At 40.2% G+C, this 63219-nt stretch overlaps 2 protein-coding genes across 6 annotated transcripts in view; one reads left to right on the plus strand and one right to left on the minus strand.

The window, feature by feature from the left end:
• Positions 1-9808, minus strand: part of TMEM154 (transmembrane protein 154) — a 13009-nt gene extending 3201 nt beyond the window's left edge. Inside the window, exons 1-5 of one of the 2 annotated variants that reach the window (XM_021396507.1) lie at positions 9394-9808; positions 4503-4829; positions 3212-3239; positions 2363-2448; positions 972-1032 (exon numbers count right to left, since the gene is read on the minus strand). In XM_021396507.1, the coding sequence (XP_021252182.1) occupies positions 972-1032; positions 2363-2448; positions 3212-3239; positions 4503-4829; positions 9394-9793 (902 nt within the window). In that variant the 5' untranslated portion in view covers positions 9794-9808. Of the gene's footprint in view, positions 1-971; positions 1033-2362; positions 2449-3211; positions 3240-4502; positions 4830-9393 lie in introns of those variants that run through there. The other variant, XM_021396508.1, reaches the window with a different exon arrangement.
• ARFIP1 (ADP ribosylation factor interacting protein 1) lies at positions 21176-60729 on the plus strand. 4 transcript variants are annotated; one of them, XM_021394566.1, is made up of 10 exons: positions 21201-21331; positions 25187-25266; positions 27634-27735; positions 37345-37459; positions 40168-40263; positions 41750-41859; positions 46789-47010; positions 50405-50562; positions 53662-53836; positions 59132-60729. In XM_021394566.1, exons 2-10 carry the CDS (start codon positions 25189-25191, stop codon positions 59285-59287), a joined length of 1212 nt encoding a protein of 403 aa, XP_021250241.1. In that variant the 5' UTR covers positions 21201-21331; positions 25187-25188; the 3' UTR covers positions 59288-60729. The 4 variants fall into 4 exon arrangements, with proteins under 4 accessions (XP_021250236.1, XP_021250237.1, XP_021250238.1 ...); XM_021394561.1 differs by lacking the exon at positions 25187-25266 and having other exon boundaries at positions 21176-21331; XM_021394562.1 differs by lacking the exon at positions 25187-25266 and having other exon boundaries at positions 21176-21331; positions 40168-40239.

The raw sequence follows: 63219 nt of genomic DNA on the forward strand, positions 1-63219 counted from the left end.
GTTTAGTGCTATTTCATGACCTTTCACTTTGCTTGCTCAAGAGATGCTGAAATAGGTATTTGTCTGCACACATGTCTTTTTTGGCATTATTTGGTCAGGGAATAGTAACTATTTGTGCCTAATAATCACAGAATTGTTGGAAGGGACCTCTAGAGATCATCTAGTCCAACTCCCTGCTGAAGCGAGTTACCTGAAGTAGGTTACAAATGTTCAATCACAGAAATGAATGGGAACCAAGAAATGGCACCACTTCAAGTAAGTTTCTACTTAGAAATTAAGCACATAGCAAAATTTCACATAAAATGAACTTGGCAAAAGTAGTTAAGGTAAACCCTTAGTATTTCAATACTGCTGTGTTCTTTAAAATTTTATATTCAAGAAGTCACCTACTCTGAAGTAGTTTTGGAACAGTGTTCATTCTGAAAATGTCAAAATGTTTTGTCTTGGATGTTTTCAGAATGTTGTCTTATCTAAATCGTAGTTCAAAGCACTTGTGCCTAAGCAGAAACCCCTGAGCACCTTGCATTAAGAAGGAAAATAATGCTCAGACAACTGTGCTATGTCAGGCATTGAGAAGATTCCCATACTGAATCTCAATGATAAAATCTAAAATAAAAAAAGAAATGAACACCATTTGAGAAAAAATTTGGGAAGCTGTTCTGAGTACTGATGTTAGCACCTTGGGAATCTGTGACAAAAGCCTCATCACTGAGGGAAGCTCTGTCTGTGCCATCTGCTTGTCTGTCTCACACAGGTTTGCTGCTGCAGGGTTAGTTGGGGTTACAGGCAGCCCCTGGTTTAAAATTTAAAATTAAAGGAGCATCAAACTGTTTGAGTCCTCATACATTAACACTCTTAAATTTAAATTTGCCCCCTAATTGCTAAATTTATAATTATATATTCTAGAAGTGTGGTTATTTTGGAATGACTTGCATTGACAACATTTATTTAGAAAAATATAACAGAAGTACCTGGGATTGGCCATTGATTCTTTTTCTTCTTCTCTTACAGTAGGTAAACATTCACAGTCAGCTGAAAAAGGATAAGAAATAAGTACTCTTGGTCGTTAGTCTGCTTATTTCAGAATTGTATCAGCTTTTCTGTGCAGTTACTCTAGTGTATAAATCTGCTCTGCTGCACCCTTTTATCTGCATGTCCCAAGCATGCATGTTATGTTTTAAATCCCCTTTCCCTTTGATAGTCGTTATGGTAAATTGTTTGTTAAAGTACTTCAGTTGTTTGTGTACACATACACAAAGGCTCTCCCTTGGAGGACTGTTGCCCATAAGCTACCATGGGGGGGACAATTTGTTAATCATCCACTGCTGTTGGCTGCACCCACATTTTATAGTTGAAACTTGGGGGTTTGGAGAATGCTACCAGAAAAGCCCACAAAATGGTTGCTTCCTTCTGTCTAGAGAATTTAAAGTTATTTTACAGTGCTATTTCCCCATGTGCTATGTTTAATGCCTTTATTCCACTACTGTCTCTTAGAATGCGATTTCTGCTGGAGTTTACAGGCTAAGGTCAATGCCCCATCGTGTGACAGGAGCGCTGTACTGATGCAAAGACATGCTCCAAAAGGTTCTGTGTCCTGAAAAGCAAAATGTCTTGAGGTGTCAGGCAAATGGGCCATCTGCGTGAAAGGCAAAGGACCAAGAATGAGTAAATATCCAGGTTTCAGCATTTCCTAGTCAGTGAGAAGCTGTTAATGCAGATGCTTGAAAGTGTTAGCTGTGAGGGAGCGGAAGGTGCTGCTGATGAGTGGTAGAGAAAGTACCAGTTCCTGGCGAATGTGCTGGAGAAGCTGCAATAGATGGAGAGCAGCGGTGAACAGCAGCTTACTCTTCATGTGGTGGGGATGATGAAAGAAACAACACCAAGAGGGGAGAGATGCAGTCGTGAGATCTTTACAGCAATTTTAAGTAAGTGATGGTCTGCACTACAAGTAAATACTTGTTTCTTCTACAACAGCACAGTGTGGAGCACAGACCTGTAGAAACTGATGACTGAAGGGATTGGATGGTTCAAAGAAACTACTATCTATCATTAAAATGTGAATTTAAAAATATAATTTTTTCACAGCTACATTTGTGTTTACAAGTGCCTATGGGAAACTCAAAACATTTATGATATTTCCTAATGTGTTAAAAATAATCTCCCACACAAACTAAAATACTCCTGAACAATCCTACCATGACATCTGTGCTGCTATTTCTGTAGCAGAGAGTCAAGAAAACAACTAAAAATGCTTTAGGAAAATCAGTGACACAAATACAAATGCCTTACATTGTTTTTCTATGTGTGGGATTTATGTCAGCTAGAAGGAGAGGGGTGATTGAGTAGAGAGGTTACCATGTACCATTTTTGTTCATGCTGTTCATCCACTTATCGAGCTCTTCCATTTCTATCTCCATAACAGAGGGTGTGTCTTCTTCAAAAATAGGGCTTGAGAGGAGAGGGGGAGAAAGGCATTACACAAAGGCTTAAATCAACAAACTGATAAGGACTGTCTCATATTCCAGGCATATGCAGGCAATGTGGATAGCTACCCTAGGTGAATGACCTGGGAAGAGGTCAGCCTGAAGGGTGTATGAGGCAATGGCAGCAAGCAGGTGCCTATGGCGGGGCTCACTGGGACACCACCGCAGAGAATGGTCTGGGGAGTAGGTGATGTGGTGTGGGGTGTCTGGGAGCACAGGGCTGGCACCGATATCCCAGACCCCTCCCTCCTGCAAAGAGTGAACTGTCAAACAAAGGTGTTCATCTGTTGAATACGTGGTAAGTGTCCTGTTATCACTGCTGCTGCAGTGATAGAGTTTTGTTGTAGCTTGACTAGCAGTGACAGTGACTTAAAAGGGAAAGTTTATAGCTATCCTAATTCTGTTTTTATTTATAGGTCTCCATTTAGTCTTCCCTTTATTTTCACTCCTGGAGTAACATGGTTGAAGAATTTTTAGTAAATAATTTTTTCCCCTTAATCCAATTTTGTATCTTCCAGCATTGATTTGCAAGGTAGAGCTTGATTAAAAAAAAAAATATCACTCGGTTCAGAGCCGTGCAGCTCTTAACTATTTTTTTTTTTCCAGCAGCTGAAGTATTACTTCCAGGCAGCTACCTAGCATAAGGGTGGGAAGACAAGCTTGAAAAAAAGTGGGAAGGACATAGAGTTTATACTGAGTGGTAGAAGAGTGATATGCATAAACTTTACCTTTTCACATTTTCACTCCCCAGCTCATCTGGAAAAGAAAAACAGTTGGTGCTCTTAGTTATGTTGTTTGTATGTACACTGTATTATAGGAGAGTCTTCAACAGGATCGTTTCAAGTGAGTTCTGTTTACAAAGGGTGCAACTTCCCTTTTAAAAGAAAGACAGAACAACCCACCCTGCTTGCCTGCAGTTTTCACAGCAACCCATTTTTAATCCTGGGCACACTAATGAAGATGATCATGAGCCCAGCCTGGCTGAGAGTGGGTGGATGTCATCATTGTGGTGGGCAGGAGAACACAGGTGCCCAGTTCACTAGCAAGGCATGCTTGTATGCTATTTTAAACCAACTTATATTTAATTAAGCATGGCTGCTCTGTGCCAACACTAGTGCCAGCATTACTCCCTTGCTGCAGAACCCTCCAGGAACAAGGATCCATCCACCCCTTCCTCGATGATGCTCAAAATCCCATCCCCAGGCAAGGGGAACTGTGTGGGAGGTGCTGAGATGGTTTCTGGTTGTGCTTGAAACCAGAAATGGGCAACAAGGTGCCATTTGGGAACTGAGAGTTTGCTAGGGATATGGGCTGACATAAGGCAGGCACAGCCTGAAATTACCATGAGAAAGGGGCTCTAAATGTGTATTAGATGTGTGTTGAGTTCTATGGGCTGGCAAGCTCATGGCTGCCTTCGTGGTTCCTGTACCACCACTTCAGAAGACTGTTTACTGTGCGCTTTTAATACAATGCCACAGCATGGCGTTTTGTTATTTTATGCTTCAGAACTGCTGATTTCTCTGCTCATGGTGGCTTCCTGAAACACTGCTTTCCTTCCTGTGGCCTGCGGCCAGTGAGGCTGCATGGCCCTGGCTCATGTGGTTGGCACCCTGCAGGATCCCTTGCAAACTTTTCTTAAAATGGTCATGCCTGTTCTTATTCTCCTAAAGCTCCCAATGGTCTCACCCTGCAGGCAGTATAAGGTGGGAGAAGTGCTCATTCTACCTTGTTTGTAGTTATTGAGCACAAAGATCAAGTTGCACAGCTGTGGCCCCATTCTGTTGTGGGTACTGTGAGGAGCTGCAGCATGGCTCCATGGGCACATGGCGTGAGCAGAGAAGCAGCTACAGCTCACAACATGGGGCTGTTGCACGCTACCCCTTTTCTGCACAAGAGATGGGGAGCTAAAACCAGAGACAAGCATCCTAAATGGGGCATTCTGACCCTTGAAATAATTTGTTAAATGATGTCAAGTGTGTGGTAACGATAGCCTACCAATGCCCAAGAAGACAAATTTACCTTGCTTAGACTTTTTCCTGTTATGGACTACTATAAAAATGATGACCAGCAAGACCAGCAGGGCCAGCAGCACGGTGGGCACAGCATACGCTAGGATAGGTGGCTCTTCCTCCTCTAGACTCCCGTTATCGCTCGTGTTGCTCAGTTCAGGACTGGGGGTACTTTCTATTTCCAGGCTGCCTTCGGTGGGCCCAGCGGTGACAGGCACTGGCGGGGGGCTGCTCACAGATGTAGGGAGCGTGGGAGGTGCAGATGGAGGAGGTGGCACTGTAGCAGTGGGTAATGCTGCTGTTCCGTATCCTGAGCCATCCTCATCATTTTCAGAGCCTGCCAAACACAGGGGGAGAAGTTAGCATTTTGTGGGTTTTACTGGCACTATCAATGAGTCAAAGCATGCAGCTTCGGTATTCATTCAAGGTCTTAAAAAAGATAATCAATGAATGGATGCACATGCACCTGAACTCTTGGCTTTTGGATGCTAAACTAGATGGCAAGTCTGCCACAGGTCTCTACCCTAATGTGGTTCTTCAGCTGACTTGTTCAGGGACATTGACTTTTGTGTAACCCACTGGTTTTGGCAGATTGCTGTTATGGTGCAGCATTTATGCCATAGAGCAGGACGGGATGGCATGACCTCTGCAGTGACATTATTCTCTCTCTTGATGTCAGGTGCTGGGCAGATAGAGTTTCCACTTGAGTTAGCCAGAGCTTCAGGTTTTTAGCTCCTCATTGCTGGCATTTCAAATCTCACAGGACTGGATCCAAAAGCACTTAGCATTTAAAACGCTTTGGTAAACACATTAATCTTCATAATGGTCCTGAGAGATGAGCAGTTATCATCTCCATTTTACAAATGAGAAATCAGAAGGACAGAATGCTGTCCTTCCAAGGGACACTGAGAAAGAGAGGAAAACTGGAATAAGAGCGCTACCTCTTGCTTCACCCACCCTGCAACATCCTCATCTGCCAGGTCTGGCTGCGTGTTGGGAACCCCAATTTCAAATGAATGCAGTGCTCTGAGTGGGACAGCAGCAATCTATCTGCCTCCTTATGCCAGTTATAACACAGGCATCTGTTTCATTCTCTCCTAAAAGCTAGGTAAGAATGTTAATACTTACTAAATAATGGGTAATACTTCAATAAGGTATTTAGCTACTATGAAGGCCACCAGCCTCCTTCACTGCAGTATGACAATGTGAACATTAGCTCTTCAGTGGCAAAATGCTTCACGTCAGTAGCCTCTGTGCTGTGTTCTTCACTATTCATCCAAGAGCGAAGCACAGCCTCTGCCTCCCTGGCAGGCAGTGACTCCTTACACAAGCGCTCCTGTGATCCGCTGGCTCTCATTAATCCTCATTACAGAGATGGGAGGAAGAGAGCCTCTCCATTACTGTTTTTAGCTGCCTGACTTCTCTCCAGAGGTGGTTCGTAGTCCCAGCATTTGCAGCTCCTCTGTTTATACCACGTATGTTTACCTCCATCACTGTACATGGCCAGAGTGCTGCCAGCAGGGCAGATGCACGGCTGGGTGCGTTCCTGCAACCACGCTTATCTTTCTGCTCTGGCCATCCTGCTGACACCTGTCAGCTGCCTGGGCTGGTAGATGTACAAGACCAAGCCTGTTGCTAAAAATAGTGCAGAGGGGAAAGGGTGGGGGGGAAATTGTTTGTTTTTCATTTACTAGTAGAGCTGAGATGGATTTTTCAAATGTCTGAAGCATGAGGTGACTCTAAAGCAAAAGCAAACATTCACATCTCATTAAATGCAGCACCAGGCTTTCAGCTGTGGCGTGCGCTGTGTTTGATTTCCAAGAGAGATATTTCCAGTGTCTCCACTACTTTTTATTTGCCTATATTTGAACTGTAAAGCAGATTTCAAGCTATCTATCTCTGCACGAAATAGAATTACATTTTCTAGTTTCTGGATAAAGAAAATGGCAAATCACAGGGAGTGACCTTGTCGACATGTATTTTTGTTCACTTTACGTCATTCCAGGCACAAAACACGGTCTCTTCTTTGGACGAGATTTCTTCTCACTAGGGCAAGATTTCTTCTCACTTCGAGCAATTTGGCTGCCTTTCAGCATCAGGGCAGCTGATTGCACAAGGTTTCTGCAAGCATCGTGCTCTTGTTTCCCCTGTTCCCCCTGTTGCTGTGGCACATCCCATTCTACGGTGCTGCCTGCCACTCTGATCTCCAGCATGGGGATACCATGATATCTGTGCTTCTGAGCCTGCCTTTCAAGGCATGCAAAGGGAGCTGAATGTCTTAAGCAGCTTTCGTACTACAACCTGAGCAGCTCCACAAACGAATAGCATTTATGCTGTGGCTGCATTTCTTCCCCTGAGGTTTGTGTTGAGGCACTTGGAGGTGGCGATAGGAGCTGTCAACCAAGCAGGCAGGCAGACAGGTTTCTGGTTGTGGCTGGATGAGAGGCAAAGAAAACGCTTGCAGTCAGCATGCTGGGTTCTGCTGGCAAGGCCCCATTGAGCCCGCTGGGCTCTCATCGAGCTTGTGGGCTGCTGTCTTTGAAGGGAGTTTTCCAACTTGCACTACAGCTCCTACTTGCAGCAGGAAGAGGGCTGGGAAGGACCAGATCTGAGTCAATGGAACAGTCAGGCTCAGTAATTCAGGATTTTTTGGTTTCTCCATACTTTCCTGTGAGTTACACAAATGCAGTGGCAGGAAGACTCGGGAGAGGAAGGCCCTGTAGAGTAGGAAAGCCTTCCACTCGCAGCACCACTCCCAACCTCTGCCCCCCCGGCGATGCACTCCCATGGCTCCACGCCATGCGCGTGGCAGCTTGGCTGTGCCTGACTCACCCCTCGCCCTGTGCAGATCTGAGCGCAGCTGCTCCCTGCCGTGCCCAGGGCCCACCCAGACTGCATGCTACAGCAGGTTGCTACCGGCACTGCCGCAGGCCCCGCGAGGCACTGTGAGCATCTCAGGGCGGCTGCTCTGTCATCTGCAGACAAGAGCCCTTTAGAGAGGGGTGCTTGGAAAGTGCTGTCTGGGTGTTACCTGGAGCAGGAAGCCAGTGTTTGAGCTCCTTTCTAGGCAATAGGAAGCTGTGCTCCCACTCCACCTGCGTGCTTTTTTAATGTCCAGTGTTGCATGTTTGATCCTGTGCTTGGAGCTCTTCTGTCAGCCTGCACCCTCGTCTATCGCCCTGAGAGCTACAGCTTTTCCAGGCCAAACTATGCTTTTAGTTACATCTATTTGGTCCCATGCCCTTCCAGCTCCTAACCAGTGACATGCAACCTTGCCGCATGCAGACACATGGGTGCACGCCTCTCAGTGCTCCTTGCTCTCAGCAGGGCTCTGAAATTAACAATTCAACAGCTCTAGGGGCTCAGCAGAGATCATGATGTCTCTCGAGGGACTATAGCCTCAGATCACTGACTGAAATTTAATGTACAGCCTCGCTGATATAAAAGAGACGTACCCCTGCATGGAGCCAGTGCTGTGACGAGAGCATGCTCCCCCTGCTACTACCCTGCAGGAATTGCAGCATGGCCGGGACAAAGCTGTACATCACAATTCAAATGGCAAAGCGAGGATTTTACAAAGCTCTGGTGCAGTGTGGGAACAGGGTTTACAAGGCTGCCATCTGTGCTGCGAGGCCTAATCATGCTCCCATCGCCTGCTGTGGAAGTGCTTTCCAGATAGCACAGGTGAGACTGCGGGGATCCCAGAGCTTCTGAGCCATGTCTGGGGCTGGAGGATACAGGAGGAAAGCTCTGAGAAAGCTGCTGCCCTGTCCATCTGTGAGCAGAAAATGGTGAGCACACAGGATGCCTTGGGGGGGCCAGCCACAGTAGAATGCTCCCAGCCTGGCTGTGGCATATATAAGTCCTTATAGAAACCCAGACCCCTCCAGGTCTGTTCCTCTTGCTTTGCTGAGACCTCTGCTCTGCACTGTTTCTGATGGGATTTTTCTTCCCGTGGATGCTTTGATCATGAGGCACGTGCAAAGCCTGCAGCACATTTTCCTGACATGCCTGCAGCACGGCAGGGCTGCCTTTAACAGAGGCAAGACCAAACCATTTTGTAACAACTCTTACCTCATTCTAACAGCTAAGCACGATCACTAACCGCGATAAGGTCTGCAGCATGCCTGAAACCTGCAGCCCGATTTTACAGCTTGGAATAGTACTGACTTTCAGGAAAAAAATGTACGACGAAAACACAGTTCACCTATTTCTCCCTGCCCGCAGATTTAACACGCTCTCAATCCACACCAAAGCAGCGGACAGCGAGTGGTGTGATGCCGAAAGGTACTTCTGCCCCACCAGGGAAGGGCTGTCCCCAAAGAGCAGCCCCAACCTCGAGCTGTGAGCTGCACACCCATAGCAGGAGCCCTCAGCACTCAGCCATGGGCAGCCCTTCCCTTGGACCTCCCCAGTGACGAGCGTTCAGCGAGGCAGACTGACAAATATTGATCTCAGCGCTGACTGTTCTTTTGGGTTTCAAATCATCAGCGCCACAGAAATCAGCAGCTGGCTTTTGAGTGGAAGGAGAGATGGAGCTTGGTCTTCAGCTTTACTATTGCATACATTTGGCAGTATGGGTGTAGGATTAGGAAGGTACAAGAAAAGGTTAAAAATTAGACCCAAAAGGAGTGATGAGCCAGAATGGAGACAGCAGTTCTCGCACACCTAGCCTGATATTTTGGATTAAATCTCCATCACACAGCCTTACATCTAAGGAGAAGCAACAAGGGGAAGCCACCGCCGGGAAGGAGCCAGGCGAGCAGAGGCAGCAAGCAGCTGCCGGCAGCAGCTAGCAAGCTCCCACAGGTCCCCTCTCCCTGAGGCCAGCCACCAGCTGTCACCCCCCAAGACCGGTCCCCCCACCAGCTCCCAGGCTCCCCATGCTAGGGGCTACTCACCACCTTGGGCTGAGCCCTGCCAGGCCAGGAGTAGGGCGCTGAGCAGTGGCACCCAGCTGGGCGCCTGCATGCTGCCTTGGCCCGCGCGGCTCTCTGCAGGCTTCGGCGGAGCATTTACATTTCCTGTTTCCTGCCCCCGGTGCCTCCGAGTTGTGCTTCTTTGGGAGATGGGCTCCGTTTGATTGTTTTTAGGAAGTGATGTAATGCCGTCCGGGCCTGTCAAGCAGGCAGGGATTGCAAAAGCAAAAGGAGGCTGCTCCTCCAGCTGAGACACCTGTGGGCTTCCCGCCCTCTCCGTTCCTGCCTGCTGGGATGGCTCTGACACCATCCAATGATGTCCCATCAGCACAGCGAGGCCAAGTGGCGTCTGCACCCTGCATGGTCTGGGCACAAACACCATGCGTCTGTATTGGCCTGGGCAGTTTCAGGCTGTCTTTTGAGGAAACTGAGCCAGTGCAGCTGAGTAACACCATGCTGTTTCCAAGCTCCAGTTGTCCCACTGAACACAGTGCACATTTGCTATCGCAAATGGCAGCCTCTAAAGCTGAGCTGGCTCCAGAAAATGGGTGAAAAATTGCTGACCAGCCTAGCATCCAGTATTTTGGGCTAGTTTTGGCAGAGAGAAGCACAAAAGCTTCTTGTTCAGAGCGGGTGGCTCAGCTGGAAAGCACTCAGTGAGGGCAGTAGGTGACAAGGGGACAGAAGGGCCTCAGCCATGCCTGCCCCCATGCAGAAGGGTATTTGGATCATAGGTCTGTTTGCTCCACAGCAAAAGTAGCTCTGAGAGATAAATTTCACCTCTCTGCATCCATCCAGCCCAGCTTTTGCTCTGGAGCATCCCAGATTTGAGCAAGTTTAGATGCTTGCCGAAACACTTTCCAGTACTAAACTGAGGAAGAAGAGATACATGCTGCCTGTAAAGCAGCTTCACAGCGTCTCCTCCAGACATCAGTCTCTGTCAAAATCCAGTTTCTGGTGAATTACTGGAAGTTGGCAATGGTGAATCTTTTTATTCAGGCTGGTGGAAGCTGCTGAAGTGACTAATTGCAGCTCCGGTTCTGCAGCTAATAACTTTTCTTAACACATTGATGCTTTTATAGGTCATCAGTTATGGTTTCTTAGCTCAAGTAGCAAAGAAATAGGTCAGCGATTCATTTAATGGCCAACTTGTTAATAGATTTAAAACGCTCGAATGACTGAGGTAACTCAACAATTGGAACTGGTCGCTTACTATTGGCAGTGTACCTTTATGCACTGCTTAAGACAGAGGGGGAAAAAAGTAAAGCTACAGCACTGCAGCTGCAAGAAGATAAAGAGGAGCTCTGACAGCACCAAGTGGCTGCTAACTATTTCTGGGAGACTTCCTTTAGTACCTGATAATCCTTCCCAGACAGATGCTTCAGAGGTGAGGCTTGTACATACATTTAAGATGTTCCTGTTAAAAGGTTGTGCAAGTTCCAAGTATTAGTAATAGTGAGTAATTGATACAGCTGCTTTCAATTGTTGCTCATTCACATTGCAGCAGTGCCTGGCATTCCTAGTCCTGGGCTAGATCTCTTCCACACCAAAAGCATCAGCAGGCAAAAACCTCTTCACAGAGAGCTGGCTGATTTAATGTATAAAGGATGTGTTATTCTCCTTTCATTTCTTCCCTATCTCTTTCCCCAGTTTGCCTCTCTCAGTCTTACTAACGTGAAGTGGGCTGCAAACGGTTTTCTCTCTGCTTACCAGGTGCTGTTTATCTGGCTGTGTATGTTCTGCAGACGTAGCCCTGTTCACTCATCCCTTACTAAACCATGAGATAGGTTGGAAGGGAAAAGAGGAAAGGACTTAATTATTGCTTCCCCCCCTCCCCCCTCCCCAGCATGTTTCTACTACGCAAGACCATATCCTTTCCTCTTTTCTCTTGAAGCCTTTCCACATAGGTTGTAGCATTTCCCACTTGGATCCCCACCAATTATTTTTGACACACGTTCAGTTGAAAACTCGTGGCTGCCCCTCAAGAGCAAGATAAACACCCACTGGAGTGTACTTAATTAATGATTTCTAAGGCAAATTAAAGTTCATAAAACGTGACTTCATGCCACGTAACATATTAATTAAGATTTTAGAGCAATACAAAGGCAACTTGGCGTGCAATTAACTATCTCAATGCACAATATGCAGCTGCTCCTGCAGAGGCAGCCCCAAGCAGGAGTGCTCCTAGAAGCCACTTGCATAATTTCAGCTTTTTTTTTTTTTTGGAGCCCTTTTTGTACCTTGTGAGCATGTTTTCTTGATTGCGTTAGTGAATACAAAAGGAGGGAGTCCAACTTCAACATGCTCTGAAAATGGAGGTCTTGCTACCTGCAGCTGCACAAGGGTAGTGACAACCTCACTGCAAAACAAAGCATTTGGAAAGTGGGGTGGCTGCAGCCCATTGAGGGTCTTTGTGAGAGGGGCAGGCAATGCCTGGTAATTTTATAGCCCTTTGTGTACTGAGCGGGATCTATGATCCACCTTAGCAAAAAGAAATGAGAGACAAACATAAGCTTCCTGTGTGCTTTTGGTGGATGTCACCCATCTGGAAGCATCTGTGCATGTTTTAGGTACTGTTGGTAGTCGAGCTGTTTGCTAATCCCTTTTTAATCAGAGAGATGTTTGCATCACTGAGATTCCAGGGTCACCAGTGCCACGAATTAAGAAAAACATCAATGTTTTGCAACGCTGTGGCCACCTGACTCATGCTCTTCTTGTTCCTTTTTCCTACGAGAGCCCCAACAACATCATAGCAGCTGAAACTTTGAGAGCAGTGGGGCATGTTGCTGGTTGGCGATAGAGCTTAAATTGAAAATTTGTGCTGGTGCAGTGTGTCTGCTGCAGAAGTCAGCAGCTGATGGGCCTGCTCTGAAGTGCAGACAGGGCCAGTGCCGGTCTAGTTCTGCCAGTCTGAAACGACAGATAACATTTTCCCACAGGTCACCATGAAAGAACAGGAAATTGCACTGCATCACAATTTGCTATGGCATTAAAAGCCATGCAAAAGACCCCCAGGGGACAGAATGGTGAGAAAAGCCTGTGGGCAGCTCCCAGAGCCATCCTTAGTGCTGGCTGCACCCATACTTCTGCGGGCTGCAGGGGCAGGTGGAAGCTGCCAGATCAGGGCTAAAATAAAGTTGCCAGAATCAGGTCATGCACGGATAGACACTTCACATGAGTCTGTGCAGCAAGTAAAGCTCTCTGTCCAGCAACCATCCTCAGCTCTTGGGCAAGTTGTGTTTTATTTTAGAGATTCTCAGGAAGAAAATTTACACTTTTTAAGACCAGTGCCACCAGTACAAGCTAGAACAGTGCTTAAAAAGATGAGATATTGGCCCTAACTAAAACAGCACAACTGAAATTAGAGGGTAATTAAAGTGTAAAACCCAGTATGTGTCATTTTTACAACCTCTCTAAATAACTGCTCGCATACATTTCTGCTCAGTTTTATTGCCATTTTCCTTTATTTTCCATCTCCACAAATCACAGACCATAAAACTGTGGCTAAAATACTTAGAGACTTCAATAGGATCAGAAAGAAAATACACAATTATACTTGAAAATATGCAGATGTTTGCTTCTAAGTTCCTTTTCAACAGAAGGAAAGCTTCCAAGGAGGACAGAGAGCATCTCCAAATTCACCTGAAGTTAGTGAAGAAAGATCACTGCTAGCAGATGCTCTGTGAGCGTCACAGAGAAGAAATCCTGGCCTGCACACTGCAATGCCAGGGATCGATTTTCAGGCACTTGTGTTAATTCCGACATTGCAGCCCTGTGACAGAAATGTGGAAGTTATTCACCTCCTGTAGTCTGATCCTTTGAGGCCAGAAGCAGGGTGAGTGTGAAATAAAGCATGCGTGTTTTAAAAGGATTTGGGTTGTCTTCCTGATCCTTTCTGTATTAATAATGGTTTTGATTATTTGCAGAGCAGCACAGGGGAGTGCCAGTCAAAGGCTTGCCCCATTCTTTGGAAACAGTTGTGTGAATGTTGTTCTTCAATGCTGAGCTGGAGTTTGAGACCGAAGACTTAGATACAATTTTTCTGTTGGGTTGCCACGTATCCCAAACTCACACTCTGAGCATATGTAGTGTAAGCAATCCAAGATTAGTTTAAGCAGCAGGAGGTCCATGGGAGCACGACAACTGTGCTGAAGGAGAGGACCCCTTTGCTCCCCTTCAGGGTTTGGGAATGAGACTGGTTTGGAGGCCTCGCTGTGGGATGGGGACACTGCTCAAGTGTTGCTGCAGCAGAAGATCTGGCTGTAACTTGGCATGTTGGGAATAACGACTTTCTGTAACAAACTGTATAGGCACAGTGGAGACCAAGGTCAAGGTACAGGGAGAGATGCTGGAGGGAGGACGTGCCTTCAGCAACTCAAACAGGGAAAGAGGCAGGAGGGCACTGCATTATGTCTGCATGGCACGTCGACGTTACAGAGGTGCCTAGTAATTAGCTGCCACTTTCAAGTCAATGCTTGATTAAGATTTGTCTTGAAAAAATATGCAATGCTTTATAGAAATAGAAACATTTCTTTTAGACAGGTAATAAAAAGTGAAGCTGATGAAAGGGAGGATTGAAGAACAACCATAAATCTGCCCTGCGTATAGTCACTGGTGCATTCAGCAAAATGAAGAGAGGAGAAATGAAATACTGGAGGAAAAGCAATGTATGTTTTTAAAACCCTTCTTGTTTTTATTTCTAGAGTGCTTCAGACTGACAGAACATATCTTCTCAGCTGTGAATGAAGCATAAGAAAAGAAGAAAATCACATTTGTGCAGTCGTATTCTACCATAATAAATGCAACAGCACACCCAAACTGTAACACGAACTGTAAGAATATTGCAGCCACACCTTAAATCTGAAGATGAACTTTGATGTCTTGAAGTAATGCTGCTTAAATGTTGCTTAAGACTTTTTTATGCTGGGGCAGATGTCATTTGATCTTCCCATCTGAGTCCCTCTCTGTATCTTTGAAACAAAATATTCACTACTTTTTCTTTTGTGTATTTTCACTGTAATGACTAAACTTCATTTCACAAATAGCTAATATAGAGTCCAGACTGTAAAGGAACATTAAAGAATGGCTTTTTTAAAGGTGTTCACATACCAAAGGATGCAAATAAGTGCTAACCACATTCGAGACTATGGGTATCTGGTCTGGGACAAGTTTGGTTCTCAGAGACTTTGCAAAAGTGCATGTTCCTAGCTGGTCATTTAACTGCCTTTACAGGATCCAGTTCTGCCAGTCCAGCTCTGTGCCAGAGCGATCTTCTAAAATCATGGAGGCAGTCTCTGGCCCTGCTTTAGTGCAGCTCTGCAGGATGTGGACACATATTTGGGAATGCAAACGGTCCTGCTGGAGTCAAAGAGACAGTGTGCAGCAGAGAAGCAGACATATAACGTTTAAGAAGAGTGTGATATTCCACACAGGGATTGAATTTGTATACACAAAGTGGAGGCAAAACGCAGGCAGTCAGGCTGTCAGCCTACCTTCCAAGCATGTTGTTTTTTGATGTTAGGCCCCCACACACAAAAGTGTTGGGATTCTTGAGTTTACCAAAATACAAGTAGCTGCCTATGTCCTCTTCTTCTTGCTTGAGTTTGGGATGGGAGAAATCCTTCCCAAAGCACTGGGTTGGCTGTGATGTGCGTGTGCAACCTTCTGTCCTAATGCAGTGCTCTGAAGGCTGATGTACTACAGAACTGCAATTTTTGTACTTATGGGTGCTCATGTCCAAGAGAAGCAATGTTAAAATTCTGCAAGAAGGAACCTCCCTGCTTTAGTAGGGAGTTGGACTCGATGATCTCTAGAGCTCCCCTCCAACCCCAGCAGTTCTGTGATTCTATGTATGTTGCCCTAGAAGCCGGCATCCTAGCAAGATGCTGGCTCGTGTCAGGGCTGTAACCTCCCTGCTGCTGGCTGGGGCATGAGGGCTGGCCCACAGGCTGCAGCATGGCCTTCCAGCTCTGCATGCATTATAATACATGAGGAAATGCTAGCAGAACTCCCACAGAGGAGGTGACTCAAAAGGATCATGCTGCCTCCCATGCTGAGTGCACCGGTGCAAGCCTCTGAGATGAGGTGAGAGGATGAAGAAGTCCTAAGGAAGTTTTAAACTCATAAAGCTCTCTAATCTCCATTCTGAATAATCCCTTAGGAAGATTACGTTCATTTAAATTTCATATAATCTCATTGCCCAAGATGATATCTGTCTTCTTCCTACTAGCACTCAAGAGATCATTGCTGGGAATGCAGCATTTAAATGGGAATGCAGGTTTGAAACTGCACATGCGAGTCACAGCTGGGTACAGTCTGTGGTGTAGGGATCATTAGGCAATGACTGAGTTCTGTTACTCCCCCAAAGCCCCTGGTAGCTATTAAACCATCAGTATTTAAGACGCAGCAGCAGGCTGGTTTCCAAGCCCCCCGGGCAGCCAGCTTGCCCAGCACAGCTGCAAACAGCGGTGGCCAAGCCACTGTCACTCTGAGAGGTTCTGATGGATCTTCAAAGGCACAGCATGGCTTTGGGGGCAGGACAGTTGGCCCCCTGTGGGAATCTTCCTCACCCTCACCACGTTGGCTTTACCCTCTGCAGCTCCACTGTACTGGATCTCTGCTGCCCACTTCCACTTGCCACAAGGCTGTGGTGCACTACGTGGCCAAACTCAGGAGCTGATGAAAGCCATACCAGTTTTCAACCCCATCCAACCCTTCTAGCACAGAGCTGCACTGAAATACCTCTCCTCAGCAGGAAACTTGCTTCAGTTCTGCTTTGTCTCTAGGCAAATTCTCTTTGCTTACTGAACGTAGATGAGCCCTGGGCAGTGCTGTGACATACAGTTTACAAAGATGATTAGCTCTGGGGAAAAAAAACAAACAAACTTGCGTTAATTAATTTTGAAGTGGAGCTGAGGCATAGGTGGTCATTTCTTGCCATCCTAAACCGAGATATCCCATGTTGTTACCTGTTTTATCTTTTTTGTGGCTAATTTGCGTATGGATGTGGATATGGAGGGCTCTGAATATTAATTTTGAATAAAACGTTCTGCTCAGCCTGAGTAATAAGTTCTCTTTGATCTTCTGCAAGGGAATTTCAATGGACCAAGAAGACTTTGCCTTTGGGCTCCTTCTTTTTACGGTCTGCCTGATTTCCCCTGAGATTCCCAGGTGAAATGGACAGGCTATAAAGCGAAACAGGGCACAAGAATCTAGAAAGTCATAAATAACTGGTGGAACAGAGTGAAAAAATAGAACAAAAAAGTTCAGAAAAAATTGATAGCTAATGTCTGAGCTGCTTGTGTCAGTCTGATTTTTTTCTTTTTTTAAAAATTGTAACACTGTTAGCCACATGAACAAATCGCAAACTCATTCCTCATGCAGGTTTTGTTCATGGGTTTAATTTTTTACAGATGTAAAAAATGAATCATACCCCCACACCAAAAATTGGAGGAAAAAATAATGAAAAAAAAGTAAATTAAGGGAAAGTAACACTCTTTAACTAATACATAGCCTTTGAACCAAGTATCATGATGACACACCAAGTAAAAATATAAAATAGAAAGTCAAGAACTAGAGAACTGTGGAGAACTGGTTGTCTCCAGAAGGAGTTAAATATTTGGTTTTAGAGAGGAGAAATGGATGTCAAATCACTGAACAGAAGAACAAGGGGACTGAAATGCTGTTAGGGAACTGAAATGCTGTTAAACCTTAAACAAAGCCAGTAAACAAGAAGGGAGGAAAGATCCAAAGATCTGCAGTTAGAAGAATGATACTTAGAAATGGAAATATAAAAGTGGCCAGTGGCAAGAATCCTATGTAGGTATATAAGGGTTAGAGATGAAACAGGAAGTGAAGGGTTCAGATGAAGATATTAAATGTCAAACCAAGACTCTCAGGAGTACAGATCAGAAGGGACCACTAATAGAAGGAAAAAATGGAGACAATTAATTGAAAGCAGAGGAATATGTGTTTTATTAGCAATTCTCTCAAACATCCTAGGAGTGCTGCAAAAATCACAGCTCACCTGGCCTCTATTTCCTCATCTGTAAAATGAAGCTAAAATTTGTCCGGATTAGTTTAGAATCATAGAATCATAGAATCCTTAGAATTGGAAAGGATCTCTGAAGGCCATCTAGTCCAGCTCCCCTGCAATGAACAGGGACATCCACAGCTAGAGCAGGTTGCCCATTTCTAGACCTATTTCTAAAGCATTTAGGAGAGCTGGATAAAAATATTAGCAAATCAGGAGGGAAAAAAAAAATATGGACATGCTGAACGTTCTGTGCTAAATGAAGCAAGGATGTGGGAAGGCTCCTAAATACAGCAACACAGAAATTAGGGCCTGAGATCAAGAGCATGTGTACCAAGAGGGTGACAGCAGCTGATACATGAGGTGCTTCAAAAATATCACCTGCAAGAGCCAATATCAGAAAGGTGCTTGGAGGTGACTCATTCTTTAGGAACAAGGCTGAGAAGTTGAGGAAGGATGGTGTGAAAGCGTTGGTAGACATGGCTTTCAAGGGAAATATTGAGAAATACAGCACGGCGTTTTAAAAACTGCTGGAAATTGTCTTCTCACTGAAACAGGCTGAGAAGTCAGGGTGGCATTCATTCACTTGATTGATTGCTGAAATTTGTAATTCACACTTCTGCAGCTCTCAATGAGCAGAGGTGACACTTGTAAGAAAGCTGTCCAGACACTGCTTGTTTCACTGTCCTGCCCTCGCTCCAAAGTTGTATGGCTTTAGCTAACGGTCACAGCCACAGCTGTAAGACAGAAAATGTATCACAAGAGTGTGGACTGGCCTAGAAGGAACGGCAATGGACTACACATGAACTATAATCTTGTCTGTAAGTAATGTGACTATGCCCCAGTGAAAGTGCATTAGTGAGAGGGAATCACACCACTGCACAGCACCGCTCCAGCTGTACAAAAACAGTGTGCAGAACCAGGCGGCTAGGCACTGGGCTGTTCTCTTCTCAGCTGTGGCAATGATTTTCCTATTATTAATGAAGGGATCAATGAAAACCAGGTTGTCGCTCTTCAGAAGGCAAACATTTCATGGGGAGTTGGCCTTGATGATCTTGGAGGTCCTTTCCAACCTTGGTGATTCTACGATTTCAATTAGAAGAGATTTGTTTGCTCATGTGTTGATGAACTTTGATACTGATTTTCAAGAAAGGAAACTGCAAAATAGGCATATTAAAACATCTAAATGCAAATGCTGACTTCCTCATTTAAATACAAATTATTATCTCTGGCAGTAGCACTATTCAATTCCCAATAAGAACTTTGCAAAGTCCTCCTTTAGTGATTGCCTCCTAAAAATTGTAAGCAACAGTAATACACACACAAACACACACACACAAATCAGAAATAATGGAATATTTATTAAAAATGTCAAAACCACACCTAATTTTCCTATTACTTGTCTCAAGAATGACTCAGAGGATGGTTTTGATTATATCAAACATAGTTTTTTTTCCCTTTTTTTCTCTTTATCTTTGGCCTTGTTTGGAAGTTACTTATATTCTTAAGGTTTCACATTTTCAGTTAATATTGCAAGAAGGAACTTTGGGTTCCTGCAAGTGACCATTCTGCCAATGTACATCATTATTACCTAACTGTAGTATGAAGTAGAAAAGTGTTCAGGAGAAAGACCATAGCTGACTGAAAAGAACATCTGATGTTTTAGAGAACCTGCTTTTTGTTGGAAAGGCTCTTAGTTCTAAATGTTGTGCAGTCTAAAACTATTCCTCCTCACTCTCTAATAGATACGACCACAGTCATGTGAAGCTAGTAGTATCTTGAAGGTTTATCCAGACAATGTAGAAAAATCTCTCGCTCCGACAGTGTGCTCATTCTAAAATTACCAACATTTACATAGTTTACCACTTCCCTTTTCACTGTTAGCATGCAGGATGTAAGGAGTCAGTGTTTCCCCTGCTAACAAACACCTGCAATGGCAACAAGCTTCAAAATCGATTTCACATTCTCTGTTCAAGGATAAATGTGACTACAATCTGAGTATCAAGGGATCTTTGGTCTTCTACATAATTTTGACAGCTGTGTTCTCGGATACGAAGGGCTTACCTAAAGAGATGATTGTAGTGACTGCATTTTAGCTTGCTGTCTTAAAATGAAATAGGAGGGCAGGAGAAAGTCACATACTTTCTGATGATTTGAGATCTTGATGAGTTGTACATTGCTTAAAGCAAGCTCCACAATTTACCATCAAAGCTCAGTCCAAATTTCTAAATTCTTCCTGTTGTTTTCCTCTAAGTGTTTCAGCATTCAGTGACTGCTTTCCTTCATCATCAGCTAATGATGGTATCTCTGACTTCCTGACTTGCTAATCCTCACCGAGCAAAGGCTGCAGCTCTTGTGGATGGAGCCCACTTATCGTGATCTTTGCAGCTCTTGTGGATGGAGCCCACTTATCGTGATCATGTCGGGCTTTCTCATACAGATCTGCACTTCACACTTAGTGCTCTCAGAAGGAAACAGAGAACCTCCTTATCTGCACTCCAGGCCAGTGAGGTCTGCGCAGAGTTGAATTGTAAAGAACATACAAACCCACCCAGTCCCACTCCCTGTTGTGGGCAGGGCTGCCCTCCACCAGCTCAGGCTGCCCAGGGCCCCATCCAGCCTGACCTTGAGTGTCTCCAGGGATGGAGCATCCCTAAACTTTTCCCTAAACTTGCCTTTAGCAGGAGACATATAAACTGAGATTTTTGGCTACAGTGTGATTACATTGCTTAAACACATACATGAAGAGATCTAAGCGTACTGTGATTTTCTCAGCTTCAAACTTCATTAATGCCAGCAGCACCTGTGTTAATGGTACCTTCCATAGTCAACTGCATTGGTGCATTGAATCTGCAGAAAGGCCTCCAAGCAGTGTGGGGCTGCACAAGTATGAAGACTAGATAAGGTGACTGGTTTTATTATCAAGTATAGTAAATATAGGAGCAGTTTATATGTCCTGAATGCAGATACCGCAGCAGCTGACTTTTTTTTCCATTACTGACAGTAGAAATAGACAGACTTGTATAGAAGGGCCTGTATCAAACCTAAATATCAAAAATGCTGAGAGGGAGAAGAACGGTTTTCTTTGTTGACCCCTTCAAAGAACAAGCAGAGGTGTATTTATCTTTTGATGCTTTGATAAATGCTTATGCCACTGGTGTGTATCCACACGTGAGCAGCTTTAAGAAAGAAAAGCTGCTAAATTTCTGCTGTTCATCACATAAGTATAAATCAGGCTAGAATTCTTGAACAGACACAAAAAAGATTGTTAAAAAAAACCCTTAGTTCTCAGTTAGAACTGGGGTATATATTTTTGTGATATTTAGTGTCTTTAAGTATCAGAAGCATCAAGCTCATTTACTGCTGTTCCACTGTGATACCAAAGACATCAGTGAAATCAGCGAGGTGAGGAAGTGGTAATCTCTTTCTAAGAAAGAATTCTCAGTAGGCGCCGGGTTGCTCTTAGCGCACCAAAGAACTCAAGGAATTGCTTCTGCCCCTGTAGTGCCTTCTACAGTTACTGCATTGAAGGTTCAAGTAATTTCTTCTCCCCCCACCAAAGTTTATGGCTTTTGCACCTAGTTTTGCCGAAAATTTCAGCTCACGGTCCTTTTTCATCATTTTAAATGATCCCCTCCCGCCGTTGCTATGGCGACAGCGGGGCTCGTGAGCGACCATAGACACGCCCGCCGCGGCCTAGAGAGGCGCTGCACGCGGCCTGTCCCCCGCCGGGCTGCCGTATTTCCGGCCAGGCACTTCCGGTTGCTGCTGGTCCCGGAGGAGGAGGGAGACAGCCACAGCGGGGGCTGTGCCGCCCGGCCCAGCGCGGCCTCCTCCGCCCTCCTCCGCCTCGCGACGCCCTCGGGGCGGCAGCTGCGCCGCCGGCAGGTGAGGGCCGGGCCGGGTCTGCGGCGGTCGCTGGGTCCCGGCTTGGGGCAGGGCCGGGCCGCGCCCGCCGGCCTACGCGTCGCACCGCAGTCCCTGCGGGAGGGCGGCTGGGCCCGCGGCCTCTCCCTGGCAGCTCCGAAGGGCGCGGGTGCGCGGTGCAGGCCCGGAGCTGGCGGCGGGTGGGCTGCCTGCCGGCCACAAGGCTGACGGGGCACCGTGTGGTGCCGTGCTCAGGAGAAGGGGGGGTTCAAGAGGGAGCTGGGAGCGCACTCGCTGGCGGAGGGAGGTAGCGCTGGATGCTGCGTGCGTGTCGTGCCCCTCAGACGTTTTCTGCGCCCTTGAAGTTGGGGCTGTAAGTGTGCCCGTGTATCCTTTACAGCTGGCTGGCTGTTCTCAAGTCACTGGCGAAACGTGGAAAGAGTGTGGTGGTGTCTGACAAACGGCTGTTGCATCTGATGTTGTGCATGAACTACAAGTAGTTCTGACATAACCCAAACGCGTTCTATCTCTGAGGTTCTGTTTTTACCTCAGACCACGTCACAGCCTTCCTTCTTGCCTTCTCTGACCTCGGTGCAGTGTCAGTGTCTGACATGTTCTTTCTGTGCTTGGAGCACAGCTAACAGGGATCTGTCATCGGCTTTATCTCAGTGTCAATGCACTAAGAGAGATAACAGAAGTGTTCTTCTGCCATGCTGGAGAACAGTGACTCGTGGTCAGAGCAACTCCAAACTAAGTAGTTGTCTGATTCACTTGTGTATCTCTTTATATCTGTGTTCATACACAGCTAGAATGTGAAGCATTGATTAGTACAGAGGAATATTAGATGGGAAGAATGGGATGTTGAGGCATTATGTTGATCAGAGGGTTCTCTCTGTTTTAGTAGAAGTTCAGACCGTCATAGGAACCCATGCTTTAGCTGATCTGTAGTGGAGCACGGCCTGTCCTAGAGCAGGCAGTGTGTAAGCTACTTGCAGTCCCCGGTCTGTGTCTCCACAGTGTCTGGTAGCTCTCAGGTATCACTAGCTCTTGGAAGTGGAGCAGAAGTGGAATTGTGAGAGCGTAAAAAGGAAACTATGTTGTGGTTGCAGCAGAACGTGTTTACTGCATTCTTGGTTTTTTAGAAGAAATAAAACTAACTGATCTTGACATGAATTATTGGTGATATTCTTAATTATAAATTGAAAGTAAGAAAATATGCATGACTTCAATATTTTCCATCTGTCCTTGCATTTTCTGTAGCATTTCAGAAACTTTTATTCCACTAGATGCAGAACCAGTAGTAATACAGCAAGTGCAATAAGCTTTATTTGGACAGAAGACATTTTGCTTTCATCTTATTTGCAATTCATTTATTAATAGAAAAACATAAGTGAAGGAGCTGCTGCATCCAGCTTAGGAAAGCAAGTGTAATTGTTCAGAATCCTGTAGTGCTCATTTCTGAGACCGTAGGAGTCATTAAGTAATGTAACTGCATTAAGAATAAACTCCTTTTTCAGAACTGCTTTATTGCTGATAACGTGTTTAGTTTATACTTGCATTTAATCCATAAGTGTGCTCATATAACTGCTAATTATAATTGGTTACATGTTCTGAAGGATGCTTAGGGTGTTGTTTCTAAGGTCTTGTGTTGTTAACATTTCCCAGTTGAAGAAATGATATGTGAAGATGTCTGGTCTTGTGCCGCTCCTGGATTCCTGTATGCTGGAATTCCGAAGCACGTGTTTAATGCACATGTTGCGCCTGTGTCTTGGGCTTGTTACTGCCACCCAGTCTCTTTCAAGGCAAACAATGGCCATCTTTCAATGCTCATCATAGTTAAGAGGACAACTTCCGTCAGCAGGAGGGAGGTGATATAAATTTCTGTTTGCTTTGGGCAGGCTCAATAACTTAGTTGAAACTAGGTTTTTTGCTTCTTGCAAAACAAGTTTTTCATTTCTTGTGATTTTTGAAGTAAATGTTTAAGATTTAAACCTGAGTTTCATTTGTGCAGTCTTAGAATCCAGTGGGTGGTGTGAGTACTATGGCTTTGAGTTGTCCTTTTCCCTACAGCACTGCACTCTGAGTGTTTGCAAGCCTCTGTCAGTGTTTGGCTCCTGTCATTGCTGGGTCGAGGCGAGTGGCTCAGCGATGTTTGCAGCAACACTTGGTTGTGATTGAAACCTTATGCAAAAAAGAATCGTGCAATGCTCTTGATAGAGGGAGTCAGAAGGGTTCCGTGTATACTCAAATGCTCCAGCTGTTTCAGTAACTAGTTGGTCATATATGGACAAAAGGAAGAGGAAGATTTGAGTATGTATTAACTGTACATCAGAGAAAAGGACAGATTGGATGACTATGCTTTGTATCTTCTAGCTGCTGAGGGCAGGTCTGGCACATTTCATGGCTCAGTCATCTGAACTCTTGTTTCTGCCTTAGCAGTGAGATAGCAGAGGCTTTTTAGGCTACTATGAGTATGATGGTAAAAGATGACTTGCTGTGTTGTGAGCGTTCCTCTTGCTTTCAGGAAGTAATGCTACATAAATTGGGGAGGGGAGTGTGGCAGAGCAAACAAATTTAAACAACTTTTAACAACTTTTCTTTTGTACACAGTATCTCTGCATGTATTTGTGAGAAGGTTCATGCCCCCTGGTTACACAAAGAGTTCTTGAGATTATCAAGACTCTTCTTGCTACATACTGCATTTAATAATTTTAAATAGCCAGCTCTGCTGCATGGCTTTTTGTACTAGCAATTTTTTTTTCCCCTAACTGATTTGAAAGAAAATTTGTATCAGTAGGTAGGAGGGAAATGCAGCCTCGTTCAACTGTAGCCCTGCATGAATTGCAACCTTTCTGGAGCAGTTCTCTTATTTAACCTACTTGTTTTTACAAAGCCAGCTAGGAGGTTATCCAGTGTAAAAGGAGCCAGGTGGTTCGGTTTCTCAGCCTCTGTGTCCTTATTTTAGTTCCTCAGCCACCTGGTATGCTTACCTTACTAATTATAACAAATAATTTGCATGTTTTACCTTGGAAAACTGAAATAGGATTTGAATAGTGATAATTCTCAGATTTTTTTTTTGATCTGGTGCATGACTAAATCTTTACAGAGTGGTGCAAAGCTCACTAAACTTCAGTTGTGTGATTATAGTGAGTACTGACAGTCTGTTTAATTTGTAATGACAGGTTGTCTCCTCCTTGCAAAGCACTGAGGGAATTGTGGTATCACCTGTCCTTACTAGCCACGTGAAATCAAATTTGGGTCACATACCTAAAATAAGCAAGAAAAGTAGATACCTTTCATAATCATGCTACTCATCAAGTTGGTTTCTTGTGTATGTGTTCAGTATTACTGAATTTCTTTCTCTCTGTAGATGAGGAGTTTCTTTTAAACAAGATAAAACAATTGAAAGATGTCTCTTCCCGATTAGTAACCTCTTCAGTCTGTTATGCCTACATTCCAGTGATTTAGGATCTACATAAACTCACGTAATGTAGATACGCTTCACATCTTAGTGAAATCTAACAAAACCGTGTGCTTTGTAATGGTAGGATGCAATTGGTGTGTTGTTGCAAGTGAAAGTAAATATCAGCTGAAGAACTTGGTTTGACTTGCTGGGTTTTAGGTTGCAAGCTCAGTGTTCTGTGCAGGGAAAATGTCTTTGGTCGTGGGAGCTTATGCTTTCTAGACCATAGTCATTGTCTTAGTTTAACTTTGGTGACCTAAAGACCTGGTCCTCCTCAAAGAGAGAGATTTCTTTTTGCTTTAGCAGAGCTTGCAGAAGAAATTTCTTTTGCAAGTTTGCTTCAATTTCTCGAAGGTTCAACGTGCAGCTCCTTTCACATCAATTAATGCATACCAACCCTATTTTATTTTCAGGTATGTCAGAACACAGGAATGAATCCACAGCACTTGATGAAATTCATCCAGATGGAGAAGAGGTCCAGACTGACTCTGAGGTGACTGAGCGATAGCTGTGTTAGCGTCAAATCAGCCGATCCCAGCAATGGTTTTGGGTTGCTGGAACAGTTGATTCATGTGGCACAGGGAAGTTACTGTGGGAATGTAAGTTTGTGAGTAATCTTGAATGGGAGGGTTTGATTTTTGAGACGCTGGAGAACAGTGCAGTTAGCTGACAAGAATGCAGTAGTCTGTCACTGTGCTGCGGAGTTTGCTTCACAAGCTGAATAGATTTAGGCAGTAAGGACTCTATAATGTGTAAGTACAGTAGAAAGAAAGGTTTAGTACTTCAAGGCAGCAATTCTTGTGCAATACTGCTATAACAAGGCATTGTGTTTGCTGCTGGAGCGGTGGATCTGTGCTTCTTTGGATTTCTTTTTCTTGAGCTCAGCTATAGTTGGCACCTCCATTGTGAACAAGTTGTTGGAGTTCCCAATTGTCAACAGACCATTTGGGAAGCTGTTTCACAAAAGTAGAGAGTAGGTGTTTCCTTGGCTGCTCTAGAGTGAGAGTAGAAAATAAGTGGGTTTACTTCAGACTCTTCCTGCATACTGTTAGTTTTCTGAGGATGCAGCTGTATTATATACTTCGCTTAAATGAGCTGTGGGCTATACTTGCCCAAGAGATGCTTTGTTTGATAATCTTACTCACTATTTTAACAGAAATACTGTTTTGAGTTAATGGTTTTGTTTTCTCACAGATAAGTAAGCTTACTATGACTGTCGTTGCAGGAAGCTGCGTTCAGAAGGGAAATAATCAATCATTGGTTTTGGCAATAACCTACACCTAGAGCACGTGTTTTGAGATACTGTTCTCCTGTAGCTGTTCATCTGGGGCTGTGGCAGAAAGCAATTCTTCAGATTCTCTGTACTTGCTTATTCCATTATTACCTCCTCTATTTTGTAGCTACAAGAGTTGGAAATGTATAACCAGTGCTCCAAAACTGCATCAGTTTTGGAGAACTGATTGGAGCAGAAAAATTCCTCATCCCCTTTTTGAGCATAGGTCACCTTCTTTTAACCTGTGTTGTTTCTACAGTCTTGTTTGCTGAACAAACACACGTGTTCTTGCCTGGGGAAGAAGTAGGGGAATAGGGAAAGCTGATGTCAGAGTGAAGAATTAGGGGGTAATGAGCACGAAAAAGGGAGTGCTCAGAACCTCCATGTAAATCAAGTGAGGGAAATATTAATCACATTCCACCCTGTGACTGTAGTCAATTCATCTTAGCTTTCAGGAAGCGGTGGTACGGTCACCTCTTGCCTCTGTGTTATAATTAGTACACTGAGCATAAATTACTGGTGCTGATGGTCTACTAATTTACGTGTTTTGGGTGGTCAGAGAGGGGCCGCTTGTTTTAGCATGGGCCAGACTTTTGTACGTATTCATGTTACAGTTAGTGGAATCACAGTTGGGTGAAGCGTGAAATTAATTGCTCCCCTTGCTGTTGGTGACTGTTCAAGAGGAGTTTCCCACGTATGGTCTTCTGTGTTCTTCACTCTGTCAGGACCTCGTTCATCTCTTTGGGAACAGCGATTAGAGTGTTTGGCCATTGTTTCAGAGGTGTTCGAGCAGTTGGTAGAGGTCGTTGTGTTGTAGTAGTTTTCTTACCAATGTGATATTCGTTCTGATGGGGGTGGGCAATGAACTTGGCATATAATTGTAACAATATGACCTAACTGGAGCTGATGAACTCACATCCCATAATTTTAGTAGGGTTACAATTGGGTTACATGTGTTACATGTAACTTATTTTATATAAAATTACATTCACTCAAATGTCTGTGTCTACAGCAATGTTGTCTACAACTGTAAAATCTCAGAAGCTTTTCATGCGAACAAACATCCTTTATCCCAAGTGTTGTTTTAGGGGTTGCATCAGGATGTGTTTCAAAATAGCAGGTTATTTGTTTAGTGCCAAGCCTACTGTCTTGTGCTTTGATGGAGTTATTCCTATAAATAAATGGTGTCCATTTTTTGAGGGTCTTTTCCAGGTCTTACCCCGGGTCATTATTTGAATGCAGTGGTTACACTACTGCTTCTACTCTTCATAAAACAGCAGCATCTTGTTACTAACTTGGGCTCTGGAATTGCATTGGCTCTTTTAAGTTCTTGTTTCTGCGTTTCACTGTAGATTTACTGCTGCTGAGTCAGAGTTGTATGCAACAGTTTGGTCAGAAGGTGGCGCTTTATTATGAGAAAAGAAAAAGCAAGTTAAGCAACTTTAAAGCTTGGAATCGTCACTTTTATTTTTCTAATGAACAAGTAAATTTACTGCTTTTTTTTTTCCTACCCAATACTTCTTGTTTATCATTAGCAGTACTCAGTACTCCAGAACCAATACTAACTTGTTTCTTTTGGTACAATAGGAAGGTGCAATGGCTCAAGAGTCTCCCAAAAATTCAGCAGCTGAAATTCCTGTGACAAGCAATGGACAGCTGGAAGATTCTCATGAACACAGCTTTAACAGGGTAAGACTTTTCTTAGTGTCTAACGAGGTACCATTATCAGAAATGCTGAAGTTAGATTGCAATGCATAGCGTACTTCACATGACACAATTTTCTGAAGATTTTTGCTATTAGATGTTAATCTTGTTGGCAAGAATAGTGAAGAAATTCTGCCAGGGGTGCATACAAATCTCACTATGCAAGCTTATCCTTGAGCGATCTCCAATTTTACGGTAAGAATCACTGAAGTCTCTGGTTGTCTACTGTTGGGCCTGGCTAAAATTGTTTGAGTACTTTGCTATATTTTGTTAATTTTTTTGAAAATAATGAAGCTGCAGTTTTAAATGCATTTAATGTGTATGTATGTGTGACATACATGTGATATTTGTGTACGGTATGGTATGTGGTGACAAAGCAGGAAAAATGTCAACGTGATAGTATTTATGTATTTGATTATAGCTGTTGATGTAATGATTTTATTTTCTCGTATTTTAAGAGGAAAAAAGTGTTTCTCGGTGTACTTAAATTACTTGTACTTTTAATTTCTTTTTAATGTAATTCTAAAAAAAATACACTGGAGAAAAGTAAACTATATGTTAAAATAAGCATATGCCTAACTTTGGCTGTTGTCTGGTTTCAACTTCAGTAGATAACCTCCTTTGAGGCCAATTAATAATCGTGAAATTTACTTTAGGGGGAAATAACATTTCACATTGCGGTTGGCTTCTATTGTGTGTAAATGGTATATATCTTTATGTAATAGCAATTTTTTTCCAAATGTAATATTTGGTGCTCTGTAGCGCAAAGTCAAGAGAATGCACTTGTGTGTTATTGACTCTTAAGTCCTGAGGATATCCATTTGTAATTCTGACATTTTACTGAAACAGGAAAACAAGCACTTTTAAAAATACTGATGTCCTGTGAATTCAGGCAACCAAGTCCCCACATAATTTCTATAAGCAAGTCTCATATTGTCCAAGGCAAGCTACTTCTAAGGGAGGTTAAATTAGGAGGCAACACACCTGAAAGTAAAAATAGTCACTTCCCGATGTGAAGCTGTAAATAGGGGAGAAGTAATTTTTCTGTACTTAACCTAGACAGTAGTAACAATTTGTTACTACTGTTGTTATTAGATGATAAGTATTACACTCTGTCATATTCGTAGCATGTTGAAAAAGCTTTACTTCCTAATGACCTGTATGTATGATCTGTGTTTTTCTTATCCTTGCTGTATTTTACTGGTAGTTCTCCTTTTTGTTTCACTGCCCAGCAGAGGGTGCTGTGGTACAATTTAGGGAATTTGGTGTTCCTCTTTGTGTTTGTTCTGTTTTTCAGTTGGAGATCTGCATAATTAACACATCTTCATACTTGCTCTCTGTCAGTACATAGATTTGGAGCTCTAACAGTTCCATGCTGACCTGTAATGCAGAATTACTTCTCAGAGAAATACTGAATGGAGCTTGAACATTTTGTTCTGTCCTATTGAACTGCTGATTAGAGGGCAGGAAAAGTAATTCTTGAAGTTTAAGAAGAAATCACATTTGCAACTGGAGTATACTTCCTGATCATGTGTAATGAAACGAAGTTAAAACTGAATTTTGATTAGAATGTGCCTATGTCTAGGTGGGACAACTGAAATACACCTTGAAGTGGTAGTAGGTATAGGTTCCCTTGGGAATAGAGGAGCAGATGTACTATTTTTAAGCCTCACAATTTGATGCTGATATGACTTGACTGCTGTCTCAATGCTATCTGACCTTTACCTAGTAATTACTTCTTACGAATAGCATGTTCAATAGTTTTTTAGTGGTTACGGTAAATGGAAATTGTACTCTTGTTAACTTGGTCAGAGCACTTGCTTATTCCAAATATAATTACCATGTTCAGTGGAAAATTGAGATGTTAGAGAGGTTTTATCTGTGGCCACATAGTGAAGTTGAGGTAGGTTGTTGCAGACATGCTATGCATTTTTGTGGCTTGCAGTTAAATCTGTTCTGAAACTTCCACTAAACTCAAAAATGGATCAAGGATTTGGTTGAGTCAAAGAAAATTTACACTATGCAAATTTGTTTGTATTTTCTGCAGTAGTTCTTTGTTTTCATATTTAGATATGTTTTCATACTGGAATCAGTGAAGATGAATTTTTTGAACTATGTTGTACAAGTTAACACCTGCATGTGTGACCTAGACTCAGAATGTGTGATAACTAGGGCTGCTTATAAACAAAACCAAGAAAACAATCTTCTTGAAATTAGTATCTGTTTACCGATCTCTTAGTCTCAAATTCTAATGTTAAGCTTCCATTCATCTTTGTGTTTATTATTTTTAATGGTTAATGCTATGCTTTCTTTTTTACGTTGCCAATATTTTCAGTGATCTTTTTGTTTAACCTAAAGCAACATGCTGCATCACAGAACTTACTTGCTGAGTTTTCAGGGGTCTTTTTCCTATTAACCTGTGAAAAGGACACAGGCCAAGCACTTGTTTTTCAGGAGGTCACTTAAGAGTGGGGCAACATGCTGTTATCACGAAGTTGCGCTCTTAAGGCAAGTGCTCAGTAAGTGTGTGACCACAGTGGGATTTCGTCCAAACTCCAATGCGCTTTTCAATTGTAATTTCTCGGTAGTTGGGGAATAAAGCTATTTTAGTTTTTTGTTTTCTTGCTGTTATGATCAGCGAGATCAGAGAGCTGTTATGATCAACTGTACAATTCAGACACAAATGAAACATAGTTTATCCTGTATTTCTGTTTGCTCTTCTACTGCTGCTTTGCCACGAACACTTGACTAGCTTTGATTGTATGTTTTTTTTGCTAGATTGAGTAAAGGTGTAGTTATACACTGTGCTTTTCAGGATTCTATGGTTATAAAGGTTTACTTTAGACTCACAGACATTTTAGCAGTATCATCAGACCTCATCCGTAAGCCACTTGGGCACGAGGTTTTTTACTCAATGCAGTATTTGTACGTACTGAAGCATGACAAATATTTCATTTTGCAAGACGGCATAGTACAAATTGGGGGTCCTGGTGGACGAGAAGCTGGACATAAGCCAGCAGTGTGCGCTGGCAGCCCGGAAGGCCAACTATGTTCTGGGCTGCATTAAAAGAGGAGTGGTCAGCAGGGAGAGGGAGGTGGTGGTCCCCCTCTACTCGGCTCTTGTGAGGGCCCATCTGGAGTATTGTGTCCCGGCCTGGGGCCCCCAGCACAAGAAAGACGTGGAGCTCTTGGAAAGAGTTCAGAGGAGGGTGACCAAGATGATCAGAGGGCTGGAGCACCTCTCCTGTGAGGAAAGGTTGAGAGAACTGGGCTTGTTTAGTTTGGAGAAGAGAAGGCTCCGGGGAGACCTCATTGTGGCCTTCCAATACTTGAAGGGGGCGTATAAACAGGAGGGGGATCGATTGTTTGTGAGGGTGGATAGCGATAGGACAAGAGGGAATGGTTTTAAGTTGAGACAGGGGAGATTTAGGTTAGCTATTAGGAGGAAGTTTTTCACACAGAGGGTGGTGACGCACTGGAACAGGTTGCCCAAGGAGGTTGTGGATGCCCCATCCCTGGAGGCGTTCAAGGCCAGAAAGGATGTGGCTCTGGGCAGCCTGGTCTAGTGGTTGGCGACCCTGCACTTAGCTGGGGGGTTGAGACTCGATGATCCTTGAGGTCCTTTTCAACACAGGCCATTCTATGATTCTATGATTCTATGAAATGCATTTCTTTTGAAGTGGCAAGGCGAATTGCTTGTTCTTTGCTAGTTGTGCAGAACATCAGACAGAACAGATTGCAGTAATGACGTTTCAGGAAGAAGTATACTAGTTCCATTTTTGTGGAGATATGTTAACGCACTACTTGATGCATCTTCAGTAAATTGTAGCTTCCGTATGTTTAAGAAAAAGAATCAAAAGCATATTTACAAGGTAACTTGAGTGTTTGCTTAACTGTAAAATCCCATTCAGAAATATGCTGCTGCATACACAGTCTAGTTTGTAATAGTAAGAAATGCCTAAGGAATTCTGACAAGTTTTGTCCTGCCTCTATGGTAAATGGAATTTTTTTTCTAACTAATAAAGCCTGTAACTTCAGTCATCATTGGATAAAATGTCTAATGTCATTTCATTACAGGAAAGCCTGATCCAGTGCTTTTCAGCTTTCCAAGCTCTGTTGAAACTTAGTTAACTTAGCTTTAAAGACTCAATGTTTAGAAGAGTTTGTTGATGTTTGGATGTTTTTTGGTCTATGTTAATAACAGAGAACTTCAGTGATTACTAATTAAGCATGTTTTTCTTGCTACTTTGTACAAGAAAACTCAAAAAAAACTTGTTGTTGTGTATTTTTCACTGGTTTAATTCACTTATCCCTGACTTGCAAAACAAAGTTTTCTTCCCATGGAATTTTAATTGCAATTAGAATAGTAGTGACTTCAATGTTGCTGAGGGGATAAGGAGTGAGAAAGTGTATTATTCCTTATTGAATCACATGCCATGTGATGTGGAAGCTGCACAGGAATAACTTTGAAAGCCCTGTTCATTTGGTCTGCCTGTAAAGGTATTCAAGCAGCCGTAAGCTACTCGTTATGTTTAAACTATGTACAAGATTTGGATGAATTCTGAAGTCTGCATCTCTGAAATTCTCCTTTCAATATTTCTTTGCTTTCTGTATTACAGATCTCTTCTGTCTCTTTTCCCACTCCTATGGGGACAAAACGTTGTTAAATATGTATATAATACTAGTAATTAACTTTGGGAAGAAAAATTGAACTTAATTGTAAGTCTTCAATCTGTTACATTTGAAGTACAAAATAAACTTGGGGATCTGGTGAACATAGGTAAGGTCAACTCACGTAGTCTTTTCCCATCCAACACTCCCCCAGCCTCCTCTCTCATGTTCTACCTAAAACATCTGAGTTCCTATTTCTTAGGTTTTGCTGTGTTGACTGGCGAGTCTAGATCTCAATTTGTGCAATTATATTTTAATTCATGCTGGTTTTAAAACTCAGTTCTGCATGTCAGTTATAGAAAACTGCTTTTGAGATGAAACCAGTTCAGTCTGCCTGTTTGTTGCCAAGTGGTCTGCTTCATGCAGTCTTAAAGAACAGTAATTATGAATGTGACTAATGAGAGTAGAAGTGAAATAAATATAAAAGCAGGTTGTAATATGGCATTAGGTAAGTCTAAAGGATTGTGGCAGGAAAATCTTTTCTTCTGTATCAAGAGGAATCGATGTGTTGGAGAATAGAAGAAACGTGTCAGTCCGTGTTTTCTGCATCATTAAAGTAGAATAAAACATTACAGCTCTCCTCCCATTTATTTTTATGCTTAATTTCTACTGATGTGAAGATCTATGGGATTCTTGGAAGACAGAGATTGAGTGATGTAGTGAGACAAAGGGTAGAGGAAAATGCAGGACAGGGAGCCCCACTAGCACATCCGTTAGGGCAATAAGTGAAAGAGCCATGTCTCTTACTAGATGGATGTTATGTCTACTCAATGAAGATTACATTATAGTAATCTTTAAAACTTCAGTTTAAAGTTTACAATATGGCACATTACAAATCTTTCCCAAAGATAAATTTAATGTTTTATTAAAAACATTGTTGATCATGTAAAAAATAAATGAACATATGATTGTTTCCAGTTCAGTTGCTCAACTTTGAGTGGGCTTCTCAAATTAATGAGAATGTATTGGTCTTTTTAAAATTGCTTTATTGAAAGTAATAAAGGCAACTAAAACCATGAATTTTGAAAGTGTTGTTAATAGTAAGCTGTCAATGATACTTGGTCTTCTGTTAATAATGACTGGTATAACTGTGAAATCAGTGGTGTTGTTTGCCATTGTTGCTGCAAAAATTGTAACTGGTGGAGAAACAATACTATTTTGCTATTTTTCCCTCTCAATTTTAGATTTGAGTGGAGAGCATAGATGGGAAATGTCTTTGAAAATAAGTCTTGTAGTTCAGCCAGCGTTTCCTTCCTTCCATGCATTCTGTATGACTTCTTTTCTGTGTCTACCATATGAAAAGAACTGATACATCACAAGTTCATACTCATTGACCTGTATAATGAAATAAAGAATATTGCTGTTGGAGATGGTTAAATAAGGCTACTCTTATTATAATAGCATAATATGGTGATTTGAAGAAAAAGTGGAGTCTTAACCAGAGGTTAATGTTGCTTAAATGCTCTGTACTGTTTAAGTTTGCACTGACTCAACTACACCATACTTCTATTCCTTTGAGCTGTTACCATGCTAAATGGCCAAGAATAGAATAGGTAATTCAACCTCTTGACTTCTTGGGAATATTCTAAGTTGTAGTTTTTATACCTCTAATTGTGGGTTATAATTGAAATACTAGATGATAATTGCATAAACAAATGCAGTGCTTCATTCATCATTCTCAATTGTATAAGAATTAAATCATCTCTTTCTGTGGTGATGATAATATGTTGCAGACTAGGATTTTTGAAATGTATCAGTGAATCTTGAATTCTAATGACATTGTTAAGAAGAATGTGGGAAATCGCAAATTTGAAAGTAGATCTTACGATGATCAAAATCTTTCTACCAGCTAGAAGAGCAATAATTAGTCAAATTGTATTTGCCTTACTGTTGAAGGAGAATCTGACTTCACTTCCCATGCTGTAACAGCAAATGTTGACGGGGAAAAAGAAAGCTATTTACATAGCATTCTTCTTACTATTCCAAAATATCTGTATGCACTGTCACAGCTTCTCTTAAATGTGAAGTCTGCCCAGGTGATCTTTTCCTTACTCCAAGGTGTTTCTGAGTTATCCTTGAAATGATAAGTTGCTTCATCAGAAGCAGATGTTGGGGTAGCCTTTTTGTCTATCTTCGCCCTTATAAAGAAGGGCAGTCAGTTGCAAGAATCATGTGCTGAACTGAAATTCACATGCAGAAACATGTCTCTACTGAATGAAATTAGCTGCATGTTTGTAAACAACAAAGAGGTAGTGGATTGGTAATCACCATTGACAATTCTCGTTGCGTAAACGTCTTTCTTCAGCAGGGTGTATTTCAGCTGCTTGGTGTAGGTATTACAAGCAGGCATGAATGCAGTTCTTCACACTGAACTTCACCTTTTTTGTCAGTTAAAGAAAAGACAGCTTTGGCATGAATGCTTGTGTGCATGTATATGTACATCGGTGTATGCATGCATATAAAAGAACTGCCTAATATATCCACTGTTGTATATCTTAATATATTTTCATGAACTGAATATCCATTTTTTTTTTAATTTTGGAGAAGGATGCTTTGTAATATTCTGAATGATTCATTTAACTGTAGTTCATTCAACCCGTGTTTAGCTTCAAATTAAAATCCAGTAGTATGTATAAAAGCAGTATGGTTGCTTAAGTTTAGGTGTAAACTTCTGTATTTACAAAATAGATGTTCTGCATTTTATCTTCAAATACTGATGATTGCTTAGATTCCTATTTTGAACATGCTGAAGCAGGTTAGCTGTCTGCATTTGTTTGGCTTCAGCTGTAAATATTTTTGTAAACTGTACAACGTGCCAGGGTGCCCTTGGGGGGAAAACAAAAGATGATGCTATGTTCTGTTTTCTTAAACCAATGCATCTTCCTCTCTGCCGATTGGTTATCCTTTTGCAAGCTTTTCTGCTTTTTTGTGGCTCCTACTGACTTGCTACATTTTGAGTTAAATGGACTGTGACTACCAGCTGAACTGGGTTGAAGCAAAGCTTTCCATCATACCACCTGCTACGTGCACTTAAATGGAGGTACTAGTGTTAAGTCAGCTGTGAAGACTGAAAGTACGTATCAGGTGTTGAGATTTGGTTTATGTATGAGATCAGGTTCTGTATGTGACTACTATATGTTTTTCATGGTATGTATTTTTTCCCATTTTCTTTCTGGTATAATGTTTCAGATACACAAATACAGCATAATCTTTTATTAAATAGCCAGTTGTATGAGTACAGCTATAGGAATCAGTTACTCCAATTGCAGTAACATCCTCGGTTTCCCACATCAACAACATTTCTGTTGTATTGGAATTCACGCTTATAGCTTTTGCTTTTCTCCTCCCCCTACGAGTTTGTCTTAAACTGAAGACAACTAAATCTATTTGTGGAGACGTGATCGAAAGCCTTCTTGACATTCTGAGCCTCTAGGCAGTATCATTCTTAGGCAATAGCTTATATCTTGTTTGTGGACTGAATGACTGCAATATTACTTGAATCATATGTCGGATTTTAAAGATGGTATTTTGTATTTAATCTTTTAATTGCAAACATCATGAATAGTTACTGTACGTATCCAGGCAGTGGCTTTTTTTTAGAGCTATGTATCGTTTTTGTCTACATATTTCACTATTGCATTCTGAAATATTGCAGTGTTGCATTGTTGTGTGTTCCTCTGTACATATATCTTTTCTTGCAAGGAGATGTAAGAGTATATGTAACTTGAGAAAATGCCTATTTTCTGTCTTCTTGATGCTTAGGTTTTTTTTGAAAGTGCATTTTACCCTTTTGTTTCTATAGTAGCTTTTCATTTGCTTTTTATTGTTAACAATCAGTGGTTTTACATTGCTTTAAATGTCTGTACCTTTTTTTTAAGCACTAAGTACATTCCATAACAGTAGAAGTTTAAGCTTGAGTTAGGATGTGGCCAGAGCTCAAAGGGTTCCAGTGAATGGAGCTACCTCTGGTGAGTGGTCACCAGTGGTGTTTCCCAGAGCTCACTTGGACAACGCCCTCAGTAACAATGTGGTTTACCTTTTGGTTAGCTCTGAAGAGCCCTGAAGGCAGTTGGACTTGACATCTCAAGGTCTCTTCCAACCAAAGTATTCTCCTGTCTTTATTTCTTTTTTTAGTAGGATCTTAATTTCTGCTTCAACATAGATGTAGCTATCAAAATTTTAAACAGCCTGAAATTCCCTTGTTTAAATTGGTTAATTTTAAAAGTAAAGAAAAGTAAGCAGCATATAGCATTTGTGATACAGGGAGGTGCTCAGAGGGAAGCTGCTGGAGGGAGGATGCCTTCCTGGATGTTTCTGCCACGTCAAAGTTTGAAGAGATTTCATGTGCTGCTTATAGAAATTAAGGATTCTGTGATATTTAAAGATAATTCTTGCCTAGAGTGAAAAAACTTGTATCTTTGATAGTTGTTTTCAGAATTTTGGTTGTAAAACATTTTCTACCTTTAGTCTTAGAACATTCTGTACCCCTATCAGTTTAACAGAAAGCATTATTAAACTGTTGTGGTTGTCTGGACCACTAACAGCTTCAGACCACTTCATGTGGTAATGTAGACTATGATTTTGGTAACTTCTGCTCAAAAGGAGGCTTTCTGGTTGTGCCTTAATCTTAAATTTTATTATAACAGCTTCACATTTTCTTTAACTCTGTTTTTTTCTTCTTGCAAATGTCAGAAGGAAAACGCATGAAATTAACAAACCAGTGTATTTAAAATAAATACACAAGCTATGCTTAGTGTTTTTAGTTCAAGTTTTATTTTGCATCATAGCAGAGTGCTGTGTCAGTAGCAAAGACATTCCAGGTGCAGACTCATCTGAGAACTGCTAAAATTACTTTGTAGTACCTTGTTGTTGCTTTTATGTTTTTTTAACATTAGTTTTCCATTCTATTCAAATATTTCTAAGGACTTGAAACGTTCATTACCAGCTGGACTTGGACTCTCTGAAACCAAAATAACGTCTCATGGCTTTGACAGCACCAAAGAGGGAGTTGTTGAGAAAGGACCGTTTCCAGGGAAAGGTAACTTACTTCTTAATCTTTCTCAGTTTATAATCTTCAGGTATATTTTATATGCTCAGAAATAACGTTCTATAGCTGCTGTGAGCAATTTTACATAGATGTATAGACTGAGGTGTATGTTTGTGACGGCCTTATTTGTCTTTAGTATCTGGGGTGTTAAAACAGAACTGCTGCACTTACATTATCTACCAAGGGACTCATAAAAACTTAGTGTTAAATTGGCCTGCACTCGCCGGAAGGGAAGTAGTTTCCTTGAGCACCTTGAAACTGTGTCAAACTGAACACTTTAACAATTACACCACTTTGAAACTCTGTTTAAATGTCTAGATTACAAGTGCTGTACCAATTTGAAACAAAACTTTTCTTGATATACTGTTCACTTACCTGGAGCAGATGAATTAGTGAAATTCTTCTCTGTTCCTGAGTCGTCTTTCCTTCCTTAATGTAATAGTGCATATACTTTGATGTATTGTCAAGAGCGATAATACCTTGGGTCTCTCCTTCCAAGTACTACACAATTAAAATAATTTATCATATATTTTTTCAACACAGATTCACAGTTATTTAGAGCAGGAGAATTTTAGTTAATATTTAATTGACTGTACAAGACTTGACATGTTCTAAAGGATATCAATTGGTGTTAAACAGTGTGAAAAAAATCATAAATAAACAAGTAATGTCAGTGTTTGCCATCTGTAGTGCAGTGATACAGTATGTGAAAGTGATACTTTAATGAATTACGTGGCTTAGTCAATTTCTGAATGTGAAAGGTTTGAAATGATCTCAAAGGAGCAGCTGCGAAAATAAGTCTCTTTGTAGTCATAGATCTAGTTTGCATTTTGCTTCATTTCCTGTTTAGTAAAATGTGCTTACGAAAGCAGTGGTTTACATGCTGTACTTTACATATATTACAAAGTAAATGCTGTGGTTTCTTTAAGACTGAAATAAGCAAAATAGCTAGCTAAAAACTGGGCAGATAGCAAGCCACTCATCGTTCTGGCCTTTCTGTATTCTATTTGCAGCGTAGCTCTAGCAAGTGCTAGGTACGCTAGACTATAAGAAAAACAATACCTAAGATATGTTTCAAGCTATGCTCATATGTTTGGAATCTCAATGTTCTGTAATATTTAATGTACACAAATAATGAGCCTTGAACATGTAATTTTTAACAATACAAATATCACAGTTTTCCTTCATAGACTGTTTTCAGGTTATTCCTAACGTTCTGTCCGTATCAGACGGAGATATACAGATGAAGCTTAGACTCTAAAAAACTAGAGACAAAAATAGAATGATAGCCCTGCATTTAAATATTCTGTGGGCCATTATTTAGGCTTCACTTTTGAAGACAAAGTAAGCAGTAATGCAGGGAAGGACTTCTAGGATCCAGGAGGTGCTGAATGGTGAAGCACATATAGGGCTGCATTTATAGTGTCAAGTGCTAGGGATTTTTTTTAACTGCTTGTCTTTGTTTGCTTGCTGAAGTGATTCAGTCTTCAGGTCTGTAGTCGGATCTTGTAGTCCAGCTTCTATGCCTGGATGGACCCACTTGCAGCTCTTACATAATGTATCGCTATTAAGGGTCACAGTGGTGAGATCTTTCAACTTTGTTTTTTCTGTGTAACGTTAAAGTGTTTTTATATCCCATGTATTAAAATGTTTTGTACCACATGTTGGTAGTGCTGTAGAATGCCTTTAAAAGGCAAAAGCTGGTTGTTGATTTAGTTACTTCAAGTGACATTTCTGGTGTTAGCGATAGCCAAGTTCTAGTGCAAAGTGCTGAAGTTTAGACTTCTTTTTAAATCCCCCCCTCCCCATCCCACACTGGGCACTGTCAACCCTACAAAGTATCTCAGATCTTCTCAGCTTAAGTGATAGAAGCTCCCCCCAGTATGCTGATGACTAATGACTGCAGAGGAGAAGCTATCTCATTCTATTTTTTTGTTGAATTCTCGAAAACTTCATGAGATTGTCACTCTGCGTTTATGTGATGAGTTGCAAAACTCTTAAAGAAAAAAAAAAAACAACCAGAAACCTGAAACAACTTAAGTAGCACATGCAGTGCAGGTCTTTTGAAGGTGTGCTCCTTTTAAAATGAGAACAAACAAGTATTTTTAAAATCCTTCTTTTTGGGAAGGAAGTTAAACGCCTTAACAGCTAATAGTTCTTATAATCTTTAGGATGGGCTATTGCTGAGTTTTGTGGGTGTGTTTTAATAAAAAACAGAACAGCACAGGTTTAGGAGTCGATGTTGTTCAAGTCCAGTTGAAATTGGCCCAGATTTCAGAGCCTGCTTTGCCGCTTAATGCTATGAGTATCATTCAGCAGCAGTGTGGAGTGAAATCTACGTAAAACTGAAAATGTGCCTTCATCTGCAGCAGCAATGCATAACAATTTGTCTTGGAGTTTTCTGTTGATAGTATGTATTCTACTGATGAAGCTGCTAGTTGTATTTTGGCTACTCTTTTTAAAGAAACAAAAATTGGCATTGTGACTTAGAGGAAAAAAAATTAAATCACAGAAAGTTGGAGTAGTTCGCATGAACAGCTGCACCTTTTCGAAAGCATTTGTGCATCTGTGAATGCTTCTATATAATGTGTTGCTAAAACAAATATTTCTCTGCTTTGAAAACCTATCTGTGTAAAAGTGGATGTTGCCTCCTAAGGGAAGGTAGTGGATTTTCATGGTTAAATGTGTCCCCTTTCCAGGTTCCTCAGCATCACCCAAATCGTCTGTTATATCTGCCAGCAGTGCAGCAGCTAGCAGACTGGCTGGACAAGGTTGTGATTTAATTATTCCCACAGGTATCGCAGCACTGAACGGATAACGCCCTTGTCTCTGCTGACACTGTACTAACTCCTCCATGTCTTCAGTCATTTGATTTACTGTTACTTGGAAGCATAATTTCTAGGGGCTTTTGGTGATTTTGATTTCTGAATTTTAACTGTGTTCACAAAGTAATCTCTGCTTTCCTTTCTATTTGCTACTTTTTGCGCTATAACATTAAAAATAAATGATTGTTACTAACAAGCAGTAACTACAATGTGAGTAACCAAGTTCTTTTATTTTGGTTAAAGCTGAAATTTGTGGCATTCTTTTTTTCACAAAATGTTCATATTTTCTGGTGAAACAGAGTATGAGGTGGCAATTAAGAATTTTTAACAGCCAAGCTTGGCTTTGCCGTTTGACTCATTTTGTGCCTATGGGCAAATTACTTAACATCTTTGTCTGTTTCCTTCTATGTAAAAGGAGAAAACTCATTCTGTTACCTCATAAGGGTGTTGAGAGGATTAATTACCTAATGTTTGCACAGCATTTTGAAGACATAAAGGACACAGTTGTGCTTGATGTTGAAGGAGTATCTTGAGGCATCTTTGTAGATATTTTTTCCAGTCACTTATTTGCATAAATAACCAACAGGGCTAAGGTGACTGTAAGTAGCCATCAGGATTATTCAATGCATGCGAGAGCAGCAATAGTCAAAATTGTTTATGAATAAATTAAAAAACTGCTTTTAAAATGATTGAACTTGGCAGTTCTTACTGTTTAGTATGCTTGGAAATGATATTTCAAAAAATAAAATGTAGAATCTGTGATATCCCATACTAGCTTGAAAATATGAAGTATTGACATGAATACGTGCTCATGGACCATGAATATTTTTGATTTGATGCTAGCAAATGTTTCTTTATTGCTGTTTTCATGCTGTTGGTGCATGGAATTAGTTGTTCATAAACCAACGAGCTAAAAAAAATTGAGTACATAAATAAGCTACACTTCCTTAACGATGGCTAAATGTTTCTCCTGGAAAGGATAATGTTCATTGGAAAAAAAAAAAAAACTGTTTTGTGATTTCTTTTAGTAATACTCTGTGGCAGCAATTTTTATAAGCTGATAGCATTTTTTTAGTGGTTTGCAGGGTGTAAACAAACTTTAGATTTGCTAAATCCAAAAGAATGTTCAACTTTTGAAATGTTAAAAACACAGACAAAGTAATGAACAGGTATCTAGAACTGTTTTAAGGTTGGTTAGTAAACTCCATGATTTCAGGTAAGCTCCCTTCAGCCTATCACCAAGTAAAAGTACTGAGATGCACATGCTCTATATCTGTTTGTAATATAATTCTTCCTTGAATTCATCTTGAAAGTTTATCTAGTTATCAATGTTTTTACTTTCACCTCATTCTCCTTTTGCATGTGCAGTTGTGCAAATCTTCCATACTCCTGCTATTAATCCCTTAAACAGAACAGAAAACAAAGGCCTTAGTTACTTGCTTTGTGTCTAACATAGGGGGTAGAGCTCAGCAGAAGAGTGGACCTGTTGTGTTAGCAGATGAAGTGAAGAATCCAGCAATGGAGAAGTTGGAATTGGTGAGAAAGTGGAGCCTGAATACTTACAAGGTATGTGGACTTAAATTTGTGTGTATATATAGTCTAGAAATGAGTTTGCAACTAGATCAGACTACAGCTTTTGAAGAATTGCACTGTAATATGAAAGGAAGTCATCTGCTGTTTCAGTGAGCATAAACAAGAATGTGTATGGAAGGCGTAGTTTTCTTTGTAAGTCTGGATGAAGGTACTAATTTAACAAGGAAAAGAATGTTGTGTGTCTTATGCCCCCTTCAACATAGAGAACATACAGATTTCAACATGTAATGTTTGTGATTGTCTGCTTGCTAAGTTGATTTCTGATAGAGAAGAATTTTAGCTGGTGGAAAAAGTTAGGTGAATCTACAAGTTATAAACTTGTTGATTGCAATTCTGATATTTGTTTTATATTGGCTTATTTTTTTCTTAGCATTGTAATTGTTGCTGTCAGGTCATGTGTGTTTTACTTTTGTATGGCACTTGTTTGTGGTCAGCTGAGATTTGATGTAATAATAGCAAAAAAATAAAGAAAAAGTGCTTAAAGCACACCAGTTTGTCAGAAGTGACTGTTGTTAAAATAGCTACAGAGTAAGAAACAGTTGCCAGGGAATGTATGACAGCCAGGTGCTAAGACTAGGTTTGGAAAATAGCTTTCTAATGTGGATAAAACTCAGATGGCAGAGATGTGGACAGGTAAATGTGCATTGGTGGGAGCTACATGAAGCCATAAAGAGGTAAAGAATCTGTTTTAAAAAATGATTTTCTTGTTTAAAAAAAAAAAAAAGATTTTCTTTTTCTTTGTAAAGATCCAAATCCCTCTAATACCTTGAATCCGGCTACAGACATTCTCCCCGGTGAGGATGCTGGGTGTAGTGAATATAGACATTACATTCACTAGGAAGGGTTTATGTTGTTCGTTGTGTTAGAATAGGAAAATTGACCCTTTTTGTGTACAAAAGGCATACTTAATTTGGTTAAGGACAGTATTTCAATTTGTGGACATACTAGCTTGCCTTGTTTCTCTTCAGAAAGGAGAAATTAGATGAAACTTCCTTTTTTTTTTTTTTTACTATCTTGTAATAGCTAAAAGAGCATTGGTCTTCAGTGAATCTTTCTCACTGACTAGAAGTCTGATATCTTCAGAAGGATAGATCATTAATGTCTAATCATAATTTCTTCCAAATCCATCTTTCTTCCTTGGGACTTTGGTATGCATGTCAATTACTTTTTGCTTTAGGTTTCTACTTCCAAGTGTTCTTACCAATGTCAGCCAGTTTGCACACTTACTGCAGGTATCACTCCTTGCCTGCTTTGGCAGTTACATTCAGAAATCATACCCATCTGTGAAGCAACGATTAAGTATGCCTGTGTGTGTTTTGTATACCTTACTATTTTGTCACTTGTGCATCTCTGTGAGCGAGAACAGAAATCAGAGGAGGATGTAAATTGTGATTAAGCAACTGCTTCCCAGTGAAAAATCACAGGAAGTTGACACTACTCTTCTGGCCCAGCCTAACCAAGAATTTTTGTAGACCACGTAGCTTTCTCCTCAAGCCTGGTAAAACTAGTCTGTTGCCTTTGCAGCTGCTGGCCCTCTTCATTAAGAGCTGCCCCTGTTGTGAACAGGTTGAGAGCTTGTTGATTAAAATTAGGGACCAGACCAATAAAGGGCATCTGGTGGTTGGGGTCCACTACAAGCCAACTGATTGTGGGGAGCTTGTTGACAAGACCTTCTTAATTCAGCTGCAAGAGGCATCATGTTTGCAGACTCTCATCCTGATAGGGGATTTCAACCACCCAGATATCTGCTGGGGAAAACAACACTGTGACCTGCAAGCAGTCCAAGAGTCTCCCACTGTCCACTGATGACAACATTCTGGTTCAGATATTGGACAGACCTACCAGAGATGAAGCGTTGGCTGGACCTAGTCCTCACCAACATGGAAGAGATCGTTAAATGGGTTAAGATCAGAAGCAGCCTGGGCTGCAGTGACTGTGCCCTGGTTGAGATCATGTTCTCAAGGATCATGGGTCTGGCAAAGAGTAGAGTCAGGACCATGAACTTCAGACTATTTAAGGAATTGGATGAGATCCCCTGGGAAGCTGTCTTTATGGACAGAGAAACAGAAAAGAGCTGGCAGCACTTTAAGGATGCCCTCCTGAGAGAGAGCACAAGAGCTCTCCATCCCCCAGAACAAGAAATCAGGCAGAAATTGGGCTTATCCAATTCAGAGAAGAAAAGGGTCTCAGGAGATCTCATTGTGGCTTTCCAGTACTTGAAGGGAGCTTATGAGCAGGAGGGGGACTGTCTTTTTTACATGGTCTGTTAGTGATGGACTGAGGGGGAATGGCTTTAAACTAAAAGAGGGTAGATTTAGGTTAGATGTTAGGAAGAGATTTTTTTACCCAAAGGGTGTTGAGGTGCTTGAACACATTCCCAGAAAGCTTGTGGATGCCCTGACCCTGGAGGTGTTCAAGGCCAGGTTGGATGGGATCCTGGGCAGCCTGATCGAGTGGTTGGCAGCCCTGCCCGTGGGAGAGGAGTTGGAACCAGGTGATCTTTAAGTTTCCTTCCAACTGAAGCCGTTCTCTGATTCTCTTCAATATTCTCCTCCCTAGTAATCATGAGTTAGCCTCAAAAGGAGTTGCTTATTTCCCATGATCTAATGGCAAGAGCTTTTTCTTTTTTTTTTTCCCTTTATCTAGACTTCTTCGGATGAGAGAAGTCTTTTTGGTTAAACATTAATACGGATGCAAGCTGTGACTCTTCTTTGCTTTCAGTAGCTCTAACAAGTAAGCTTACCTAATTTTTCAGACAACTTCTTAAACTTCAAGGAAGAACATACTAAATCTATTTTCTAAACCTCTCCAGTAGTGGTCTACTAATGAGAAGTGTCCAGTAATGTCTCTGTTCATCCTTTAACGTACACAGTTTAAAATAACTTGCTTTAAATTTATTTCTGATGATCTTTTATTGGACAGAATTGTTTTTCTTAATATTCCTTGGATGCCTTCTCACTTTTTAAGGAGTGTAATGTTATGTTGCACAATGTTTTTTATAAATACTTCTTTAAAAAAGGAGAATGGGATGAATGCATGAAATATTCTATTTGCTAGTGAGAGAGTATAACAAATTGTGTTTATAGCAGTCCACTTAAAACCAGAGTAAATGGAAATAGTAGCTTGGTGAATCTTAGTTGCTGTTGTTCAGCATTCAACTTTAGCTTTAACGAAGTAGGCAGAATAAGTATTTCAGATGACTAATTTCTCACTTGAACTGTTGTCTTTTCAGGTAGTTTGCTGCAACTTCTGGGGAAAAGACTCCTTTGCAATTTATTTTTAACACCCCCCCCCCCCGATTTACTTTTTCTCTTGGATTTCCATAGGTATGAGAGAATTAGCTTTTTTTTGGAAAAAAGCCAGCACTTATTTAGCAAAAAATACTTCATGACCTTACCAAACTTTTTGCTAAGCTGTATTTTATAATTGCAGTTGCAAGCCTTGGTGTTTCTGATGTATTCAATGATGATATGATTTGTTTTCAAAAGTTCTGAATCTTGACAGAAAAACCTCCTAGATTAGCTGCGTTATTTCTTGTTAATTGGTTGAATAGTGCAAATGCTCTGTACCTTCTAATCCAAAGTTTATCAATTATGACCAACTTGTTCTGCTAAATCCTTCTTGAGTCTTTCTTTTGTTTGTCTATCAAAAAGTTCTGAAAAGTTCTAACAGGTATTATAAATCTGTCTATCTCCTTTAGAAGTAAGTAAAGACTGGATTAAACCAAATTCCTTGAATTTAGAGACCCTGGAAAATCCAGTACTGTAATGTGTTTTGGGAATGTGAATTAAGATAGGGTTGGTCTTTATCTCTTCCAGCAAAATTGAAGTCTTGCACTTAGGTTAAGTTGTAGCCTTGACTATTACTTGGTTTCATTTTATTTCTGTTTCTAGCTGTCATTCTTCATGTGGGTAACTTAGTTTTTGTCTTCAGGTTAACTTGAAGTTAATCACAGCAGCAAATAATCCCTGCTTTACAGAGGAAAGTTGCATGGCTTTGCTGCATTTCTGCTTCGCAAGTTACTCTTACTCATCCATCAAGGGAAGCCCAAATGGCGTGTCTTGGGAGCCTTGTTCTCAAGTTGGTCTCCTGTCTCTGGCAGAAGTGTCACAGACAACTGGAAAGTGGTAGCTGTCTAAGCTGTCACAACCATCGGCTGGCTGGTTCAGCCTTATAAGGGAAGGTTTGCTGCTCACCTTATAAAGAAACTGCGAAGATGTCTCAGGCTGTTTCTTTTCAGACGCAAGTAAAATTTTTAACAATCAGCTCCATTTTATAGATGTGTGAACAACAAGAAATGCACTTCAATGTTTTACATATTTCTTAGTGAAAGTTTTAAGTCAGCTTTAAGAAAACGCACTGAAGACTGCCCTTCCATCCATCTTCTGCTTGTCCCTTAAAAAAGAGATAACATATTTAGACATTCTCGGGGCCTTAATGGAAATTCCAAAAAATAACAGGGATGATCTGGAATGGGATAGTTGGTAGACAAAGTCTAAAAGACCACGGAGCAGAAATTGTTATGCAGAACTGGTAATATTCTCATTAATTGCCTTGAATGTTGTGGGCTAAATAATTGCTTCTTTTAACTTAATAAGATTCACCAAACCTAAAAAGAGATAAGCATTCTTTTACTTGAGAAACAATTAGTTACGCTCTTGATTTGCTAACTTGAATATTCATATTAGTAGGAGTTGAGACTTGTCCAACTGTTCTTGCTGAGTCCTGATGAACTTCTAAAGAGTATGTTGTTTTTTTTTTCAGTTTGTTGTGCAAACTTATATTGGGAGGGGTGATTGTGAAAGAATTGTGTGTAATTATCTGTCCCTTGAAGCTGAAAATGGGTGTATGCTGTGTTGTCTTGGATATATTTGATTCTTTATAATTTAAATTTTTTTCCAGTGTACACGTCAGATCATCTCTGAAAAACTGGGTCGTGGCTCAAGAACAGTAGATCTGGAATTGGAAGCTCAAATAGATATATTGAGAGATAACAAAAAAAAGTATGAAAATATCTTGAGACTGGCACAGACACTGTCTACACAGCTCTTCCAGATGGTACATACCCAAAGGCAACTTGGAGATGCTTTTGCTGACCTGAGTTTGAAATCATTGGAACTTCATGTAAGACTTTTATAGTGTTTAAAAAAAAAAACAATGAAACGGCAGAGATGAAGATAAGCCTAATTGACTTGTGCAGGGTGTATGGTAGTTAGCAGCCAGTCCTATAAACATTTGTTAACGACATTACGTATTCTTTTTGTTAAAAGCATCTGTAATTCATTTAAAACTGTAGGATATCATTGGAGTTATTGCACTTCTTAAGTGTTTCTAAATGTTTGCCTTTAGCTGGTGATTGGACTTGGCAACTGACAACCTTGCTTCATATAAAAAATGCATTTTAATATTCCTTTTTTCTTCTAATGAGATGTCAGAGTGTTCTGGAGCATTACTTCATGTCAATTACAGGATGTCTTTGGGGAAATATGCCTGGCAGTTGGTAGAATAGGGCACATTACATCACTTCTGCATATTTAATGTGAGTAAATGATTTTTCTGTACTAGAGTCAAGCACTGAGATTTCATCTTGTAGTCTTTTTTTAATCATAATAATGCTGCTAATAGGACTAATTTTTCTTTTTGTGTTTGGAGTTTCTGAGCAAGGGAAGCAATCTTCAGATATCTGCACTTGGGTTGTTCTTCAAGTCTACAAATTTATGTAGCACTGGCACTTTATTACTGATCACAAAACTCTTGTAAAGAAAGAGAAGGTAGATGTTGCATATGAGAAAAGAAGTTGGTTTGCTTCTATGTAAATCATTCTGTACTACCAGTGTTAAATCAATTTGATACTGCTCCTGATCTCTTGGGAAATCAGTATTAAGGGGCTTAATGATTCCCTAGAAAAAAAGCTGATGAAAAAGTCCAAATTTAGTTAGTTGTTATTAAATATGAAACTTAAGTTTATTCTTCTCTTTTCATGATTGCCTATTCTCATTGAGTTTTAGGGAAAGAGATGGAGTTAATGTTTGTATAGAAGAACTTTAACGAATAGCTAGTTCAAAAAAAAAAAATCAGACTTGCACTGGAGTACAGAAATTTTTAATAATATAGCCTAAGAGATGAAAATGTCAAAATATGCCACTTCTAGCAGGTAAAAAATCTCTTAAGAGGAGTAGTCTTGAGTTATCAGTTGACTCTTGACTCAGGTATGGGTATGTGGTTTGTGGCAGAAGTTAGTGATTGTTATGAAGTACATGCTGAAGCTGGATGTTTCTTCCGAAACCTGGATTACATCTGGAATCATGCTCTTGTTTAAGGAATGCTTTTTCCATGAATAGCTTGTATTTCTAGTGGGAATATAGTTCTTCCAGGTTCTTCCAGCATCTTTTACCGGTCTTGGAATGTGTTTCAGTCATTCATCTCTTATGTGGATTACTGAATGGGACTGTTCATGAAAATCAAATAAAGGTTTCTGCTGCTATAATAAAAGTTATCTAACCTTTGCCTCTTGGAGACTTGCCTGACGTTTGTCTGTTTCCTCTTTGTGTTTTCCCTTTGTTTAAACTGTACTGTATTGCCATCTGTAGCCTGGCTTGTTCTTGAATGTTTGGATAGCATTGTTGCCTCTGAAACTTGTGCAGAACTAAAAGCAGAATTTCTGAATGGTTCAGTATTTAATTTGATAAGTAAAAAAAACCAACAAAATACATAACTTCTTAAAGGTAATATTTTTTTATGGGTTAAGAAAATGAGATCTTAATATGGTATCTACAGAGGCATTACTTGAAGTGAATGTTTTGCTGTTTCTCTTTTGGATACGAAGATAACTCCAGGTTCCAGGCTCATATGCGTCTAATTATATAGAGCAGTGAATTGCAATTGTAATTGACCTGCGCATAGAGCATGAACTGAGTATAAACTGCCGGTACAGAAAGGATTTCCTGTCTTTCATAAGAGATATCTGCAGAGGTCATGGACAAAACTCGAGTTTTTATATGGAACTATGAACCAGTAGAAAGACAGCATTGGTGACTAGCATGTGTGTGTTTTAATACTGCAGACCACTGCAGTCCATCCTTCTTACCCTCCTGCTTTGAATTGGTAGTTTTGCTCATTTGTATCTGCAGTGATCTGGATCAGAGGACCAGGTGGAAGACTAATTGTGGTCTTGCCTGGAGAAGGGGAAGATAGTACTAAATACTGTCAGAGGGGCAGTCCTACTTCTGCTGTTGTCTTTGCCTCTGTGCTCTTTTCCTCTTTGCTAGTGCTTGTGTTGCTGTCTAGTTAGCAATGTCAGAGCAAAACTAGCTGAAAAATAGTTTTCTTGATTTCAGCAGCATCTGTAGTGATCTGGCTGCCTACACACAAGCAGTGTGCAAAAGAAAGGAGATTGAGATATTCTAGCAGTATTTTTAGGCCTCAGCTCATGAAAACTTGCCTTAAATTCTCTTCATGTTTTTTCCCTTAAATTCTTGTTTCTACTACATCTCGTTCTCTACTTTTTCTAGAGACTTCTTCCCTTACCTTTGTTCATTAACCTTTCTGTCATGAAGTCATTGATGTTTACAAGAAATACCATTTGGCTTTGGTGTTTCACCTAGAAAGATGAAAAGAAACTGGGAGAGTACAGCACTTCTGACTCAGCTATTGGCAGGGTGCAAGCCTAAAAAGACTGATTTCCAAATATGTTCCTAGTGTTTTATCGTCCTTACTACCAGAAATTGTTCTATTTTATGAGAACTCCCATCTGCAGAATATGAAGATGCCATATGGATGATATAAATAATTCTTTGGCATCCATGCTTTAGGAAAATTGTTGCGGCCTTGATCAGTGCTTACACTGCTGTCAAAAAGGAAAAAAAAAGGCAGTAACAATCATATATCCAAATGTGACCAAAATGCCTTGGAAATAATTTCTCCCTGATCTTTTGAAAGTTTATGGCTAATGTACATTTTTATTTGCTAACTGTTATAATGCTCTGCTTTTTTGGTTATTTACAGCCTATTAAAACATGGTAAGACTTTATAAATTCAGTGCTCTTTTCCAGGATGTATAAAGAGTAAAAATTAATAGCTAATTAACACTGTGTGCCCTTGTGAGTTGAGTTATATTACTGTATTTAATGTAGTGGTATTCCTGTTGGCGTTAAAAAAATACCTAGGCAATCACGTGAGGTGCTGGATTAAAACAGTGCTGAATGACAATGTAAAAATGAGATTAGCACCTTTAAGTAGCGTTTAAGCTTTCAAAGTTGAAGGGAAAAATCATTTGAAAATGGCATTTAACATCATACGGTATCAAAATCGTAAACAGTATTTTACTGGTGTTAGTGGGATTTCATAAAAACTGTAAACTGAATATTGTATTGAAATCTTGCACGTTAAATTGTAACTGTATCCAAACAGAAGTGGCAGAACTTGTATGTCTGTGTTTTTGTGTCTTTTATATAGTTGCTGATGAATGTTATGATTTGAAATGATGTGCAGTTTTGTTTTCTCTGCTCTCTGTTTATAGGAGGAGTTTGGCTACAATGCAGATACGCAGAAACTTCTAGCTAAAAATGGAGAGACTCTTCTCGGGGCTATTAACTTTTTTATTGCCAGTGTGAATACATTGGTGAATAAAACAATTGAGGATACATTATTGACTGTGAAACAATATGAAAGTGCCAGGTAGCTATTCTATGTCTAGCTATTTTCATTACAAATTAATATTCAGGGGAATAAACTTTTTATCAGTTTAGTTGTTGTATTTGAATGACTAACCTGTTAGCTAAAACCTTGTCAGAATAACACAGCTCTTGTATAATTGGGTTTTAAAGTTAGCTGCCTCATCGCGCATATCTTCAAATGTTTTGTAAATGTTCTGTTGTAGGCGTAATTTCACTTCATACCTTTATTCCTCTGACAAGTTAGTAGTTTTTCCCTGCCTGCTAGCTTAAGGTGGTTTTCTACACAGAGTACCAGTTCAAGATTAACCCTTATATCTAGCTATATTGTAATTAGTGAAATAATCTTTGAGTGAAAGACAATTTATACTGAGCTTCTTTTGATGCCAAGTGCATGTAATTCACACTTGAATTTTCATGTAGAAGCTGCAAGTTTGGTCTAGAAAGGGGAAAACAAAGGGGCATTTTTTAATGTGCAAATAATATCTAGCAGTAGATAACGGGTTTCCTGTCCTGGAGGTTACTTCACTCTGGAGGCAGTGCAGAACTTTGACAGGCTTCCTTCTTCTGCGTGGTTGGAGTTGTGATCTTTATTGATGCTTTGTTCTTTTCTGACTTTCAGATACATTAAAGAGGATAGTGTCTGTCTTCTAATTTGCTGAAAGATGTAGTTAACGCATATTTATTTTTGTTATAAGTAAAAAATTGTGGATTTCTTGAGCTCTGAAGGTTTTTTCCTGCCTTTTTTCATTGCTGTTGTAACACTTAAGCATTTTTATAAGCAAAGTAGTAAGTTACTGCTTTTATATTTAGTTTAGCTTTCAAAAGGCCTGGAAATTATAATTAACCTCAATGTAAAGTATGAAAATAAATAAATCAGTCCATACATTTTTAAGGCTTTGTCTTGAAATATTATACAAAATAAATCTATGATTGATCTTGTCAGTTATTCCGAACATAAGGTTCTTCCCTCCCAAAATACCTTCATGATTTTTCCTTTTCATACATTAAAGGAAGTGTCTTATTGCTTTGATAAAGCAAATATATATATAACCAGTCTTTGCAGTAAGGAAATAGTTCACATTTATTTCTGTGCCTCATCTTCCCTCTCTGCAGTTGCACTTCAGCATTCATCCGTTTCCGTCTCTTCTGTCAGTTCTTTATTCATCTGTTTCCTTTTTGGAAATTCCTTAAATAAAGCCTGCATCATGGTGGCAATGAGAATCAGGAAGAGCCCTGTGAATACTGTAATTACTGTTATCTCAGAAAATAGTATATTTTCTTTTGGAGTGTTTGTGCCACCAGCCCAGAAGTTGTTGTTTGTATTAGCAGTTTTTAATTCTGTTACTTAGTCTCAGAAATATCTATGTGAGAGTGAGTATTTACAAAGCCAGAAATAGGTTGGTTTGTTCCCTTAAAATTGGCATCCATCACATGTTGATACGCTACATTCCATTATTTTTAAAACTAAAAGAAAACTATGGAAGGAAGAGTGTCGCTTTGGGCAGGGCTGTCCATGACCCTGACTGATTTCTGGCTATTGTCGGTTGCTGTACCTGCTCAAGTGCTACACGGCACTAAAGGCACTGAACAGAGGAACACGTACTGTATAGCAGAAGGGGAGAAAAAAGATTAAGGTTGTTACTATGTTTCTGTCTCGTCTATCTGTACCGATGTTTTTAAATATAAAAATAGTTTATCTGGCAAGGATCCATTGTTCTGTAGGTTTTTATGCAACACGGGAAAGCAGAAGAGAAATTTAGTGATACCTTTAAACTAACAATATTCCACAGGTGCTTTCCCACATAAAAATGCTTTATGCTGATGAATAAAAAACTTAACATCAAATAATTTTGTTAATGAAGATTGACTCGGTGTTTCAAAGGACAGTGCTCAATAGAATAAAATAAAACTTTGAAGTACTATTTCGATTTTTTTCATTAAAATAAGAGAGAAGGTATGACTGCTTGTGTCTTTGTGTGATAAAAGGTACCATATAACATGGAAGGATATCAAGGAGGCTTATTTTTTTTAGATAGTGAGATATGAAGACCAGATGGGTCAATTAAAATGTTATCAAGCAAGTGCCTCTGCCATAACATGAGTTCCATTTTTACTAGCAGTGCGTAGGACAGAACTTCATACTTAGTGCTTTTTATTGTTGGCAAGTGTTTACTTTTTAATTACTGCTGGTTCTAGTAGATAATGGTAAATTAGAAAATATTTTTTACCTAGTCCTATGGACAAGTTCAGTGTAAGCATTCACTGCAGAATTACGCTAAGTGCTTATTTGAGTAACTCAAGTGTTTGTTGTTAGACTCACCTCCCTCAGTGGCCGTTCTGGTCCAGAGCATCTAATTTCCCTTTGTAAATTAGATGGGCAATGAAGAGGTGATAAATAACATGTTTTCTTTCAGCCTCTCAATTCTCAGGGCCGAAAACATCCACAAACATTTCTGGGTTAGTGACTAATTGGAACATGTTTTAAAATATTTGGGACACATGGACATGTCCAGCTCTTGGTGCTTCTCTTGCTCTTGCTGCAGACTCTTACTGAGCTGACTCAGCAGCAGAAAAATGACAAAAGAACAACTAGTTCTGACCAGATAACTGAGTTAATAAGCTGAGGTGTTCCAGGAAGAACCTGATCGCTGAGGCCAGCACAAAGCGGGAACAGGTTGCCCAAAGAGGTTGTGGCTGCCCTGTCCCTGGAGGTGTTTAGTGCTAGTTTGTCTGGGGCCCTGGGCAACCTGATCTAGTACTTGATCTAGTGGCTGGCAACCCTGCCTGCAGCAGGGGAGTTGGAACTTGATGCGACCTTGAGGTCTCAAGCCATTATATGGTTCTGTGAAAACAAAAAGTTGGAAGCATGTGACTGAGACAGGAACAGAAGGATAAGGGTGTTTGTTGAGGCATTTTTATATAATGTATGTAAGGGTGTGGCTTTTTCTTCCTCCTATTTATCCAGAAAATTAACAAGTTTCATCACTTTGTTTTCCATACTTGACTGTTTGGTTATTTGCTGTTGTAATTGGCCCTGTATGTGAAGTCTGTTTTGAGGCACTTTGCCTTCAGGTTTTTTCCTACCCCTCTTTCTTCTCAGGATTGAATATGATGCTTATCGAACAGACCTGGAAGAGCTGAATCTTGGCCCTCGTGATGCAAACACTCTACCAAAGATTGAGCAATCACAACAGATGTTTCAAGTGCATAAAGAGAAATACGACAAAATGCGTAACGATGTATCTATCAAATTGAAATTTCTGGAAGAAAATAAGGTAAGCTACAACTTCTTCTGGTGTTGTGCTTAGATTTTGTCCTGAAAGTCTCTGTTAGAAATTCTTTAGCTATTTCATCTTAAAATACCTTCATTTAGAAGTAGGGCAAGCAAAGAAAGTAACCTAAATATTCAGAATTCATGTATCGCTGGAGAATGTACTTTTAGAGGAGGCAGCTTTAAAAGGCCTTAACTAAGTTGCTGCAATTACAGATGACAAATTTTATGGCAGTAATTTTCTTGTTGATACGGGATGCTTAATGTATATTGACATAGGAGGAAAAAATGCATTATTTAATTGTTAGTAGAGGTATATAACCCCTGATTTAAGATTATAGTCATATTTACGTTTAACGGTGCTGTCACAGGAAATATGCACCAAGAAAGTGAAAAGAGCTGTGAAGAGGCTTCTTCAAAATGAAGCTTTGCTTAATTTAAAAAAAAACAAAACCTTGAATTGAAAATTGCAGCTTTCTACATTTAATGCCCGTACAGTTTCTTAATTCTAAACAGGGCTTTTGAACTGTAGGCTTGAAGTTCTTGTCCCCAAAAGCGTTAATTCCAGCTGTGCCATTTCATCTCTGTCCTCCTAATGACTGGGCTCTCACCCCTCTTACTCAGCTTGCTAGACAAAAATACTATTGTCATACAGGGCACGCTGTTAAACTGTGCTTTCGTTGGTAACAATGTCCTTCTAAATTGTTTCTAATTTGATTTTTAAAAGGATGATCTTTCAAGATCTGAATTTTATTCATTGATTAGATTATTTAGGGAGCACAAGTGAAGCTAGCTTCTTAGTGACAGTCTTGAATTAGATCAAGCATCCTGTTAACAGTTATAGGCCTACAAATTTTGTTTCTGAAAGACTGTTTTTTCCTTCCTACTGTTTTTTTTCCCCAGATTAATACAGAGGAGACTGTTGCATGCTTAAGCCTTTTTATCACTGGTTAACACTTCTCTGTTTTGACACTAGAGATGTCAAAATATTTTCTAAAGGTTGCATGTAACCTTGTTCCCAAATAAGACGTAGAAAGGACTTACTGTACTTTCAAATAATAGCTTGTAACTTTTTACTAAGAGCTTTACTGAAGTAAATTGCCCTTTGCCATTTTCTATTTATTATTTGGGATTCTCCAAAATGTAAGTTATATGGATTTAACCTTAATCCTAAATCTGTGAGGGTTTTTTTCTAGCTTGCATCCATCTCTGGGTTTTTGTTCTTCTGTTGCCCAAAATGCTTCCCAGGGTTCAGTGGGAGGCAGTGGTTACCTGAGTGCTACGTTTTTTTCCCAATCTGATGTCTTTATTCCTTTGTCCTGTGTCAGCCATCTTTTGTCAATATGGTTCTGCAGCTAGTATTAGTGAATAGAAATGCATAATTGGTGACTGGGTAATACCCGTTATAGACATCTAATTTTTACGTGCATATGAAGTATATGCGACTGCTCTTAAGGTGATTACATTTTATGTTGTAAGGATTATTAACTTGTATAATCAGTAAGTATTAAATGTAACAGAAATTAGCATATAATTCTTACAGTCAGAGATGTTCCACTTCTTCCAAAGGTATGTGATGGCAATTGCTATGATGCCTCGTAATTTAAACACCTGTAAATACAGTGTGTGCCTGACTGGAAGGAGGAGAAAGACAGAAGAGCCTGATAGGTATAGCTGTATGTGTGTTTGTAATACAGCTGTTTCAGCTAGCAGAGTGGTGCACTCGCTCTTTAGGAGATGGCTTAAACTGAAGACCTTATAGAATGTAGAACTCCCAAGGAGGAGAGCGATTTCAATATTGCTGAGCAATTACAATGGTCCCAGGGAGGGAATTGGTGGTTATTCTGATGCTACATCCTTAGTAACATGGACTTCCTGATTATTTTGTGAGACTATCCATGGGGCCAAATTTCATTAGTGCCTATTTAATAGAATGGGAGGACAAAACACAGGAAGATCTGACAGATGAAATACTATTTTATTTGGGCTTTCACAAAAGGCTGTATTTGTAGTCTGTTTTGGAAAGCCAGTCTTATTGCACCAACTCAAATGTAGCTATGTGAGTGGCTACATCAAACGAGGCATGGCCTTACCAGATTTATTACAATATACTAGAACATGCAAATTCCTAGTCATCATTATTAGTACATATTGTCAAGGTTCTAATCTAGAGGTAGGTTGATATTTGTTCAGTGTCTAATTAGATAAGTTTTTTAGGTAAGAATGGTGTGATTGCCGTACAAGTTTTCTGTTGTTGACTTTAAAGCCTTTGGGCTTGGAGTCTTCTGTATACTGACACAAGATGTAGTACAGTGTAGTCTCAAGCTTAGTTTTTACTTCTTTATTGAAAACAATTATGTAATGAAACCTTGCTATAGCAAAGTAACTAAATGTTTTAGGGTTTAATTTTCGATTAGATGAATTAGCTCATAATTCTCTCCCAATAAATGTACTTTGTTTAGTTTGAGCAATAGTAATTTTTTTTTAAAAAGGTAAAAATATACAATTTATTTTTGGTTCATCAAATAGTATCCTAGGTTTTCTTTAGTAAATGTGCCTCCACTGGATACACTCAGTTATATTCCTGCTCAAAAGTTTTGTCCCATATTTGGTGAAGCATGACAGATGAGGAGAGCAGGGAAGCTGGGAGGTAATTAGAGCTGTCACTGCAAAGGAACTCTGAAGTCAGTTTTACACGGTGGTGTGCTCCAATTGAATCGACACAGACCACATGTCACAAAATAGCCATAATATGGCTGGCTGTAGATTTAGAGGGGAAAAAAAAGGAGTTACATGCTTGTATTTCCTTTGTGTCTGTACTCCTGGGTTCATGTGTTAATATTTCATTGAGATTTCAGAAAATTCAGAGAATTCCAGAAAAGCTGGGATTGCCAACTGCCTATAAAACAAGGTTATACAAAATCCTTATTCATTTTTGTTTAGCATCTGATCTTGAAGTTAATAGTGATTTTTATTTTATTTTTTGAATGTTGCTGCAAAGTTATCTTGGTGCTATTCCCAGCAGGCAGACTTCTGAAGATGTTTGTGCCACTAGGCAGAGTGTAAGAACAGCTGCAATCAAAATCTTGAGCTTGCAACTGATATTTTTTCTAATTTTTAGATACGGATTGCCCTGTTAGCTTAAAGATTTGGCAGTGAAAATTTTTGGAAAGGCATTTTCTTTTTGAGAAAGGAAAACTGTCATTTGTGTATGCACATCAGAAATGGCAAATACCATTGTGTTAAGAAATAAATTGATTGCTCTTCTGTGAGTTGTACTTGAGGAGTATGAGGTTTAAAAGCTTGCTTCTATTAATGAAAGCAATATGCAATTTAATGGAAACTTGGATGGCATAATTATTTAGACCAAGTAACTTCAAATAAAGGCATCTGGGGAAGAATTATGATAATTGTAAGGAGACGCAAGCTGACAAAGATGAGAATGGAAGCAGTCTTTAGCGACTGAGATAACAGAAACAGCCTACTTTTCTCAAAGTAATTTTTAAAATTTTACAAAACAGACTCTGCTGTTCTGTGCCATATTATTTCAAAAGCATGCATAGTGTTTTTTACTTCAAGATTTTTCTTAAACGAAGGCAATAAAGTACCTCTGTACTAAATCGCATGATCTCAAAAGAGCATGTTAGTTGAATAACCCGTGAAAACAAGTATGGTCAACTGGTAGGCCAAACCAGGCCCAAGGACAGTTTTGTATCCCATCATGATAGGAGTAGACTGTCCCTTGCGGACTGTGCCTACATCGTCATCCCTTTGGGGCTTAGTTAGCCACTTCATTTCTTTGTTCTCTTCCATGCTGGCAAAGCAGGCTTAAGGTCCTGTAGACTGGAAATGGGCACAGGGCCACCAGCTTAAGCAGTGAGGCTCTTTGATGCAAGAATAGGGCTGTGCTGGGCTGAGAATACACAGCAGGAAAAGAAGAACAAGTTTTGGCTACGGGGGAAAACTGGGAAGATGCCTTTTCATTGTACTAGTCATCATTCATGACTTCGGATTTACTGATGTGCTACAGTGGAAGCGTTCACATTTGTTTGACTTTTCTTAGACTTGATCAGCTATCTTGACATAGTAGACTAGATAAGAAGAGAAACAGTGGTGCTGCCCAGCTGCTCTTGTGCTCTTCTGCCTGCGCTATGATTGCTGCGAGGAGCTTTGTGTTTGACAACTACTTTGCACATGCTATAATCAAAATACTGACCACGCGCTGTAAATAATCCTGCATTACAGGAGGTGGGCAAGAAGAAATAGTTGGGAAAGAGCATCAGTTTCTTTTGACTTAAGTATACAAGAGCTAGAAAATAGCACCTCTTTGCAGGAGGGGGCAAATAAATGAACTATATACTTAAATACATTTGTAACGTGCTGCGTTTGGCTTGCAGGTAAGTATATTGAGCATAAATGTGGCATCTAATTTCAAAGAAGCAAGTATTTGTAATCAAGTAGTTGATACTTGATAACATTATGCTATTTAGTGAATTGCTTTTGGTCCATGTGTGGGGGCTGCTCTGAAAGTAGTGCTTCCTATTTTATTCTATCGGCCCACAGTGTCAGAGGCTGATGTTGGTGGTATGGCAGTTGAAGTTGAACCTTCCTGACAGTATTCCACTACATGTTGTTGCTGTGAGACAGATGACAGCATAGGGGCAGTCTGACAAAATGGTGTCTGACATGGAAATGCATATGGTGCTAAGATGTGGCACTGAATTCCTGCATGTGGAAAAAAATGGCACCCATTGAGAGTCATGGACACTTGCTGAATGTTGATGGAAACCAGACAGTGGATGTGAGCACCCTGAGGCAGTGGGTGGTGTGTTTCAGCAGTGGCAACAGCAATGTGGAAGTCAGGCCATGTTCCAGACAGCCATGCAGAATTTTATGAGTGAGGCAGCCAGGCTCTTGTTCATTGCTGTCAAAAATGCATAGCTAATGGTGGTGACCACGTTGAAAAAAAATTTTGTAGCTGAGAATTTGCTCTATCGAACAGTATTATTGTGCTCTTTTTATCTGTTGTAGTTTTCATGAAAATAAATAGGAGACATTACGCTCAGAGTGACCTATGTATGTTGAGTTGGTATTGACTGTTAAGTATGCTTTATGAAAATACTAGATCACTTTAATGTTACCAAATTTTGTATTTGCATTTTGTATGTGTATTTTTAAACTTGCATTAAATAACCTTGTATGAAGCCTGAGCAAATAAACAAGCCTATTTTGTTGTAATGGACGTATGACATATGGTGTCTGCACATTCATCTTAACGAATCTCTATCCTTGCCTACAGGTGAAGGTCTTGCACAATCAGCTTGTCCTGTTCCACAATGCTATTGCAGCGTACTTTGCTGGGAATCAAAAGCAGCTTGAACAGACACTTAAACAGTTTCACATCAAATTGAAAACTCCTGGAGCAGACGCTCCATCTTGGCTTGAAGAACAGTAATCAAAGAAGAGGACCCAATGTTAACCTAAAATCTATAAATCTCATAAGAAGTAAGGGTTGGGGTTGGAGGACTGTTGTAGTGATTCTTGCACAGACAGCTTTAATTTTCTTCCCTTTTATGACACTGTAAAACTGAATTTGTTGGGAAAATGGGTAACTTTAACTAGACATAATTTCTATCATTTCAAATACAGAACACTCCTTTTGTACGTGAAGGCTGGTGGTTATTTCTGTAGCTGGGATGGGGGGAGAGGGAGGGAGGGAAAAAAATAACTATATAGATTTGCACTGACTGATTATGTTTGTGATTTCTGGTCATTTTGGTGGCCAGTCAAAATATTTCCAAATGGAGATTTACATGGTTTGTACCAACATCTGGTATTTTATAGACAAATGTAGAAAGCATCTTTAATAATTTTCATATGACTTTTAAAAAGGAGAGAGTTAAAAGAATATTTTGCAAATTAATAATATAAGGCTTGTATGCAGTACATGCATATAAGGCAGCAGTAGCGGTTGGCTCTGACTAGTGGAATTGCAGCAGATGCCTTTTTAAAAGATGTACCTTCCCACTGTAGGGTTTAAAAAAAACCAAAACACTAAAGCAAGAATCACTGTTGGTCTGAGGCTTCTAAGCACACATCTTTGCTTTGCACCAAGTGGTTTGCTGAGTGAGGCCAACCATACCATGTACTAATTTCATTTAAAATTTTACTTTATGGGAAAAGAAAAAAAAAACAACCATACTAGCCTTAAATCACAGGTATGTGCCTTTTTATAAGATAATATTTTCAACCAGTGTACATAATCCAAGAACCCTTTCACGTAACGGTTTGTCAGTTCCCAGCGTAGGAAAGGAGACTGTATAAATACTGTTTGTTTGTACACTTAGAGCAAGTAAAAACTTGAGTCAACCTTCATGGAGACGTACAGTTTTGAGTGAGGAAATTGGGCCAGTATGATTTTTCTGTTTAATTGAAAAGCATACTCTCTGTAATGAGAGCAATGTGGAGGATACTTCTTTTTAATTTCTCCGTCTGTAGTGAAGTCCTTCTTCAAATGTAAAATCCTGTCAGTTTTATCATATCTATTTTAAATTCAGTTTATTGGAGTCCTCGTTTGCACACGTTACATTGCTTTGTGTTCTATGAAGTAAAATTGAAGTACTTCAGATATGTTATTTACAACTGTGTGGGTTATATGATTTATATACTGTACGTTCAAATGCCTTTCAGCTGACATTCTTAAAGTTTTCAATGCTTAACAGAATTGTAATGTAACTGTAAATCAAACTTTTTAATCATTCCTCATTAAATTCTTGGCCTGACAGAGCCTTCTTTGTTTTGATTCTGTCAGAATCTCTTGTAATAGTTAATTTACATTCCCCAGAATGTATATCCTATGTGAATTTTGTATTCATATTAAAGATGTTTGCAGCCAAACTTCTTTCTCTTCTCATGGTTAAGAGTGCAACCCAGCTTCTGCAGTGAGAGCTCTGGATTTGAGTTACCAGAAATTGTTGGGTAGAGATGTAAGTCAGTAGTAGGTTATAACAGTGATACTGTTCTTTTATTTCAGGATGGTTTAATAGCATGCAAGTTGAAGTTGAATGTAAACTCCGCGAAACAAATCCTTCAGTATTCTTGATTTTCAAACTTCTAAAGAGAGTTTCATTATATTTTACAGCTTAAATGAAGCTGCTGGTTTCCAGTGTCTCTGAATCTTGCCACGTGTATGGTATGATGGTACAAGTAAGAAGTTCGTGCGATTGTGCAGCTGAGATAAAGTGCAGATAGTAACATCGTTGATGGGGTGAAGAATGCAAACCTTTTGATTACAATTGAAATATCAACCCTCAGGACATTGCAGGAAAGAGGGAACATGCACTATTGGTTTCTTTGAAAGATTCACACTCCTCTTTCTGAATGCTTTACCTGTTCAGAAGGAACTGATCTGTTGGAAACGGTCAGAGTGAGCATGAATCTGAGATTCCCTTATGCAGGAAGGACCCTTGTGACATTGTGCAACTCTCACACTTTCAGTGGCTTAAAATTGCTGAGTCCCTTCACCTGGAAAAAAAGGTTAGAAAACAGAAATTACTCACTAAAATCAGAGTAGCATTTAATATCAGAGATAAGGAAGAATGATTTTCTTGCTCACTAAAGCAATTTTTAATAGCTTCAGAGAGGAGAATCTTGTGTTCAGCTGGTGGATAAGATATTAGCAACTTTCTTTTGTAATATGTGAATGAGGGGCAAAGAAAGTTAAAATATATTGTTATTTTGTATGAATTCTACAAACTGCTTTTCTACTCTAATGTACAAGTAAAATACTCTTTAGCTTACTTCATGCTTTGTCAAGCCTTTACAAAGACCTCTGATTACAGAGTGTATCTATAGTTATGTTTAAAGAGAAATCTATGCAGGTAGAGTATAGTAACACTACTATCATTAAAGTAACAGCTTGATTCCAATCTTTTTAACAGATTCTCCCAACAGCCTTATCTCTGTTCTGTCTCTGCTTCAAAAAGTGATCAAAGTAATATAAAAACAAGGCTAAACATTCCCCTGGCCTTTTCTGTTTTGAACTGAACTGGAGGCATGTTCAGTGTGTCTTCTCTGCTTATCTGCCCTAGTTCCTTATTGTGGTGTTAGAGCAAGGATAAAGTATCATTAGTCAACATTCCATATCTGCAATTATCTTCAGATTTTTGTCTGGTTATCTTTTTCATGCTGCGTACTTGATGAGGAGGTTGTAGTAGTCACGTTTTTTTTCATTAGTTGTTAATCTCTTCATGTTTTGTGATCACCCCACCCTAAATTTATCCCACTACTGGGAGGAAAGTTTTGTGAAATTGATGTTTTTTTCTATGAGATGCACAGAGGTGACTTGCCTGTTCTACTTTTCTCTGTTCATCTTGTCTTTGTAGCTGTAGATCACAGTCTCCAGTGTGGCTGTGATAACATTTATTAAGTGCAAAGATCTGACAGAGAACAGAATAAACCTGAAACAAATGTTTTGTTGGGGTTTGCCCTGTTCTTACTGTTCATGGCAGTGTAAATGTGTTGGCTCAGTCAGGAACAGTTTTGCTATCAGCAGTGTGCTCCTAGTTAATGGGACTCAAAAAATGGTGTGTCCTACTGTGCTACTTAAAATAATAATTATACACCTTACTGCCTTTCTTTTAAAGAATATTGAAAGCTGTAAATTCAGGCACTTGGGAATTAAATAGAACTAAAAACAAGCATTGCCTGTTCAGTCTTGATTTGCCTTTCTTAGCTATACGTATGCATCATGCTGGTTGTATGTGATAGTGATAATTAATTGCAGGGCTTTGTTTCAAGAGGTTAATGTATCATGGTCATTAATTTTCAAACCAAACAGAATATGGTTTCAGTGCATCTGAAGGGTGGCAATTAGCTTTCTCTCCTGCTTTTGTGCAGGCTCCGTAGAATTGAAGGGTTGTAGCAAAGGTAACTATACCATTTGTTCAGTGGTATGAATTCTGTTCTTACAGTTAGATCAGTTTAATCACGAAATTAATCTTCAGCCTACAACATTAGAAGCTCTTTGCGCTCTAAAGAAGCACAGAGCTTACACAAGACTTTTTCTCCTCTAATAAAAAAAAAAAAAAGTGATGCACTAAAGTATGTAGTCATCTTGAGAACTGTCTTGATTATTATATTTAACTGGAAATTTTAGAATGCTGGTGCTGGGACTTGTGTTTGAAGTGTGCCAGCCCTTCTCAATGCTATCTGTTCTAGGGAGGTGCATTTGGTACTTATTATAGGTGGGGCTCTTTGGTCTACCTGTTATTAAAGTTGCCCAATGCTTCCTACTGTGAAGACCTGTTCTCCGCTGCGTGCGACTACAAATTTTAGCCATGTGGGCAAAACTTTTGCATGCTGTGTGTTTATGCTATTTTTCTTTCG

This window comes from Numida meleagris, chromosome 4 (assembly GCF_002078875.1).
Source record: "Numida meleagris isolate 19003 breed g44 Domestic line chromosome 4, NumMel1.0, whole genome shotgun sequence".
Lineage (NCBI taxonomy): Eukaryota > Metazoa > Chordata > Aves > Galliformes > Numididae > Numida > Numida meleagris.

What these genes read in the sequence shown, in the direction of transcription:
- ARFIP1 (XM_021394566.1), top strand. Translation starts at nt 25,189, where the DNA reads ATGTCAGAACACAGGAATGAATCCACAGCACTTGATGAAATTCATCCA. An exon ending in ATGAACACAGCTTTAACAGG is followed by an intron (nt 27,736 to 37,344) that starts GTAAGACTTTTC and finishes AATATTTCTAAG; the next exon opens with GACTTGAAACGTTCATTACC. An exon ending in TGATTTAATTATTCCCACAG is followed by an intron (nt 40,264 to 41,749) that starts GTATCGCAGCAC and finishes TGTCTAACATAG; the next exon opens with GGGGTAGAGCTCAGCAGAAG.